The following is a 63,166-nucleotide window of genomic DNA, read 5'->3' on the forward strand; positions in this document are numbered from 1 at the left end:
GAACGGAGAGGAGGTGGAGGTGAGGGCTGTGAGGGGTGCTGCCAGACGACTGTAATTGCGAATGAACCTCCGATAGAAATTTGCAAATCCACGAAAACGCTGCAGCTGTTTCAGGTTAGCGGGCGCCGGCCACTCTGCAACAGCCTTAACCTTGGAGGGGTCCATAAGCAGCTGTCCCTGGGAAACAATATAACCCAGGAAAGAAACAGTGGAGGCATGAAACTCACATTTCTCTGCTTTGACAAAGAGTTTGTTCTCCCACAGCCGCTGGAGGACTTGACGAACATGTTGCTGGTGGGCCTCTAGGTCCTTGGAAAAAATCAGAATGTCGTCTAAATAGACAAAAACAAAGCGTCCAATTAGATCTCGCAGATCATCATTAACAAGATTTTGGAAAACAGCAGGGGCATTGGTAAGTCCAAATGGCATAACTAAATACTCAAAGTGGCCCAGTGGTGTGTTGAAGGCTGTTTTCCACTCGTCCCCCTCTCTGATGCGAACGAGATGGTAGGCATTCCTAAGGTCAAGCTTGGTGAATACCATGGCACCGTGGAGAGAGGTAAAAGCAGAATCAATGAGTGGCAATGGGTATTTATTCTTAACAGTAATTGCATTCAACCCCCGATAGTCTATGCATGGCCGTGGTGAACCATCCTTTTTCTCCACAAAAAAGAAACCAGCACCCACCGGAGAGGAAGATGGCCTGATCATCCCAGCAGCCAGAGAGTCCTGGATATACTTCTCCATAGAAGCGTACTCAGGGCGAGAAAGGTTGTATAGCTTGCCGCTGGGTAGTGGGGCTCCTTCCAAGAGGTTGATGGCGCAGTCATAAGGCCTGTGCGGCGGCAGCGACAAAGCATGGTGCTTGCTGAACACAGGGGCTAGGTCATGATAAACAGGAGGGACTGCTGACAGATCTGGGGGTTCTGGTGCAGAATGAGGAACAGACAAAGCGGGAGCAAGGGCAGATTGTAAACAGTTAGCATGACAAAATGTGCTCCATGACGTTACCTTTCCAGAGGACCAGTCAATCTGGGGGTTGTGCAGCCTCAACCAAGGATGGCCCAGAACCAGGGGGGAGCCAGGGCAGTCCATAATATGGAAGCTGATCCTCTCCTGATGGTTGCCAGAGACTCGCAGGTTGACCGGCACTGTTCTCTCAGAAACCCTGGCAAGTAGTTGACCATTGAGAGCGTTGGCCTCTAGAGGTGAGTCAATTGGCACAGTGTCCAAGCCCAGCTGGGTAACGACACCACGGTCCAGGAAGCTCTCATCTGCACCAGAATCAATGAGAGCCGACAGGGGGAACGACTGACCCTGCCACACGAGGGTGCCGTCGAGCTGTGGTCTGGGGACAGGAGGACAGGTGACTTGGCTCAGCAGTATATCCCCGACTACAGCTGAGCCCCCTCTTTTGCTGGACACAGGGGACAGGTGGAGATGAAGTGGCCAGCCTGGCCACAATATAAGCAGCTTCTGGTGTTCAGTCGCTGCTGTCTCTCCTCAGCAGTAAGCCGAGCCCGGCCGAGCTGCATGGGTTCAGGTTCTGGATGTGGTGGAGCAGAAGAGGACAAAGGCTGGGCAACAGGCAAAGACACCGGCAAAACTGAATATGTGTCTTTACCTGTTCTTTCCCGGCAGCGCTCACGACGACGGTTGTCTATGCGAATCGCCAGGGAGATGAGCTCCTCGAGGGTCTGAGGCTCGTCTCTGGACACCAACTCGTCCTTGATGGTCTCGGAGAGAGCCTGCTGGAACGCCCCATGTAGGGCCTCGTCGTTCCACCCACTCTCAGCAGCAAGGGTGCGAAACTCAATAGCCATCTCTGCCACACTTCGTGCGCCTTGATGGAGGGAAAGGAGGCGTTTAGCAGCATCTTTACCTTGGACTGGGTGGTCAAAGTTCCTCCTCATCTCTGCTGTGAAGTCAGCATACGAGGAGCAGATGGTGGACTGACTCTCCCACACAGCTGTGGCCCAGGTAAGTGCTGCTCCACGGAGACAACCAATCAGGTAGCAAATCTTGGCTCGATCAGATGCATAAGTGTGGGGCTGCTGCTCAAACACCAATGAACACTGGAGTAGGAAGGATCTGCACTCCCCCAGGTTACCATCAAAACGGTCCGGGGCTGGAACTGATGGTTCTCGAACTGCGGGAGAGAGAGCAGAGGCTGCAGTAGAGGCAGAGGCTGCAGCAGGTGTAGCAGGGCTGGGGGGGGGCCTGCTGAACAGCTCCTTGGCTCTGTAGATCCTGTAGAGTCTGGGAGATATTCTTGACCTGATCTATGATGGCTTTTAGAGCATCGTCATGTTGATCCAGGAGCGTGTTCTGGGCATTGAGAGTTGCCTGAAGATTAGCTAAGTCTGCTGGGTTCATAGTTTGGTCAGATCCTACTGATAGGTTTAACAGTCAAATGTGAACCCAAATGCAGACTTCAACAAGCAGTATTGCTTCAAAAAACAAGTTTAATCACCAGCCAGGCAAAAACAGAAAAGCAAAAACTATAAACAAAGGAACAGGCCAAAACAGGGGGCCGCAGAATAAGCTGGCTGGGCTGGCAAGGCTGGGCAAGGTCCACGCATGGAAACTGCAGACAAAAAGCACAGGTTACAACAAGGATCTGACAAAGACTGAGGATCAAAGCTGAGCTTATAAAGAGACTAGGCTAATGGCAAAACAGGTCCAGCTGGTGTGGCTGGAGACAAACTGGCCCTCACACACCAGTTTCTGATCAGCCAATTAGGGAGAAGTGGAGGGCATGGGGGCAGATGTAACAGCTTCCTAGGATTCGTAAAAAGAGGCCAGGAAAAACAGAGAATCATTCGGTGATTACTATCTGTCTGAGATGCTGAAATGTGGCCACTTTATATATTCTTATGAGCACTGACTGAATGAATAAAGTAAAAAAAACAAACAACAAAAAAAAAAAAAACATAATTCAGTGCCATGTCTGAGGTAAAGTAATCCCTCAGGGTGCATTTATCATCAAGCAGCACACAGTGACCCTGAGGATTCTCCCCCACTTCTCTGACTCCTGGGAGTCCTTCTAATTAGCAACTTTTGTGATGTCATCACCAGGGGAAGCTTGTTAATGACCTTGCCTGTAAACAAGCAAACCTTTTACTGTTAAAATTTTAGCCTGATTAATCCCTTCCCCAATTAATTAGAACTGGAGTGGTAGGTGCCAAAGTGAGAAGGCAAAATGGTATTACAGAGAAATTCAAATATCCACAAGTCCTGCTTATTGTCAAATATACTGTACCTTCCGTTGAACAGAGGTCTACAGAGGTCTTTAGTCTCAGCCCCTACTATCCACTAATTGCCCTCCACCATCCCATTTTCACACTTATGGGTGGCCTCTGCACTAATATGTTCCATTTCACTAATCAGAAATATCCATACTATATCGTGTATAAAGCAGCTGGGGGTTGGGTCTGAGGGTTTTAAATGGTTCTCATCTCAGTTAAAAGTGACCTTTAGAGTGAAAGCTGATAATTTACCCCTCATAATCTAGGCTAAGCCATTTCAGCTTTATCTTAAGAGCAGACAAATCTCACATAAAAAGCACATAGGGTAAAAAAAAAAAAAAAAAAAAAAAAAAAAATCTCAATTTTCTGCAAAGTATGACAAAGAAATGTACACTCAGTGTTTTCAAAACATGTTAACATGAGGTGTCCCTCAATGATAAGGTTCATATAGGCTACTCTGACAAATAGGCTGTTCTGGTCTTTTCAGGAATTTTCTGACTTGCTGTCATTGATTATGTCAGGGTCTGACACAGTGCTTCTACTTGTAAACTTCAACACTCTGTCTCTTTGCACCACTTGGTTTCTGAAATTCAGTCCTGCTTCCAGGATAGCTTGGCTGTGCAAAACCGAAAGTTAAGCCACAAAAATTTGATTTTGTGATGGAAATGAGGGATACATTTCACACTCACACAGATCTTATTGGATTATTTGTATTATTTTGTCTCTGACCTTGGATTCGAAAACATGGTCACTCTGCAGACTTTCAGCGACAAGGTAAATAATTATTTTGAATGAACTTTTTCTGTGCTGAGTGCAGAAACAGAGACACTCATGTGACAGATTGGAAATGTGACACATTTATCTGTAGAAAGTGCGGTTTCAGGGGTGCTTTGAATGAAGTTGAAGAGGCAAAGTGATGTGAAGAGGGAGGAGAAGAGCCCTGGTTTTATGTAGAGCTGCATTCAGAGCCACAGATTTGATAACAAATTGAGAGACGAGAGGTGAAAAACAGCAAAATGGCTGGGCCCTGCAACTTGGTATTGCTTTTATTTGACTAGGGGTACAAACATCTCCATAAAGCACGGTTTAATTTCAGTATTGTTAATAGGTTCTAAAATTGCTTAGTGCGGATTTGCTTGTCTCAGCACGGCAACATTTTAGATTTGCTTTTCACTTTTGTTCCTGATTCAAACACTCTGTAGTTGTGTATGATGTTATTTGATCATGAATATTTTGCTTTGGATATCTCTTTCAAAGCAAACAGCTAATTAAATAGCTAATTAAATCCTTAATAAAATTGCTATCGAATACTCCTCAACCTTTCAAGTTGCAGATAAATGCAGGTCTGGCACACACAAAACACCTTGTGAACTATAACATCCTCAAAAAGACGATAGCTCACTGACCTTCAGCCGTATCCCACAGTATTTCAGGAAATCCAGAATATCTACCCACAAATGACCCTCCAACAAAACAACAGGCCGATTTCTGAGCTGTCCATTTCCAAAGTTATGAGTGATCTCCTAACAGCTCTTGGTTACGGTGCCTCAAAAAAAATTTTGTAAGATTCAGTCAAGGTTCTGCCAGCATCACTCCATCAAAACCCTTCCTCTTGCAAACTGACAGTATGTGCAGCTTGACCTAATCACTGCACTTGATACCATCAACTCATCTTGTTTGACAGGTTTAACAAATGTCTTAGCATAGCTATAACAGTCCTTGAGGCTCTCTTTCTAACTGTCCACCAAAATACATGGTATCATTACAAGATTTTAACTATCTTTCTGTCATGTAGAGTGCCACAGCGTTCAATCCGTGGTGCAGTTTTATTTTCTTTGTAGGCTACATGCATTCCCCTATGAGTTTTTTTTTTTTTTTTTTTTTTACCATTGTTAATCAGATGACTCCCAGCCATACGCATCCTTAAACCCTCCTGATTTGATAGGATTATCTACTCTACAAGATTGTATTAAACAATACCAGGCTGTTGAGAAATCTGGGGTCAATGGTTGTGTATGTTTGTATCGTCTTTTAATGTTTTCTATCCTGTACCTTTATTCTACATACCACAGGAGTTGCACTGAATTTCATTGTAGCAGTTGCTGTTCAAAGACAATAAAGGCATTCTATTCTATTCTATTCTATTCTGTTCTATTCTATTCTATTCTATTCTATTCTATTCTATTCTATCCCACTGTCTAACTGGATGGCACAGAATTTTCTCTAATTATATTCAGACAGAACTGATACTCTCCTTGTAAGCCATGACCACTTATGAAAAGATGCACATGCACATGTTGGCCCTTTATATGCCAGCACATAATCCTCCTCCAAAGCCTATTCCACTACAAAATGAAATCCTCCTCCAAAAACCTTGGCATGATCTTTGATTCAAGCCCTCAAATTTGACCAAAAAACCCCCCAGAAAATCAACTCAGCAGTGAAAGCCAGATTTGTTCAGCTAGGACTGTCTCCAAAATTAACTCAAGCCCAAGACTTGGAGAAAGTCATCCATTTCTTGATCTCCTCAAGCCTGGACTGCTTTCATGTAATTTGCACAGCTCTTAGCCACTCGTCCCTGTCCCACCCACAGCTAGTACAGAACACTGTTCCTGTCATGGACCGCATCATTCTGGTACTCGCTTCCCTTAACTGGCTCGCAGTCCACTTCAGCGGCGACTTTAGGATTGTGCTGCTTGTGTTTACAGCCATGAGTGAGCTGGCTCCCATCTTCATCTCTAAACTGTTATACTTCTACTCAGAAACGGAAATCTGGAATTTGAGGCTGTAGCCCCCATTGTGCACCAGCTTACCGAACTGCTACAAATCAACCTCTGCCTCAAAACCTTTTTTCTCTTTTTATGTCGCATTATATTAGCATTAAATAAACTTCTGTCACAGTAGTTCCTTGCATTTAGTTCACTTCATATTACATATTTTAGTATTACTGAGCATTTTAGAGAATCCCTCAGTCATAATTTGACAAAAAAGACTGTCAAGACTGTCTTGTCACCTTTTAATTAAGTGTAGGTCAATTAGCACATATTGCATTTCAAAAGAGGATAGGCCTTCCCTTGTTTACTTTGAATCTTCACTAGATTTTTTTTTTCTTTTCCTAGAAAAATAGATCTTTTTTATTTATTTATTTATTTATTTTTTCATTTTGTATACTGCATTACAATTCCAATAACACTGGGCACAGTCTGTGTGCCTGTCATGTCCTCAGGGATCCTCCTGGGTTTTTGGCTTGACCTTCACACTACCTCATCAATATCATGTCCACTGGCAGGCTCTGCTCAGTAACTAGGAAAAAAAAATACTGTAACAAATGAGATTTTTACGGAACATGACATGGAACATTAATGACTTTCCCTGTTACGTTACACATAGCGGAACATATTATAACCACTTCACCCTGAAAATTGTAATCAGTTATACCAAGGCCACTAACTGCTTTAACGGCTCGGTGCTAAAAATGTGGGATGCATAATATATCATATGCCTCGATTTTGGCACACTCCACTCTATCATTTCATGTCTCGTCACGACCGCTGTCACCATCATCATCATAATTAGCCTCTGATGTTGCTGGCTATGAACTTCTTTCACATGAGACAGGTCTGTTTGGTACATTGTAAAGCAAACTTGACCAGTGCTGAAGTGGAAGTGCTGTGATACAGTCAGTCAATTTGATCAGTTTTAAGTGCTTCTCAGTGGCTAACCCCTGGGGACTGGCTAGTTCTGTATAGCGGGAACACAGTGACAGCCAATGAAACTGCAGCATGATGCCCTCACTGTCCTTGATTATCTATATGAGAGGCAACTTGGAATCCTCACACAAACAGATTCAAAGGTATAGCGGTAACACTTTACAATATGAGTACAACAATTAACGTTAGTTAACGTTAGTTAATGCCATAATGGTTAATTAACTGTTAGTTAATGATTATTATGGCATTTACTAATGTTAATAATATCTACAGTAACCCTTAAATAACATATAAATTAATACCTTAGCATGAACAGCATTAGTACATGATTCTTAGACACATTAGTTAATAGTTAGTTAACTGTTACTTAATGTTTATTAACTGTCACTTAATGTTTATTACGCCATTAACTAACGTTAATTGTTGTAGTCTTATTGTAAAGTGTTACCGGTATAGCAGACTCACATTTAATAACAAATAGTTTGAGCCAAAATCGATTTTCAGTTTTCAGTCAATGGAAAAAAAAACAAAAAAAAACACCAACATTAACTTACAGTAGTGCAGCAGCTCCTTGGTGGGTGTTATACTGAGCACAGCTTTCTCCAGCTCTTCATCATCTTCTATCACTGTGACACAGAGAAAAAGAATTAGAGCGCCTGAAAAATTATATTTCTGCACTGCACTTGGATTGTTTTGATTAAACGCCTCTTTAAATCAAAGCCACTGGAGGGATTACCAAACTGTAGAATGTCTTCCCACAACACCTCTTGTCCCGCAGAGAGGGGTTGTCTGCAATCAGCTTGGCCACATCAGCTGGATGCTGACCAAGATCCCAGAATCTTTTTCTCCCTAGATTAAAGTAGACTTCTTCATGCATGTTGACCTGTGACACATGGAAAAATATGTTATTAACTGTATATATCAAACATATCTTTTTATAGACAACAGATTATACATTAGCAATACAGCAATGCAATCTGATGCAGTTCAGGCTCACATATTAAGCTTTTTCCTGTAGGTACTGTGACCAGCTGTGCCCTTCACTGCCAGTTTTCATCTGTCTGTCAGATGCCTGGTGAAGTGCAAGGTGTGATTACTGCCAACTGAGAGCACCTTGGCCCCATGCTGCCAGGCTGAAGAGCAGGCCGCTGCAGTTCTCCCCCCACTTTGTCATAGTCAGGCTTAAAAAGCCACAACAAAGGAAGAGAAGCACACCTCCATCATGAAAGACGTCAGCCAAATGTATTAATAACCATGAGTAACAATATTAAAATGACAAAAATCGTTGCGGACTGTGGCCGAATCAGTTCAGTCAGAGGTGCAGCCTGGCAGTACTGAGCCCATGTTGTGTTTCTCACTTACATTAACAGTACTTAGACGAATAAAAATGATGCCTGGAGCCACAATATATAGAGAACCGTTCTTCACTGTCTAAGTACAAACTCCAAGCAAATATCAGGATTATGACATGATTGGATTTGGATTTAGAGTTTGACAAGACTTTCCGAGGGAATGCTGTTATACTGAATATCATCACGGCTGTGATTGGATCATATGTGCAAGGCTGCAGGCCTCATTATTTAAGAAATGGTGCCTTCTGTGTGATAAGGCAGTGATGGAGGACACTTAGTGGGTTTTATGAGCAGAGACTGACAGCTTCTCTCCCACGGCCCTGAATATGTTTCAGAGAACAGCTACCATACGACAATTAGCAGATTTATTTTGAATTAAATGGCTACTTTTCAAAAACAATGCTAATGGGTCATTAATACCAATCTACACTCCCACCCATTTCCCTCCAGATTTAATTACGAGGGTTCAGGGTTTCTTAATAGAGGCAGATGAGATTAATTAGGCTAAAGTTTGAACAGTAAAGGGTTTGTTTGTTTACAGGCAAGGTCATTAGCCAGAATTCCCTGGTGATGACATCACAAAAGCTGTTCATTAGAAGGTCTCCAATGAAGGGGGGGGACCCTTTTCTCTGGTGTCCCCATATATTGTTGGATGATGAATGCAACCCTCATGGATTACTATGCATTAGACATGTCATCATATTGTTTTGTTCATTCACTTTCTGTGTCACAGAGTCATGTCATTTCAGATGTGCAGTATGTTTTTTTTTTTTTCTTAACTAATGCTCTTATTTTTACAACAATGGGTTGCCTGTGCCACACATCTGTGTCTGTATATCTGTTATTTGTCTATTTGTTGAAGGGCAATGACTTCAGAGTCAAAGACAAATTTCCTTATGAGGACAATAAGGGAAAACATATCATATCCTATCATACTATAATTCTACATCCCAATAAAGTCAAATAAAGTCCATAGAATTCTATAGGGTGTCAAGAAATTCTCATGCAAAACTAAATTTATATACAGAGGCCACTTTATTAGGTACACCTGTACAATCAAATACAATCTAATACAAATATTTTGTTTACTTTTCTGATGCCTGTAATGCTCAGGTTTTCTTTTTGTCACAGTAATAGAGGTGTTCATTCAAATCTATGTTTGGCATTGAGCTCAGTTAGTGGTGCTGTAGTACTGGACTGTATTTTATTGAGAGGTGTTTCCACTATTCTGTCCCCCCCTCATGTTTAGAAATAGGGAGGACAAAAAATTAGAAACACTTCTCAATATAATGTAGACCAGTACAAAACCTCTGCAAACTACAACCTCATTAATAAACATAGAATTAAATTTACACAACAAAAACTGACCATAACTTTCTTAAAAGGTAGAATTCATAAAGTGGCCACTGAGTGTACATCGAAGTCAAGGAAATTAAGAAAACATTAAATCATGACTTTGTGCCAATCTCTGTGACTTATGGATTTCCCACTATATAGCACTTCTGCAGTGCGCATGTAAATCAGTGATTGCATTTGGATGGTCCTGATTTCTTTAGCATGTGAGGAATCCTGAGAAGCAATTTACTGTAAATGTGACACTATCAACACATGTCTGCTTTTGTTTTGACCTCTCTCATTCTCTGGGAGTCAAACATTAAGTAACAGCAAAGGGTGGCAATTTTGTGTTTGGAGTAATAGTAACAGCAAATATCCTTCCAACCTCAGGATGACTGAGGTAGATCAGCAAGTTTAGGCACAGCCATAAATCGCATGCCTGGTTGAAGATAGTCTTACAAAAATAAATTATCTCTTACTGTAATAGACCTTTTTTCACAGCAGGCATTTGACATTACATAGCAGGGTAAACACAAGTGTTACTAATGACATTAATTAAGGTTCAGCTCCATTTTCCAGTGAGCCAGCATGCACAATTAAGACCCTGGCTTTGTTATACCTAAATGTAACTGCATGTTAATTAATTCCATTAATAACACTTATGTTTACCCTGCTCTTTGTGTCAAAATGCCTGCTGTGAAAAAAGTTTTTGTAAAACTCTAAAAGTTTGAGCTAGAGACTTTGCCAAATTCCATGTTGACTATGAGGGCTTTTCCCTAAGTTTACTCTCCAGGGATCAACTAAATTTCAGTAATGGGTTACTACAGGAATACTACATGCCTTCTTATTCTTAATTAGAAGCCAGCTTGCTATCTCGGGAGATCAGTGGAAAATGTAGCCTATATATTTTCCTCTGAATGCAGGTCGGGTCAGACAGGCATTTCGTGGGCACTTTTGGTGTCACAGCATCACATGGGTCTAAAGGAGAAAAGTAGACCTCAGCATAACCTCAGCAGGTAGGCTTGACGTTCTCGAAAGGATCAAGAATAAATACTTGGTTTGAATAATGTTGTTATTATTATTAATGTTGAATTATGTTTTTCCCCCCTCTCTTTAGACAGGAGAGCTTTTACTTGCTGTGGGCCAGAGCAAGCAGGCCAATGTCTGCTGAGAACACCTCGCTGGTCATCCACCCCCCTGGCTTCTACATCATCGGATTCCAGACGCTTCCCTTCATCAACATCTACTTCTTCTTCCTAGCGTTTGTGTATGTGGTCACAGTGCTCTTTAACTGTTTTCTCATCTACGTGATCGCCTTTACCCGGAGTTTGCACACTCCAAAATTTCTGGCCGTTGCCAACCTCGCTGTGATTGATTTGTTCCTGAACACGTGCACCATCCCCGGCATGATAAAGACATTTATCGTCAAGGATAACTTCGTGCCATTCAATTTATGTTTGGTGCAGATGTTTGTCTACTACACGTTTGCAATGCTGGAATCATTTGCGCTTGCTATACTCGCCTATGACAGGCTGATTGTGATCTGTTTCCCTCTGCGTCAGCACGCAATCAACACGCTGCGGGCCATGTCCTGCATCATCGCGCTGTCCTGGTCCTACTCTGTGGGCACGTCAGTATTCTGCACGTCAATAATGACCCGGCTGTCCTTTTGCAACTCTGTCAAAGTTTTTAGCTATTTCTGTGATTATGCGCCGGTTTTTAGACTTGCCTGTAATGATTACACCTTGCACTGGTCCGTGTCCTCTGTCTTAAGTGTCCTGCTCCTGCTTGGCCCCTTTCTTTTCATCATTGTGTCCTACATCTGCATCCTGGTCACTGTGTTCAAGATGAAGTCTGTGCATACTCGGATGAAAGCTCTGGCCACCTGCGTTGAGCACATCATCCTCGTCATTATATTTTACGTTCCTCTTCTCAGTATTTTCACGATCGGGTTTTATTTGCGGCTCATTGACCCGGACCAGCGTGTGCTGAGCCTATCCTTCTCCTCCTGCATCCCGCCGTGCATCAATCCCATCATGTACTCCCTGAAAACCAAGGAGATCAAAACCAGGGCCGTGGCGCTCATCAGGAGAACGAACACGGTCGCCTTCTAAAGAACGCAATATTCGCTTTATTTCTAAATATGGACAAAACGGCCAAAATATTTTGCTTAGTCACGTTTGAACATGGAAAACCAGGGATTATTTCAACACTTTTATTATATGCGTCCTTTCTGTGGGCCAACCTGATTTACAACATATTTTTTCAGTGATGACAGACTATGTGAATATTAGAGAATCACCAACTCTTACACCTCTCGACGTCAACAGTAGCTGCGAATCCCGCTGTGCAATTAAAATTACCGGTACGCATAATATGCATAATAATAATAATATCCTATCTGCCGTTATCTGGACTGGTTGTTGCTGATACAGCTGTGAAAAAAACGACAAAGCAAATGAGTGTCATAAAAATCCTAATAATAGCACGGTGTAGACTATCCCATATTATTCCGTTTTGATTATGGGATACAACACTATGCCTGTGCTGTGGACTACTGGGCAGTAGACAGACATGACTAGACAACTGAAAGATTAAATAGCTGTGTGTTTAAGACCAGGTAAGGACTCCAAATACAGCTCCTAATTTAAAACTGCATCTCAAACGCCACAAACGTGCAGGATTAATAGACTTTTAATGATGTTAAACAAATGTTGATTGGTCAAGTTAAGCTCTGCAAACGAACATCTTTGTTATTCCTTGATTTTGACACTGTCATTGTCGCACTATGATTTAAGACAGGTTGTATGACCCGGGGCCAGCAAAATGAGTTGAACACATGTACATCGCTTTTGCAAACTTTCTTTTTTTCTTTCTTTTTCTTTTTTTTTTTTTTTTTTTTTACAGGCATGCTTATTTTTATGATAAGCATTTTGAGAAAGATATGTATGTTGTCAAACAATGTTTTATTGTTTTATTTGTTTTTGTTTGATTTATGTTGCTTACTTTATGTTTGTTTTGTCATTTTAATGTTTGCTTGTTTGTTCACTTTTGTGGATTACATGACTTTTTTTTTTTTTTTAAATAATGTTTATTGAGGTGAGAGTTATTCTGTAAGCCTCTAAGTTTTTTTTTTTTTTTTTATCTCATCTGTACATGTTCCTTCTTTTCTGATGTTGTGTAGAAGCTGCTTTGTTTTATTTGTGCAAATAAAAAAAAAAAAATCATTTGACGTGTTGCACTGCTCACTGCCTCATTAAAGGTAACGTTATTCTTGTGTTCATCCGTGAACTTAAAGGTCCTCTGTGCAAGATCACCTCACTTTCAGGGTTTTCACAACACTACTGTGTCGCCATCATGTGTCACCAACCAGACCAGAACCAGGGACTTTCAGGATAAATGTTTTGTTGGTTTTAAAGTTATTTGTAATAGTTTACACAATAACTAGATTTTTTTTGCGAGTTTTGACAGCCTTCATAACCATAACTCAGTGTACTAACTCTTTACAGCTCTCAGTGTGCGGTACATGCAAGACATTAGATTTTCTTAATATGCCCTTCAGCAAATGAAGAACAGCATAGGTGCCTCATCATTTCTTAATGTTATTAATGGTGGAGTGACAGATGCGCAGCAGATGTGACTCCTTGAGATGTTGTAAAAGTTTTTGTGTTAAATGCACTGCGACTATGAATTTACTGTGTTCCACAGGCTTCATCATTGCATGGATTTCAACACTGGTGTAAAGCTGGACCTGAAAAAGCTGTCCTAAGTGATGGGATATAGTTGTAGAGTTACAAGTGATGACTGCCATCTGGTGGGTAAATTGATACAGTGCATGCGCAACAGTTTGTAGTGCCTAGGTACAGCACTTGATTAAAATGGTCTTGGAGCACCTCGCAAGTTAGAAATAGCAGCTTCTGGAGTGCATGGCGTTCAAATTGTTTACAACCTCCTTTGCCTTTGTTGATATGAATAATTAAGTCATTGAGCGGTTGAAACTATTTTTTTTTAGCTTCTTTGACAATGAAATAAACGGCTTGGTTACTTTACTATTCTACAGTAAACAGGATACACTTTTTCCCAGCACACCAAATGTTTCAATTTGATGTAGGGCGACAGGTGTGCATGGACTACAACCGACAATAAAACCGATGTCACTCTGTTGGTAATACTCAGATTTCCTTGTTGTACAGGTGACTTTTACTTGCACAAATAGTCGACTCACCTTACGAACAGGGTCACACAGCGGAACTAAAGTGCACCGACGACCCTGTTTTAAGACTACGCTTTAGTCCGTCGATCAAATGTGTCCCCCATGTAACTCATCATGAATGATTACGAAAAGCGTGTAGTTGTGCAACGTTAGGTTCATGAAACCCGGCTTTTGTGGCTTTACAGTCAGCTTCTTCCAGAGAGACAAAGGTACGATCGAAGGAGAGCGGTCTGTGAATCTTTTTGCTGTCATTGTCAGCTAATGGTGACCTGACGACTGGAGTTGGCTAACGTTAGCTCTGCTAAGATAAAGCATGTAATGTTCCAGTTACAGCTGATAAGGTGACTTAACTTGTAACTCAGTTGTAGCGAACACGTTTAGTAAGTGTTGTTGTAAATAACTATGGTAACTTGATACTGACTGGCTTTTTTGGTTGCTCGCACCGCAAGATGTGAAGGCAGGATAACTAAGGACACCTTTACTTGTTATTCACACCTTGATATGTTCGTGTCAGGTTGTAGATTGAGGTAGTTTTCTGTAGAAATTTGACTAGCGTTTTTGTCGTGTGAGTCTCGGCTGCCTTAGGTTACATTTAGTGAAGTGTGCACCTGTGTGACTTGACTGACCCGCCGCCGTGCCCTGACACAGGATGGCCACAGTCTCACCTCACAGCCGCAGCCGAGCTGAGGATGAGGACGACCCCGTGGAGCGGATGATATCGCGCACCGGCTGTGCGGAGCTGCACTACGCCGTGCAGGAGTGCATGGCCGAGCACCAGGACTGGCGCCGGTGCCAGCGGCAGGTCGAGACGTTCAAACAGTGCATGGTGTCCTTCCAGGCCCAGCGGAGAGAGCAGCTGGCCAAGCAGCAGCCGGCCGCCACGGACTCTGCTCCCAGCTGAACACCGGACACCACACATAAAGCCATGCTTGGCGTGTGTGAGGAGGGAACAAATCAGACTTTCTCTTTTACAAGTGATCAGGATCTGCTTTGATTATTATTTGTACTATTAAACAATTATCAGTATGTACATGAAACCCTGGCGTTGATGTTGAACATTGTGTGCTTGAAGGGGGAATGGCATTTGTTTTGCAGCAGAGTGCCACAAAGGTGCTCCTTTTCATTATGCATAATGATTAGTAAAATGTTTACTCGTTGGCTTGACCCACTTATTTCTATTCAGGGTCAGTGGGAGTGAGATGCTATAAATCATAAATGCATAAATGGTGTTCAGCTCAGGGAAACAGACCCTGGACGGGTCTTCGTTCCATCACAGGCCTAACAGTCATTGATAATTCCCATTCACATTTCAATTTAGAGTCTCACATTTGCTTGACATGCGTGTCCTTAGAATGTGAGTGGGAACTGAAGGCAAGCAACATGATCAGAGGAAGATTATGCAAACTCAACACAGAAAGGGCCGGGCTGGGATCAAAGCCAGAGTCACTTAGTATGATTTAGTAATACTGAATATTGCAATTGTTGCTCCTCTTATGACTTAATTTGTTGTGAGATAACACACTCCCAGCTATTGTTTGTGTTTTATGAGACTTCCACGGTCCTGCTTTGCCATTTTAACATGCTCTGGTCAGTGGAACACATTATGCATGTGCAATCCAAGAGGTAACACTGCAGAAATTTATATTGGTGGTAATTTTTTAAGAATTTATTTTGTTTTATTTTTTAACTCAAGGTTGAGCCAGAGATTGCATGCACTGAAATAGCAAATTGAAAATGTTCTTCCTTTTATATGTGAAAATACAAGCCTCAAATACAAGCCAGCGAAGCATTCTTGGACTGGTTTAATAATAATTACAGCTAATAAAAATGACTGGAGCTCTAAGGGTGAAAGGCTGACTTATTAACTTACTGTTGCCTTTACTTAGAGGTGAGGGGTTTCACTCCACAGAGCAACATGCCAGTGTTGGAAAAATCATATACCTGAAATACAACAGTGTATTTAATGATGATAATAATAAATAATAAATGCAGCTCAAAGTGCTGTACACTTACAGTAATAAAAGAATTAAAAACATGCATGTGCATTAAAATTATTGACCGAGGTTGCTTGTTTAATCTGTGGTGGGAGTTTGTTCCAAATCCTCGGTGCATAGTTGCAAAAAGCTGACTCACCATACTTTTTGCTATTGATTTGTGGCACATTCAGCAGGCCGGCATTTAGTGATCTTAGTGAGCGATTTGGAACATACTCTGACAAACAGTCTGAAAGGTAGGAGGGTGCTAAGCCATTTAGTGCTTTATAAACAAGTAAAACAACTGTTCACACAGAACACAGATGGATATACTCTTACAAACAGATTTTTGAAATAAAAATTATGGCACAAAATTTGAATTTTAATCTAAAGTGTACCTGCATGCCAATGATCATTTTGGAAAAATAAATATAAGTAGGTATTTTTTCCCCAGAAGTTTGGCTCTTTCAATTGTAAATTCTTCAGCTCAACTAGAAAACAATTAAGCATGGTCATCGTACAGAAACATTTCAGAAAATATAGAAATCACTGACTTCATTTTTCAAAGAAGATCATTATAAAGCTGGTCAAATAACATTGTTTTTCAGCTCATCCTGTTATACCATAATATATGAGGCATGACAATATACAGCAGACATTTTTCTATAATAATATTTTAATTATTTGAAATTGCATCCAATGCATTATTCAAAAACATGTCTCACATAAACACATCTTAGTGTGTCATCGCTCAGCAGTGATACAGAGTTGTTTTGTTTTTTGTTTTAATTGTTGCTGCCGTTTTAATAAGTGAATGTGTTTACATCAACACTTTGTTCACTGCTGCATCACTGAGCCTTTTTCTTTTGTAAAGCTTCTTAATGGAGATCAGTACTTCTTCTGTCTTCAAAGAGTATATAATAGGATTGAGCATAGCAGGTATGATGTGTGTCAAGGAGGAGTTTACAATCCTGGCATTAGGATGAATATAAGTGGCCACTGCAGCTATATTTGTGCTCAATATTGGTAAAAAGAAAATAGCCACTAGGATCAGATGAGAGGTACAGGTTTTCAGAGCTTTGATACGTTCCTCTCCAGATGCAATCTTAATCAATGCTATAGCAATGCAGATATATGAGATTACTATTAGAATAGCAGGAATACATAGGACAATGACGAAAACAACATATGCCATTATATTATTTAAAGAAGTATCATTACATGCAAGTTTATATGTTGGTGCATGGTCACAGAAGAAACTGTTAATCACCAAAGATCTACAAAAGGAAAGACGGTCTATAAAGCTAATCCCAAATGCCAGTAAACTAACCAGGAAACACCATATAAACATGAGTATAGCAGCAACAGCTGGTTTTGTCACAATTGCATGGTATCTCAGAGGAAAGCAAATTGCTACAAACCTATCATATGCCATAGTGAGGAGAGTCCATGACTGCATAGATGTAAAGAACAAAACAAAGAACATATAACTTAGGCAGGCCTCATAGATAATGTATCTGTTATCAAGCAAAAATGTGTCCAACAGCTTTGGGATGAGAGCAGTGCTCTCACACAAGTCTGTCAAAGCCAAGTTGAAGACAATCGTGTATTTAGCAGTATGAAGAGTCTTGGCCAGATAGATAACTGACATGAGGAAGGCATTCCCAAGGACAGTCACAACATAAACAAAACACAGAAACACATAATAATATTTGACATGTGGGATGTTGGAAAACCCACTGAGATAAAATTTCTCAGGACGAACAAATGTGGCATTAAGCATTACCGCAGTTTGGTGCTCGTGACCCATCACAACCTTCTTTTTCCTGTTTTAACAATGGGAAACATAGGGAAAATATAAAAAATTACATTACTCACTGGAAAACATTTGCAGTAACCAAACTCACCCAAAACATCAAGTGCTCACTGCAGCAGAGACAGCAAATGTTTGTGGAGTGACAAGTCAGTCACTTATATTTTCTCACTGCTCTTGACTGTGTCACATGCTTAGCTATGGGATAACAAAATCCTCCACGGTGTGACTCTCTTCATTTTACCTCTTGGTCAAAGGTCAACAGTATGCCACATGGAGGTGGTACTGATCATTTGAAAGCTGGGAACCTGGGGTTAATTTTGAGATGCAGCTCAGCATTATGTGTCAAATTTTTCTAATCATAATCTGTCATAAGAACTGTTTTTTAGGTGCCTATTTATTAATTTAGTTATTTAGGATATGATGACCATTCCCATGGCCATTCTCATGTCTCACTTTGAGATTTAAAAAAATCCTTCCAAAATACCACAATAAGACACACAGCCCTTGAGGAGAAAAATACATGCTTTTATTAGGTATCAAAAACATTTGACATTTGGAGATTTCTGCAAGAATTCCATTTTTCTGTGATGGGATGGCAAACACTTTTGTCTGAAAATTGTTTAGAAACATGAGGCTTTTATTATCCTACTGCAGGTCATTTTATATCAAGTCTAAAAAAGTTGTCTCACTACAATGAAATACCATCATCATACATGAATAAAATTGGGCTCTGTCAAACCCAATTTATGCATTTTCAAGACTGTTTAGGCCCGACTACGCACAAATGTATCATTTTAGAATAGGCCAGAATAACACATTTGTGCTGCCTGCAGATAACATAGTTTTGGCCCAAACAACAAAGGATTAGCATAAAGTGGGCATTTCTGTAAAGGGAAGACCCATGGGTATCTACCATTTTCTTTCAGATATCTTGAGGTGACAGGTCAAGGGACCCCTTTGAAAATGGCCATGCCATTTTCCCTTTGCCAAAATCTAGCCTAACTTGGAGCATTATTTAGAGCCCTTGCTGGCAGCTTAGCATGACATACTAAGTGCCAGTGAATTTCTTAGATCAAAACTGAACCCACTATAGCCTTTGAAAGACAGTAGGTTAGCTGTGGATGGCAGTATCTATGGTGAAGTGTTTTTGATGGCACATTGATTTATTAGGTTTTGTTTTGTTTTCTGTTGAGGTCACACAGGAGATAGTCCCAAAGTGAGACACAAAACAAATGCTATGAAAGAGAAATCCCTCTATGGCCAACCTCTACATGGAAGAACATCACCAAGTCATCGGTTTAGATATGTGGATAACACATGGATGAAAATCAAAAGCCAGGAAACGCAAGCCTTCACAGAACACATCAACTCAGTGGATAGTAACATCAGGTTGAAGCAAGAGGAGGTCAAGAACAGCTTAGCCTTTTTGGACTGTGTCGTACACATGGGCACGGGCGGACTGGCCATCTGGATGTTCTGGAGAATACCAGAACGGCCGGTGCTGCCAGTTGACTGGCCGGTCTTTTTTTTTTTTCCTCCCCTTTTTGCTTGTAATCTACTCTTGTTCCATGTCCAGACCGATAGGTGGCAACTATGTTCCGGTAGGCCCTTAGATGCGCAGGCTTACTCGCCACTCAGCCGTGTCAAAGATACTCGTGGTAGTCCCGCCCCTTCCGGTGGGCCCCCATGGGACCTTTCGGAGCGAAAAAAAATGAATGGTGTTCAATGGACAGAAAATAATTTCCTGGTCCCCCCGTCGTTATGCCATTGTGGCGAAGTGTAGGAGGGTAGATTGAAGTTATTGGAGGTTAATATTGCTATGAGGAAAATGGAAAGCCAGACAATGCCACCTGGGGAGTTTCACCCCAGGAAATACCAAAAGGACACACAGGTTTGTTCCCAATTAGGAGGCAGAGGCAAGTATGGACAATTAAGATAAATTTTATTGAAAATAAGCAAAAATAATCAAAACCAAAAGGCAGGGGCTGGAGCTGCGGAAAAGGAAAAAATAGTAAAAACAGCACAAATTATGGACAATTTATAAATTACTTTATTACATTTAATTCTAAAAAAGGCCTGAATACTAATTCTAAAAAGGGGCAACTACAAAAGCTAAAACACAGCCCAACTTAAGTGAAACTAAATAGAAAAAGGAGGAGGCCACTTGTGAGAGGCAGACTACACGGAGGGGTGCTACCGCTATTCACCAGTGAACACAGCAAACACAGCAAACCTCACACAAAACAATGGTGCAGTCTATGGTGTCCCAGTGCAACTACTCACACGCAAAAAGTGCAGGGACCTCACCACAAGTGCCTAGCCCCTCAGCAATATGGCACTCCACTCCTGAAATAAAGGAAAACTCACAGAAAACAACTCACAACATAAATAAGTATGCCAGCTGTTCAACAAATGGGCAACTGAACACAACTGGGCATAACAAAGGGCAAATTGATAAACAAATAAGGCAATAAGCAAAAAGGAAATAAGTCTAAAAAAAAGCAAGTAGGCAAAGCAGCAGTAGTCCATGGGGCAAGAGGACCTAAAAGAGGAGGAAACCACAATTAATTTGGCTCTTTACCACTCACTGAACTGATTAGGAGGAACCCTACTCACCACCTTGAGGCCTAAGTATATGGGATGGCAGGAGAGCAGGAGGGAAATCCTTGACCCTGAACAGCCAACACATACACACATTACACTAGGCTGGAGGTGACAATACAGGTAAGGAACCACCAAAAACAGTTGGACACATACCTAGTGCAACAATGTGCAGCCACAGCAGGGACAGGGCATGAGGCAGGCAGAGAAAGAGCAGAGGCTCACAGGTGCCTTTTATTTCCTGACTCTGATTGAAGGGGCTGAGACAAGGGAGGAGTCAGGCTCAGGGTGCACTACCCTCCTGCACCACTGGGTTAGGGTCACCACACCATGGATTACACAAATGTTGTTTATAGGCTTAAATAACAAATTTTCATGTCAAGAGTTTGACCGTTTATTGCGCCATTGTTCAGTTAAATGCTGTTGAGAAAACACAATTAGAAAGACTACATACTGTGTCGCGTATGTGACGTCACGTCATCGCCGTTTCCCTCCTGCTCACCCTCCTCGGGCAGGAGGGTGAGCAGACCCCGCCGTCGGGCGGAAAAACTCAGAACCTCAAAAACTCAGCGCGGAGCAGAGAAATCGCCATGTCTGTTGTAGGCTTCCAGTGCGGGTGGTGACGTATATCATTTGCACCAAGAGCAGCGAAGAGTTGTAGTTCACAAAGCGGGTCTTCTTTGCGTGAAAAATTATCTTTAAATATCACAAACAACATATGTGAAATCCATGGCACAATTCAAACGGGACCAGAAAATAATTTTTATCTACCCATTGGATTGCATTCATAATTTTTTGCTTTTGAAGACCCATGTACCGGAAGTGGGTGGGCGGGACTTCACTCTATACGCAGACAACGCACAGCGCAAAAATTAAGGTTGATAATAAAAAAAAAAAGCCATGATAATTATCACATTATTACATAACAAAATGAACAGACCCACCGTTGTCTTTTTAAATTGTGTACCCCACTCAATTTGAGCAAAATAAATGTTTTACCTAAGACCAGGTGGTTCCCAAGCTAAGAGATTCCACTGCCCAGTTGGTAAGGAACGCAAACGCCAAGGTTCCTACTGGCCAAAAGTGGAATGCTCAAACTGAGGTCGTCAAAGCTGTCAGTAAGCTGCAACACCAAGAGATCGTCGGCAGAGTCCAGGCAGGAAGAGCAGGGCTAGGATGGGGAGAAGTGCCACGGTTCTGGACCAAGGCCAACAGCAAGGAGAGAAAGGAGATGGTGGTTGCAGAGGTGATGAGGCTGGAGGAAGAGCGCTACAAGTTCAAGGCAGTGTCACAGGGCCAACAAGGAAGCTGGACAACCTGGGAGGGAGTTATCAACCGGAACATCAGCTGGTCAGACCTGTGGAAGATTCCACAGGCAAGGCTCAGCTTCCTCATTTGCTCAACCTACGACACGCTTCCCTGTCCTCGTAGCCTTCACCAGTGGTTTGGGAACGAAAAATGCTGCTCACTCTGCAATGCTCCAAACGTAAACCTCCAGCACATCCTTTCAGCCTGTAAGACCACGCTCTCTCAGGGGTGCTACAGATGGCGCCATGACCAGGTCCTGAGAAAAGCTAGCTGAAAGTTCAACTAACCCCGACAACTGCTGCAGGGGGGAACACTTATCAGCAGCAGGGGGTGACAGGGAGACGTCCCTGTCACTGCCCCGCCACCAGGAGACGTTCCAGGATTAAAGGGCAAAAAGTTGGTGGTTCCTGGCTGATGACCCTGCAGCTGACCCATGGGCATTTAGAGGAGGTGCGACAGGCAGCAATGCCCAGCAGGAAATTCCACCTAATTGTACATTTACTTAAAGGTTTAAATCATTATTACATAAGATTATATAAAATGTTAATATGTGTGACAATGAACTGTTGATAAGTAGTTTACTATATTATATTATTAACATGATCATTTCCTTGATTGTTAACTGGAAAACAGCTATTAACTAAAGTAAAAAATTAATTAAAGCTGCAAGCAGCGTTGACGGGCCCTCGCACCCATGCCACCTCGTGCCCACTTGTGCCCAGTGGCTGTGGCAATAGGCACACACACACACACACACACCCACACACTCATTCACTCACTCACTCACTCACTCACACACACACACACACTCACTCAGACACACACTCACTCTCACACACACACACACACACACACACACACACACACACACACATTCATTCACTCACTCTCTCACTCACTTACACTCACACACACACACACACACAGTTCTGGCCCAGTCGCTAGCGGCGCTCCTCCAGCAGATGTCGCCCTCAGCTTGCGTTTGAGTTTGAGAGTTGTTTCTGCTTCTGGGGGGGGAAGGGCAGAGCAGGCAGAGCAGAGGAAAAAAACCCAGAGTCCAAACCTGTTAAACTAGTCTTCACCGCGGCCACAAATTTTTCCAATCCACAGCAAGTCCTCCTATTTTTGTAGGAGAATTAGTCTTCTTTCCATCTGCATAGGTTTGGAAGCTGTCAGACTTTTACTTTGGACTGCTGGGGCCTAATTAGTGCCTATGCTCACGGCAAGTGCATGTTAATTCACAGCAGGCACACCAGGGTCCATGGGAAAAAGTGGAGGCACTGGTTGTGGACACTCTGACTTTGATGGCTTCTGAAATCTAAACGGTTCAAAGGAACGTAAATTCCTTCTGAACTTTTGTTAAGCACTATGTCCTCTGTCATGTATTAAAATTTTTAAGTCGATGAAATTAACGCCCTGGGAGGAGATACATTTTCTACAAAGCGCAAATTTGGGCGAAAACGTGACTTTCAAATGCAAATTGCGGACTTCCTGTTGGTTTTAGGTGGGGAGCACGAGCACGAAAAATGTCGGGCTTGATGACATCTACGTTTCGGCGCTGGTTTGGTCTTTCTATGACATTCCTGTGGGCGTCCGCCTCGTGCCCGTCGGGGACGGTCCATTCACGGTGCCACCCACTCACTCACGCACACACACACACACACACGCACACACGCACGCACACACACACACACACACACACACACACACTCAATCACGCACACACACAAACACACAAAGCGGTGCTCCTCCAGCAGATGTTGCCCTAAGCTTGCGTTTGAGAGTTGTTTCTGCTTCTGTGGGGGAAGGGCAGAGCAGGCAGAGCAGAGAAAAAATAAACAGAGTCCAAACCTGTTAAACAACTCTTCACCGCGGCCATAAACTTTTTCCAATCCACAGCAAGACCTCCTATTTTTGTAGGAGAATTAGTCCTCTTTCCATCGGCATAGATTTGGAAGCTGTCAGACTTTTACTTTGGACTCCTGGGGCCTAATTAGTGTCCACTGTCAGGGCAAGTGCCTGTTTATTCACAGCAGGCACACCAGGGTCCATGGGAAAAAGTGGAGGTGGTGGTTGTGAACACTCAGACTTTGCGTCCTTCTGAAATCCAAACGGTTCGAAGGAATGTAAATTCCTTCTGAACTTTTGTTAAGCACTATGTTCTCTGTCATCTATTAAATTTGCAAGCCGATAAAATTAACGCCCTGGGAGGAGATAGATTTCATGCAAAGTGGAAATTTCGGAAAAACCGAAGCAAATACAATAGGGCTTCGCACTGGGACAGTGCTCGGGCCCTAATAATGAAGAAAAAAAAACGAAGCAAATACAATAGGGTCCTCTCCCAGAGAGGCGAGGACCCTAACAATGTATCAATCAATTGTATCAATGTGTAGTTTTTTTATTTAATTATTTTTATTTATTGCTTTATTTTGCTTATTATTATCAATTTATTAACAGTGTGATTATAAATTATTTTATATAATATTAGTATTTATTGATATATTTGGTTTATTATTAATAATTTATCAATGACAGTGATTATTATCTGTGAGGGAAGATAGCAAGATGGCCGCGCGTGTTCTTTGTCTCTGAGCTGTCTCCACAAACTTTCAAATAACTTGTGAATTACTGCTCAAGTCGACTCAGGTTTCAGCCAACGTGTTCTGCAAAGTCTGGGTGATTATTTCAAGGCTTGAAGTGCCCTGATCGGAACAAAGTTATGGCCGATAAAACCAGAAGTAAGGCAAAAGACGCCGAGAGCGGCGACAGCGCTGATTTAATGAATGAACTGAAGCTGCTTAATGCAAAAGTAGACAACATACATAAAGTAATGGAAAGACAAGTTAACAGTAAATTTGACAGTCTGCATGGATCGTTGAAGAAGTTGATCTCAGAAAGCCAAGATAATCTGAAAAAAGAGCTTGAGAAAACAGCCATAGAGCTGCAGTATAAGTTAGATATGGAGGTGGGGATTTTGTGCTCGAGGATGGAAGGGATTGAACAGAAAATTGCCGAAAAAGCTACTCAGAGGAAATCATTTGGTGAGGATGTCTCGCTTGTGATAATGGGGCTACCACAAGAAGATAATGAGGATCTGATGGCCAAAGTGAAAGATCTTTTTTGCAACGGCCTTGTCTGTGACCCGGTGCCCGTCCCCGTTGCGGTGGAGCGGACCCGGCTGAGAAGAAGCAAGCCGGGGCTGGTTAAAGTGGAACTGCAGTCGATCCAGGTGAAAGTGGATGTGCTCAGGAGAAAAGCCAAGCTCAGAGACAGCGATCGCTTCCAGAGAGTGTACGTGTCGTCGGCGAAATCGCATGCTGAGCGGCTGTTGGACTACAACTTCAGGACTCTCCTCAGAGAAATCCCAGCCGGGAAGGATTTCTACCTGGCCGGGAATGGTCGGCTAATGAAGCGCGTACCTACGGGAGGCGCACCAGGTGACAGACAGGTATGAGGAGATCTTGCCCAGCCTGTAAGTACTGAACTTTTCCTGTTGGCTCATTGGAACGTCAACGGATGGACATCGACAAACTGTAAACTCAGAAAACTTTTATTACTTTCTCTTGAGCCAGACTTTATTTCTCTGAATGAAACGCATTTATCCAGTGACGTAATCGAACTGGATGGATATACGTGGTACGGACATAAGCGCTCAGCTCATAGGAGAGCAGTCAAAGCTTCTGGTGGTGTTGGCATTTTTGTTAAGACCTATGTTTTGGATCAGTTTTGTGTTAAAACTGTAGATAAAGTCTATGACGGAATTCTTAGTATACGTTTTGAACACCGCTTGTCACATTATTCTTTCATTATTATTTCTTGCTACTTATCTCCAGAAACATCTACCTGGGGTCGAAATGCGGATTTATTTTTTAGCCATGTATTGGCACTGATGTACTGTAATGATGCAGACTCTATCTATATTTGTGGTGACATGAATAGTCGTATTGCAGACCTGAAAGATTACGTTATTGATGTTGATGACATTTCTCCCAGAGTTGTTCTGGACACGGGTATAAATAAACATGGAGAAGCCTTTATTGAATTTTTAAAAGACTCCAAATGCTGTGTGCTTAATGGAAGATTGAACCCTGAATCTGATAACTTTACTTCTATTTCTACAAGGGGTAAAGCTGTGGTTGATTATATTGTAACATCACATATGGATTTAAAGACGTGTTCTGAATTTAAAGTTTACACCCCCACCGAGCTTGTAGAAGGGCTTGGGTCTGAAGTTATGAATCTGATTGATGATGGTAGTAGACTTCCTGATCATTCAGTATTGTGTTTACGATTTCAAACAGGAGAACTCTGCACTAGTTGTGATATTGTAAGGTCTGGCGCGCTGCAGCAAAGGAAGAGGCTGAATAGAAATGTACCCGTTAATTTTCTTTCTTCTGCAATACGCCAAAATGCGCTTCTTGAGATCAAAAATGAGTTGGAAAAAGGCCGATAATTGTTATAATCAATTTTGTGATCTTATGCGCAAGGAAATGGAAATACATTGTGTTGTTAAAAAGGGAAGGATAAAGAAGCACCATAGAACAAAACAACAATATTGGAATGATGAATTAAATAAATTATGGACTGACATGCACTTAGCAGAAAAACAATTTCTTAAATGTAAGCACCAGAGTAAAAGAAGGATTCTAAAAAACGAATTTAAATATTATCAGCTAAAATTCGACAGAAGGTTGAGGTTCGTCAAAAGACGATTTAAAAGAGGACAAGCCCTTCAGTTACAACACTTACAACTTAATAACCCACAGCAATTCTGGAGGGAAATAAACAAACTGGGACCACAAAAGAGTAAATCAATTCCAATGGAGATTTTAAAGGAAAATGGTGAATCTTGTTTTGAGACTGATCAGATATTGAAGAAATGGGAAACTGATTATAGTAATTTGTATGCTTGTAATAGTTCTTCACTATTTAATGATCAGTTTTTGGATGAGATGTGCAAAGTAAAATGTGAGCTTGAGAACAGGAGCGGTGGTCCTGTACTTTACCTAGACCATATGTTGAATAAGGAGATCACATTGGAGGAGGTGCGAAAAGTGATAGATAAGGCTAAAGCCAACAAAGCTGTGGGTATAGAAGAGATACCGAATGAGGTCCTCAAAACGCCAAATTTGATGAATTTTTTGCATTCTTTGTTTCAAACATGCTTTCAAAATGGTATTTCCCCATCTGTGTGGAATAAATCTATAATCAAACCAATACCCAAATCTACAAAAGCAGATTCCAGAATCCCATTAAATTATAGAGGTATCAGTTTGATTAGTACAGTATATAAATTATATTCAGGTATCCTCAATAACAGACTGATTAATTATTTAGAGATTCACAGATTACTTGTGGACAAGCAGAATGGCTTCAGGAAGAGCAGGGCATGTATAGATCATATTTATGTTTTATCTTCAGTGGTGAGAGCAAGACTACAAGATGGGAAAAATACTTTTGCTTGTTTCGTTGACTTTAAGAAAGCCTTTGACTTTATTAACAGAGACCTCTTGGAGTATAAATTGATATGTTCTGGTATTAATGGTAAATTCTATAATGCTATTAAAGCTTTGTATAAATCCCCAATTTCATGTTTACAGATAAATGATTTCAAAACTGGTTGGTTTACAACTCCATTTGGAGTGAAGCAGGGAGACGTACTTTCCCCTACATTATTTGCTCTTTATATAAACAACTTAGCCGAAGAAATTAAGCTGGCTGATTTGGGTATAATGATTGATAATTTGAATTTAAGTGTTTTGTTATATGCAGATGATATGGTTCTGGTAGCAGAATCGGAAATACATTTACAAAAAATGTTAAATATTTTGAGTTTATGGTGTAGCAAATGGAGACTGACTATTAATAGTGACAAAACATTGATTATGCATTTCAGAAAGCAATGTGTACAGCGGAGCAATTATATATTTAAGTTTGGATCAATGCCTCTAAATTATGCTAGTTCCTATACATATCTTGGTTTGGTTTTTAATGAAAAGATGTGCTTTACAGAAGGAACTAAAATACTGTCAGAATCAGCAGGAAGAGCATTGGGGTCTATATTGAACAAATTGAAACTATGCCCTGATCTCAGTTTCTTACCCTTCGCTAAGCTTTATGATTCAATGGTTAACCCGATTTTATTTTATGCTGCAGGAGTGTGGGGTTTTAAGGATGCTCCTGATAGTAATGCCATCCAAAATCGAGCCATGAGGTGTTTTCTTGGGGTGCATAAATTTACTGCTAAGCTAGCTGTTGAGGGGGACATGGGATGGGAGCCATGTTTGATAAAACAGAGATGTGAGATGTTGAGACTATGGAACCGCCTTGTTCAATTGCCAGAGGAGAGACTGACCAAAAAGATCTTTAACTGGGACCAAGCACACAGCTATCCCTGGTCGAGAGAGGTTGCTGAAATATTTTCTCTCTCTGATTTGAATTATATTTATAGGAATAATTTACAGTGTAATATAAATACAGTAAAACAAAAACTATTTGAGATTTATAAGGAGCAATGGAAGAACGAAATTTGTATGAAACCAAAACTTAGGAACTATATTCAAATTAAAGATGACTATCACACAGAATTATATGTAAAAGTAAATTTACAAAGAAGGCAAAGATCCCTGTGTGCTCAGTTGAGAACCGGGACTTTACCACTGGCAACTGAGGTAGGCAGATATAAAGGTGTGCCCGAGGAGCAACGTTTGTGTGTTTTATGTGATCTCAGTGTTGTTGAGGATGAATTTCATTTTGTATTTCATTGCCCTTTATACTGTGATCTGAGAAATGTTTTGTTCGAAAGGACCCAGATGAAAAATCCTGATTTGTTTTGGCTGTCCGAAGCTGATATGATGAGTTGGTTTTTTAATGTGGAGATTTTTGCTTTGGCGAATTTTGTGGAAGATGCTTGGCATCGAAGACAGAGAACATTGTATCCACAATAGTATGTGTTATATGGTCATCTTTGTCTTTGTTTCTGTGTTATCTAGTGTCTTGTAAGCCCATATGGGCTGGGCACCAGAAGGTGCATGACACTCAAATAAATAAATAAATCAAAAAAAAAAAAAAAAAAAAATTAGCTGTTATCATCTCCCATTCACTTGACTTGCGTGTCCTTGGAATGTGAGGAGAAACTGAAGCCAAGCAACTTGATAAGAGGAAGATCCGAGGATGATGATGCAAACTCAACACAAAAAGGGCCAGGCTGTTTAGTATAATTTGGTATTACTGAATATTGTAATTGTTGCTGGTCTCATAACTTCATTTACTGTTACGTAACATACTCCCAACTATTCTTTGTGTTTTATGAGACTTTCACTGTCCTGCTTTGCCGTTTTAACATGTTCTGGCCAATGAAGCACATTATGCAGGTGCACTGCTATGCAATCCAAAAAGTGACACTACACACACACACACACACACACACACACACACACACATATACATATATATATATATATATATATATATATATATATGTATATGTGTGTGTGTGTGTGTGTGTGTGTGTGTATATATATATATATATATATATATATATATACTGGAGCTCTCAGGGTGAAAGGCTAACTTATTAACTTACTGTTGCCTTTACTTAGAAGTGAGGGGTTTCACTCCACAGAGCAACATGCCAGTGTTGGAAAAATCATATACCTGAAATGCAACAGTGTATGTCACACACAGCACAGATGGTTATATTCTCACCAACAGATTTTTGAAACAAAAGTTATTGCACATAATTTGTATTTTAACCTAAAATGTACCTGCATGCCAACAATCATTTTGAAAAAATAAGTATAGGAGGGCATTTCTCCCCAGAAGTATGGCTTTCTCAATTGTAAATTCTTCAGCTCAACTAGAAAACAATTAAGCATGGCCATCATACAGAAGCATTTTAGAAAATATGGAAGTCACTGACTTCATTTTTCAAAGAGGATCATTATAAAGCTGGTCAAATACCTTTTTTTTTTTTTTTTAATTAATCCTGTTATACCATAACATATGAGGTATGACAATATACAGCAGACATTTTTCTATAATAATATTTTAATTATTTGAAATCACGTCCAATGCATTATTCAAAAACATGTCTCACATAAACACATCTCAGTGTGTCATCCCTCAGCTGTGATACACAGTTGACATTTATTTGTTTCAATAGTTGGGGCAATTTTAATATGTGAATGTGTTTACATCAACACTTTGTTCACTGCTGCATCAGTGAGCCTTTTTCTTTTGTAAAGCTTCTTAATGGAGATCAGCACTTCTTCTGTCTTCAAAGAGTATATAATAGGATTGAGCATAGCAGGTACGATGTGTGTCAAGGAGGAGTTTACAATCCTGGCATTAGGATGAATGTAAGTGGCCACTGCAGCTATATTTGTGCTCAATATTGGTAAAAAGAAAATAGCCACTAGGATCAGGTGAGAGGTACAGGTTTTCAGAGCTTTGATACGTTCCTCTCCAGATGCAATCTTAATCAATGCTATAGCAATGCAGATATATGAGATTACTATTAGAATAGAAGGAATACATAGGACAATGACAAAAAAAACATATGCCATTATATTATTTAAAGAAGTATCATTACATGCAAGTTTAAATATTGGTGCATGGTCACAGAAGAAACTGTTAACAACCAAAGATCTACAAAAGGAAAGACGGTCTATAAAGCTAATCCCAAATGCTAGTAAACTCACCAGGAAACACCATATAAACATGAGTATAGCAGCAACAGCTGGTTTTGTCACAATTGCATGGTATCTCAGAGGAAAGCAAATCGCTACAAACCTATCATATGCCATAGTGAGGAGAGTCCATGACTGCATAGATGTAAAGAAAAAAACAAAGAACATATAACTTAGGCAGGCCTCATAGATAATGTATCTGTTATCAAGCAAAAATGTGTCCAACAGCTTTGGGATGAGAGCAGTGCTCTCACACAAGTCTGTCAAAGCCAAGTTGAAGACAATCATGTATTTAGCAGTATGAAGAGTTTTGGCCAGATAGATAACTGACATGAGGAAGGCATTCCCAAGGACAGTCACAACATAAACAAAACACAGAAACACATAATAATATTTGACATGTGGGATGTTGGAAAACCCACTGAGATAAAATTTCTCAGGACGAACAAATGTGGCGTTAAGCATTATCGCAGTTTGGTGCTCGTGACCCATCACAACCTTCTTTTTCCTGTTTTAACAATGGGAAACATAGGGAAAATATAAAAAATTACATTACTCACTGGAAAACATTTGCAGTAACCAGACTCACCCAAAACATCAAGTGCTCACTGCAGCAGAGACAGCAAATGTTTGTGGAGTGACAAGTCAGTCACTTATATTTTCTCACTGCTCTTGACTGTGTCACATGCTTAGCTATGGGATAACAAAATCCTCCACGGTGTGACTCTCTTCATTTTACCTCTTGGTCAAAGGTCAACAGTATGCCATTGCCACATGGAGGTGGTACTGATCATTTGAAAGCTGGGAACCTGGGGTTAATTTTGAGATGCAGCTCAGCATTGTGTATCAAGTTTTTCTAATCATAATCTGTCATAAGAAGTGCTTTTTAGGTGCCTATTTATTAATTTAGATATTTAGGATATGATGACCATTCCCATGGCCATTCTCATGTCTCACTTTGAGATTTAAAAAATTCCTTCCAAAATACCACAATAAGACACACAGCCCTTGAGGAGAAAAATACATGCTTTTATTAGGTATCAAAAACATTTGACATTTGGAGATTTCTGTAAGAATTCCATTTTTCTGTGATGGGATGGCAAACACTTGTCTGTAAATTGTTTAGAAATATGAGGCTTTTATTATCCTATAGGTCACTGCAGGTCATTTTCTACAGTGCTATCAAATCTAAAAAAGCTGTCTCACTACAATGAAATGGCAACTATAGGGTCTACCATCATCATACATGAATAAAATTGGGCTCATTGAGTCCACAAGAGTCTAATCTTTCCTGTCAAACCCAATTTATGCATTTTCAAGACTGTTTAGGCCCGAGTACGCACAAATATACCATTTTAGAATAGGCCAGAATAACACATTTGTGCTGCCTGCAGACAACATAGTTTTTGGCCGAAACAACAAAGGATTAGCATAAAGTGGGCATTTCTGTAAAGGGAAGACCCATGGGTATCTACCATTTTCATTCAGATATGACAGGTGACAGGTCAAGGGACCCCTTTGAAAATGGCCATGCCATTTTCCCTTTACCAAAATTTAGCCTAATTTGTAGCATTATTTAGATCCTTTGCTGACAGGCTAACATGACATACTAAGTACCAATAATAATAACAATAATAATAATAATAATAATAATAATAACAATAATAATAACAATAGTGACCTCTGAGCTTCGCTCCGAGGCACTAATACTTCATTTTATGTAGTGGTGCCTTTCATGACACTCAAGGTCACCTTACAAAGCAAAAACACATTAAAGCAAGTGCATACATTAATACATTCAAGTACATACAAACAATAAGAATAAACATATATGATTAAAGAGAGTAGGCGAGATGGAACAGATGGGTTTTGAGCGTGGATTTAAAAAGTGCCAGAGTATCTGTGTAACAGAGGTCCTAAAGGCAATTTAGGATATTATGAAGTCCATTGTTGTAGTATGAAACCAGTTCATCAGGGGTAGATAAGTTATGATGATCCAGGAGGGATCATCATCCTGAGGGAAAGAGCATCACAGTTAATGTCCTTAATGTTACGGAATGAGATGGAACGTGGGTGCTTTGTAGCAGAGAGAGTGAGATTCACAGTAAATGAAATGAGTAGGTGTGAAATGAGTAGGTGTGAAGTCTCGTGTCCCACAGCTCTGCACACAGACAGACAGCCACAGTGATGCTTTCCTTCATTGTTGGTGTGCCTATTAGACGCGCCGAGGTGACGTCACAGGGCGCTGCATCCAAGTTAAAAATTTTCAACTTGGGCGCAGTGCCCTGTGCCACGGCAGCGCCCTGTGCAGCGGTGGGGCCATATGCAGTGGCGGCGGCCTGTGCAGTGGTGGTGCCAGTCTCGTGCTGCACTCAGCTTGGCGCAGACCGGTGCACCCCGCAATCACATACACAATGAATGGCTGCAGCAGCTGAGGTCTCCGCCATTCACGCGCTATGTGAAAGCCCTTTTAGGGAGTCCCGCTGTATTCAAGTTGAACCACTCACAGGCCAAGCCCAAAGAGTTAGCTTCTCTGGGTGGGGGTGGAATATTTCCCCCTGTGCCTGAGACAGCAGGTGCCTGCATAGTGGTAATGGCCAGGGCTGGCCAGAAAGGATCTGAAAAATCTCCGCTAGCCTGTGTTTCCTGGCCAGCATGGGGCTACCAGAATCATAGATAAAACTTCTCCCCTCCTTAGCAGTCATGTCCTCTTCTCATTCAGCTTGATAAGCCATAAGAATAGAAGATGGGGTTGAGGGCTGTCACTGACAGAGCCGTTGTCTTGTAGCACTTATCAGTGAGGCAAGATTGGAAATGGTTTGTCTTGCAGGGGAAGGATGTAGTCAAAGAAGACATAGAGGTCTTCAGGTGAAGGTAGGTCGCAACCACCGCTTCTTTAGTAGCATGTGGCAGACTGTGGGCCTCAAACCCTGCACAATGTAACAGGGAAGCCCCCGTAATGGGGTGTTTCTTACTGTATGGTCTACCTTTCCACGTTACCGCTATCTCCTCAAGTAGCTCCCAAAATAGGCAGCACTTGCTTCCCTGTCTTTTTCACCTTGGACAATTTCTTACTGCTAAATTGAGATTTCACAACCTCTGCTTGGGTGACAGGCCATAGGATGCTCAGCCTGGCTGCTACTTGCATGCACATGTCTTGCATGTCAAGATCCATGGGAGACGCTGACCAAGGCTGGCCACCTCCAATACTAGGTTGCCCAGCAGTGGGGGGCTTCGCAGCCCCGTGAATGGTGGCAAGAGAGATGTATTCCTCCTCTTTGTTGTCCAACAACAGTTGCTCTGAGTTGACTGACTCTTCGCCCTCTTCATCTGCATCTCCTTCCAGCAAGGCATGAGCAGTGAAACCCTCGTGACCCTTGTCTGTTTCCTGCTAGAGGAAAATGGGAGGTCTCCCTCCACCCAGCTTGGTCCAGGTGTAGTGGCCTTGGAAACATTTGCATCTCTCTGTGGCGCAGTTGCTTCTCACATGAGCAGATCACCCCCTGACAAGTTAGTCTAGCAGGCCAACCGGCAGCTTAGTAGCTTACGGGGGAAAACAGCACAGTGGATACACTTGTAAGTGGAGATTGGGGGATATTGCTATCTAGCGTAGGGTATGAAAAGTAGTGCTACTTTGCTGGAGGTATTGCTAGCTATACTAAAATATTGCTAGTTTATTCGTAAAAGTATTGCTGCTTTTGTTTCATTTTGTATTGCTACTTCACATCAAAAGTAGTCATGGAGAAGTATCACTGTTGTTCATGAGCCAGTGTGCAACTTGTTGACATTTGTGTCTTATGTGCTCTCTTGTATGGACTTATTTTGAAATTGATTACTGAACAATGCGGACTAGTCTTTATTTAAATAAACAGGATCAGATTGAGTTGTATGAGAACACGTGTGAACATCTTATTCTTCCCAGCTTTTAATTCCTCTGTCAGTATTTATTTTATGTTTAATGACAACTACTGGTACACACGCAGAACGCTGTGCATTGAACTCTGTCAACAGGTTTTTGGCAGAGACAGCCACAATGATGCTTTCCTCCGTCGTTGTTTTGCCATCCTGCCAAAATCCTCACAGGGCGCTGCGCCCAAGTTAAAAACTTTCAACTCGGGCACAGTGCGCACGGGTGGTGGTGCCAGCTTCATGCTGTGCTCAGCTCGGTGCAGACCGGTGCGCCCTCACATCCTGCAATCACATACACAATGAATGGCTGCGCCGGCCTAGGTCTGCGCTGTATGCGCGCTATGTGAAAGCCACTTAATTCAGTGTGACACAGTGTACACTTGACAGTGTTTCCACTTACGTTTCTTTGAAACAACTGCCAAACAGTGCTAACTATTTCTGGTGGATGCCATTTCTCATGAGTGAACTTAAAATCACGTGATGAAAAAAATGTGTACACGGTTAGTGTTTTTTTTTTTCCCCTGACTTGTGCACATGTACATGTGTACAAGTTCTTGTACCCCTAGTAAAGATGGCACAAAGTTTAACATCTATGTGTACAATAGACTTTACTACTTGAACTCAGTAACCAACAACTGTGATGATGATGACCAGTGTAATGGGTGTTATGACATTAAAACATGGCATGAGATCTTAGGCCACTGCAATTATGATGACCTTCAAAAGTTACTGAATGTGGTTGATGGAATGAAAATCAAGGGCAACACTGATAAATCTGTCTTACAATGTGATGTGTGCATTGAAGGGAAATTTGTTCAAACTAGGAACAGGGAACCAGATGTTAGAGCCAAAGCACCTTTGGAACTGATTCACACAGATTTAGCAGGGCCAGTAGATCCAGTCTCCATAGATGGTCACAAATATGCAGTGTCATTCACAGATGATTATTCTAGTGCAGTTTTTGTGTACTTTATTAAAAACAAGAGTGACACAACACATCAGGTCTGACAATGGTTTGGAGTTCATGGGTCAAAATGACCAGTCATTACTCAGCAGAAATGATATCAAACATGAGACATCAGCTCCATACTCACCACATCAGAATGGTACAGCAAGCGCACTTTATTTGACATGGCAAGGTGGATGCTAATAGAGAGCCAGTTACCAAAACGACTACGGACCTATGCAGTCCAAACAACATTCATGGTGAGAAATAGGTGCTTTAACAACCATGCAAAACAGACACTTTATTTCATGCTGACAGGAAGACGACCAAACCAAAAGTTTGGATCTGTCTGTTATGCCTACAGACAGAACAAACGAAAGTTAGACTCAAGGGGCTCTAGTTTCGCAGACCAGGCGAGGCGGGGGCGTAGCGCAGATGCGCTTCGCCAACTGGGTGTGGCCAGGCGGATTTTCCAAGTTTGGCACGCCGTTCTCGGTGGCGCAAGTACTCCGCCGTTCCTCCTACCGGCGGAGGGGAGGAGAGAAGGCATGGAGTGGGTTTGACACAGCCGATTCACATTTAACCAATCAAATGAGCCCCTGTCCTCGCCTTTAAAATGCGCTGCGTGAAGGCGTAATGAAAGTTTACACAGCTGACAAGGAGGTCTACTGCCGCAGGCGGAGCGGAGCTCAGGAGACAGGCGCGGAGCGAAGACCGGCGAGCAGTGCGGACACGTCACCAAAACCTCACAGGCAGGCTTCCGGGATGTCAGGCACATGAACGATGCAATAAATACAGAAAAAAACACTATTCAATGCTACGATCACAATCAGCACATACATATATCTCCATATCAACTGTCCCGTCACAGCTGATGTCAGATCAAAGGAGATTGGCACCGTTTGTGCTGATTGTGAGGTTTTGGTGATGTGCGCCAGCCAGCCAAACTTCCACTGCGCCAGCTCCGCTCCGCCTTGCGCGGAAAGTAGACGTGGTTTCAGATGGCGAGCTTTTGGCGCACCTCGGCGAAGCCTTTTGGCACAAAACTGTCACTGCACCAAGCCGAATCTGTCGGCACCTCCCCCCGCTGCGCCACCACTCCCATCTCCGCGCAAGTCCGTCTGCGAAACTTGGACACTGTCCGCCTCTGCCGTTTCGCCGGTCGAAACTAGCTCTGCGCGGGGTTCGCCTCACTGCGCCACCCCGCGCTGCGCCGGGAAACTAGAGCCGAAGGTGTGACAAGGGAATTTTTGTTGGTTATGACAAAAATAGCCCAGCCTATTTGATTTACTATCCCAACAGTGGTAACGTGCAGAAGCACAGACTAGTGAAGTGTGTGAACCCATCCATTACAGAGCGAGAGACACAGACTCCAGACATGCCTGTCGGTGAAGTTACAACTGACAGAGGTGAAGTGTTGGTCTGTAAGTTGGAAAAGTCTCTGTACAGAGAACAACCTGTACCAGACCAGACCTAAGTTATGTTGTAGGCAAGCTCTCACAATACTTCTCTGAGCCAACAGAAGAGTAGTGGACCACTGTGAAACATTTACTTCGCTATCTTAAGAGCACAAGTGGTAAGCAGCTATGTTACATGAAAAGCGACAATGGTCAATTTGGATTACAAGCATTTAGTGATGCAAATTGGGCTGAAGAACTGACAGACGCAGCACCAAAAGGTTATTGTATCAGCTTAAACCAGAATGGTCCTCTAATTTATTGGAAAACAAAGAAACAACCCACTGTCGCTCTTTCCACTTGTGAAGCCAAGTACATGCCCTTAACTTTGACGTAAAACAAAAACAACTACTTTGAACTGAGCCATGTTGGTTTAACAAGCTGACTTCTTCAGATGAAACGTATCACCTGGTATGTATGTATTTGGTCCAACTGCTTAATGGTACAGATGAGTTTCAGTACATGGATCCCATTCTTTATGAGTATAATCAGGGCATAATAGCTTTAGCAAAAAATTAACAATGGTGACTTTATTTTGGAATACTGTTCAACCAAACAGATGGTGGCAGAAAAAAAACCCAACCAAGTCAATGTTAAAGAATTTTGTAGCCTTTATGTTTGGAGCATAACATGCAAGAGATTTATGTTTGAAGTGTAAATGAGATCTTTAAATTGGTTTTTGTATTTTGTTTTTCAAGGTCACAATGTGAGAGCAAGTGGGGGTGTTGACATTTGTGTTTTATGTGCTCTCAATTGTATGAACTATTATTATGGACTTGTAAAAGAGTTTGTTCTGGATGAGGGCTAGGTGTACAGAGATAACAAGAATTTCAATTGCAAAAAAAATATATTTTCATCTTGCAATATATATATATACAGTACAGGCCAAAAGTTTGGACACACCTTCTCATTCGATGCGTTTTCTTTATTTTCATGACTATTTACATTGTACATTCTCACTGAAGGAATCAAAACTATGAATGAACACATGTGGAGTTATGTACTTAACAAAAAAAGGTGAAATAACTGAAAACATGTTTTATATTCTAGTTTCTTCAAAATAGCCACCCTTTGCTCTGATTACTGCTTTGCACACTCTTGGCATTCTCTCGATGAGCTTCAAGAGGTAGTGACCTGAAATGGTTTTCCAACAGTCTTGAAGGAGTTCCCAGAGGTGTTTAGCACTTGTTGGCCCCTTTGCCTTCACTCTGCGGTCCAGCTCACCCCAAACCATCTGGATTGGGTTCAGGTCCAGTGACTGTGGAGGCCAGGTCATCTGCCGCAGCACTCCATCACTCTCCTTCTTGGTCAAATAGCCCTTACACAGCCTGGAGGTGTGTTTGGGGTCATTGTCCTGTTGAAAAATAAATGATGGTCCAACTAAACGCAAACCGGATGGGATGGCATGTCGCTGCAGGATGCTGTGGTAGCCATGCTGGTTCAGTGTGCCTTCAATTTTGAATAAATCCCCAACAGTGTCACCAGCAAAACACCCCCACACCATCACACCTCCTCCTCCATGCTTCACAGTGGGAACCAGGCATGTGGAATCCATCCGTTCACCTTTTCTGCGTCTCACAAAGACACGGCGGTTGGAACCAGAGATCTCAAATTTGGACTCATCAGACCAAAGCACAGATTTCCACTGGTCTAATGTCCATTCCTTGTGTTTCTTGGCCCAAACAAATCTCTTCTGCTTGTTGCCTCTCCTTAGCAGTGGTTTCCTAGCAGCTATTTGACCATGAAGGCCTGATTGGCGCAGTCTCCTCTTAACAGTTGTTCTAGAGATGGGTCTGCTGCTAGAACTCTGTGTGGCATTTATCTGGTCTCTGATCTGAGCTGCTGTTAACTTGCGATTTCTGAGGCTGGTGACTCGGATGAACTTGTCCTCAGAAGCAGAGGTGATTCTTGGTCTTCCTTTCCTGGGTCGATCCTCATGTGTGCCAGTTTCGTTGTAGCGCTTGATGGTTTTTGCGACTCCACTTGGGGACACATTTAAAGTTTTTGCAATTTTACGGACTGACTGACCTTCATTTCTTAAAGTAATGATGGCCACTCGTTTTTCTTTAGTTAGCTGATTGGTTCTTGCCATAATATGAATTTTAACAGTTGTCCAATAGGGCTGTCGGCTGTGTAGTAACCTGACTTCTGCACAACACAACTGATGGTCCCAACCCCATTGATAAAGCAAGAAATTCCACTAATTAACCCTGATAAGGCACACCTGTGAAGTGAAAACCATTTCAGGTGACTACCTCTTGAAGCTCATGGAGAGAATGCCAAGAGTTTGCAAAGCAGTAATCAGAGCAAAGGGTGGCTATTTTGAAGAAACTAGAATATAATACATGTTTTCAGTTATTTCACCTTTTTTTGTTAAGTACATAACTCCACATGTGTTCATTCATAGTTTTGATTCCTTCAGTGAGAATGTACAATGTAAATAGTCATGAAAATAAAGAAAACGCATTGAATGAGAAGGTGTGTCCAACCTTTTGGCCTGTACTGTATATATATATATATATATATATATATATATATATATATATATATATATATATATAATGCCTCAAAAAGGTGAGCTCAAAAATAGGAAAAGGCAAATCAACAAACTTACATTAAATGCTTCATCTGAAGCAAACAGAACTGCTGTCTTTCTGACTACAATTTAGGACAGAGCTTGCAAGACCATAGTGCCCCACACCATCTTCACTCTCCTCTCACTCAAGGCGCTGGCTGTGTCCCAATTCAAAGGCTGTACGCTACCTAGGTCGTATTTGTAGGCTGCTTACGTCACGGCGGCGCGACAAGTGCTGTCCCAACTCAATTTTATCGCGCAGGGTCCTGCAAATGCAGCCCACAGATGCAGCCTATTTCTGACTAATTTGCAGGATACACCTCCACGATGCTTCGTGGCCAACATTACAGCCTACTTCCCAGGGTACCTTTCGGTCCGGTTGAATTTCTGGATCAGCCACCATTGCTAGAATTATTAAGCCTGTTTTAGACCGTCTTAATGTTTATATCATGACGTTTTGATAAGTTTTCATGCCTATAATTACCACCATAGATTTGGTTTAGCTGTTAACTGTATCCCAACAACGCCTGGAAATGCAAGTTTAGTTAGATGAGTTAGATAGGCATTTTGCATGATGTTTCCATAGCAACCATCAGCGCATCAGGTACGTTATAATGTAGCCATGTGCACAATTACTTTAATTGGGATTGTCTGTTGCAATTTGTGAGGTGTAACAATTATCTTAATTTTCTGCGTCTTCACGAAGACAAAATAAAATAAAATACATAAAACTACAGAATCAATGTTGTCCACCTTGAGAGCGTTGAAGCTGCTTATCATTTTGTTTCATGCACAGGTGTTCACCGACACACCTCCGAAACCTACTTCGGCATTTTACGCTGCATCACTCGAATGCGCTTCGGGAAGCCTCGATAATAATGACGTAGGACTCCTCCGCAGGCTACACCGTCCCAATTCACTAAACTTTTATTTCCGGGATACCTGATATCGGCACCTACGTCGGACGCCTCCTACGTGGGCACCGTAGGCTGCGACCTAGAAGTCATCTAGCCCTTCGATTGAGACAGACCCAGACTGATCTTATATTACCTGAACCTGTCCTTCCCTTATTGGACCAAACCATCTGTCTGAAGCACAGGGTAAATGTACAAACTTCACCTACAATTCAAGTGAAATAAAACAAGGAAAACAACAAAAGAAACAAGGGTGAATATGGATGAAATGTATGAGGATAATGTTAACCAGAAATAAATGAATACAATGTGTAACTGAAGTAAATGAATATAATGTAGGCAGATGCAAAAGGTTAAGTGGGGAAGGCAGGCCCTGTCTTCACCACAGGACTCTTATTTAGAAATTGATTGAAACCAGAAATGCTTGTCACTGCACAATGCTGACTTGTCTTTATAATGGTCGTTTCAATAATATAATATAATTTAACAAAGGCCAGGAAACTCAAGCCTTCACAGAACACATCAACTCAGTGGATAGTAACATCAGGTTGACGCAAGAGGAGGTCAAGAACAACAACTTAGCCTTTTTGGACTGTGCCGTACACATGGGTGCAAGCCGGGACAAGGAAGTCACAGTCTACACAGTCTAGAGGTCTAATCGCCAATCGGGTTGCCATAACACCATGCAACTGACAGGCTTTCAGGGATTTTGAAGCATTCACATTCTCACAGGGCCCTAAAATGAAGAAAACATTACACAGAATAAAGCGTGTACTGAAACCTTGCTGAAGGTGACTGACTTTTTACTAGTGAGCCTACAAGCAGCAATGTTGGTCAGCAGGTGCAACAAGCAGATGACCAAGTCTCCAAGAGGTGAAAAGAGGGCTATCAAATCTTCTGCTGCTCACCACTTTTTGGGACAGTGGGCCTACAGATACCATTTTGTGTTGAAGATGATGTATTTTTACACCCCAAAAGTAATGTCAACTAAGTGGGGTGGTGCTCATTTTCAACAATTAGTAAAATGTTATGTGTAATGTGTGATGTAACGTGTGCTGTAATGAATAAAAACACCTCATAGCAACCATCATTAATAAATCATTAATTTCTGTTTCATTATGTTAATAGTTATTTACAATTAAGAAACATGAAATTATGGCCTACTTTCTTAACTATCTGTTAAAAATTATTTGGGTGGCTATGATAAACCTGCAACCAGTGCTTATAATTAGCTTATGATTACAGCCGCAAGTAGCGATTCTGAGCTTCATGTCGACACAGATTGTTAGAAGTTGAAAGCTTCAACATCTTAATTAAAATATTCAACTTTATGAAGGCTATGATGCACTACACAGTATTTATTAACTATTTACCAAGTATTATTAATGTCTGTAGGAACTAAGTTTTATGAAATATCTGATCCTTCTGTCTAATGCTGTAGATGTTTTACTAAGGATTTCTTAAAGGTTTAAATTATTATTACATAACATTATATAAAATGTTAAAATGTTTGCAACAATGAAGTGTTGATAAGTAGTTTACTATATTATCTTATTAACATGATAATTTCCTTGATTAACTGGAAAACATCTATTAACTAAACTAAAAAATTAACTATCAGTGCATTGTTTTTTATTTAATTATTTTGATTTATTGTTTATATTGTTTATTATTATTGATTTATCAATGATGTGATTATTAATTATTTTATATAAGTATTTGTATTTATTGATTTATTTGGTTTATTATTATTAATTTGTTAATGACAGTGATTATTAGCTGTTGTCATCTCCCTTTCACTTGACTTGTGTGGAATGTGAGGAGGAACTAAAGCCAAGCAACTTGATAAGAGGAAGATCCGAGGATGATGATGCAAACTCAACACAAAAAGGGCCAGGCTGTTTAGTATAATTTAGTATTGCTGAATATTGTAATTGTTGCTGTTCTCATAACTTCATTTACTGTTACGTAACACACTCCCAACTATTCTTCGTGTTTTATGAGACTTCCATTGTCCTACTTTGCCATTTTAAAATGATCTGGCCAGTGAAGCACATTATGCATGTGCAATCCAAGAGGTGACACTACAGATATACTGTATATATTGGTGGTATTTTTTCCCCCATTTTATTTATTTATTTATTTATTAACTCAAGGTTGAGCCAGAGATTGCATGCACTGAAATAGCAAATTGAAAATGTTCCTCCTTTCATACGTGAAAATACAAGCCTCTAACAGCAAAGCATTTTTGGACTGGTTTAATAATAATTACAGCTAATAAAAATGACTGGAGCTCTCAGGGTGAAAGGCTGACTTATTAACTTACTGTTGCCTTTACTTAGAAGTGAGGGGTTTCACTCCACAGAGCAACATGCCAGTGTTGGAAAAATCATATACCTGAAATGCAACAGTGTATGTCACACACAGCACAGATGGTTATATTCTCACCAACAGATTTTTGAAACAAAAATTATTGCATATAATTTGTATTTTAACCTAAAATGTACCCGCATGCCAACAATCATTTTGAAAAAATAAGTATAGGAGGGCATTTTTCCCCAGAAGTATGGCTCTCTCAATTGTAAATTCTTCAGCTCAACTAGAAAACAATTAAGCATGGCCATCATACAGAAGCATTTTAGAAAATATGGAAATCACTGACCTCATTTTTCAAAGAGGATCATTATAAAGCTGGTCAAATACCTTTTTTTTTCAACTAATCATTTTATACCATAACATATGGGGTATGACAATATACAGCAGACATGTTTCTATAATAATATTTTAATTATTTGAAATTACGTCCAATGCATTATTCAAAAACACATCTCACATAAACGCATCTTAATGTGTCATCGCTCAGCTGTGATGCACAGTTGTTGTTGTTGTTGTTTTGTTTGTTTGTTTGTTTGTTTGTTTGTGTTGTTTGTTTGTTTGTTTTTTTGTTGTTGTTTGTTTCAATAGTTGGAGCCATTTTAATATGTGAATGTGTTTATATCAACACTTTGTTCACTGCTGCATCAGTGAGTCTTTTTCTTTTGTAAAGCTTCTTAATGGAGATCAGTACTTCTTCTGTCTTCAAAGAGTATATAATAGGATTGAGCATAGCAGGTATGATGTGTGTCAAGGAGGAGTTTACAATCCTGGCATTAGGATGAATGTAAGTGGCCAATGAAGCTATATTTGTGCTCAATATTGGTAAAAAGAAAATAGCCACTAGGATCAGATGAGAGGTACAGGTTTTCAGAGCTTTGATTTGTTCCTCTTCAGATGCAATCTTAATCAATGCTATAGCAATGCAAATATATGAGATTACTATCAATATAAAAGGGATAATCATAATCATGATAAAAGCAACAAATGCCATTATAAAATTTAAAGAAGTGTCGCTACATGCAAGTCTATATGTTGGTCCATGGTCACAGAAGAAACTGTTAATCACCAAAGATCTACAAAAGGAAAGACGATCTACAAGGCTAACAGCAGATGCTACTAAACTCACCAGGAAACACCATATAAACATGAGTATAGCAGCAACAGCTGGTTTTGTCACAATTGCATGGTATCTCAGAGGAAAGCAAATCGCTACAAACCTATCATATGCCATTGTGAGGAGAGTCCATGACTGCATAGATGTAAAGAACAAAACAAAGAACATATAACTTAGGCAGGCCTCATAGATTATGTATCTGTTATCAAACAAAAATGTGTCCAACAGCTTTGGGATGAGAGCAGTGCTCTCACACAAGTCTGTCAAAGCCAAGTTGAAGACAATCATGTATTTAGCAGTATGAAGAGTCTTGGCCAGATAGATAACTGACATGAGGAAGGCATTCCCAAGAACAGTCACAACATAAACAAAACACAGAAACACATAATAATATTTGACATGTGGGATGTTGGAAAACCCACTGAGATAAAATTTCTCAGGACGAACAAATGTGGCATTAAGCATTACCGCAGTTTGGTGCTCGTGACCCATCGTGACCTTCTTTTTCCTGTTTTAACAACAGGAAACATAGGAAAAATGTAAAAATCACGTTCCTGGAACACATTTGCAGTAACAAAACTCACCTAAAACATCAAGTGCTCACTGCAGCAGAGACAGCAAATGTTTGTGGAGTGACAAGTCAGTCACTTATATATTGACGGTACTTGTGGGGCAGCATGTTTCACATGCTCACCTATGGGACCAAAACCCTTCCTAGGTTTTGTTATGAGAGATGAACCAGCCGAGTTCTACATCACAGAACAACCCATCCTCTCCATCTAAAATTTCAAAGAAATGGCAGGTCAGGAGCAGAATCTTGCAACGAAAAATGAAAACAGCGAGGCACAGCAAATCATTTGTGCCTACAGCATTTAGGCTGTTAAACAAGAAATAATGCTAACTGTCTAGATCAGTGGTTCTCAAACTTTTTTCAGTGATGTACCCCCCTATGAAATATTTTAGGATGATGAAATTGAATACTGAATATAAAATTCTGTTTATGAACTTCCATTTATATTTTATGAATGAATATTTATTAGGCTAATAATGATTTTTAAGGAACCTTACATGGATGCTATTTTTTAAAATATATTTAAGCATTATTACACGAGAGGGTGTTTAGTGACAATAATGACGATCAAGCACACCCTTGAGTGTAATAATGCAATTATACAACTATTACCAACAAAGTAAAATGTATAATCAAAATGTATTCATACTGTGGGCATTTTGCTCTCAAAATACATGAGATCTGATGTTAACTGGTCCTTGTCAGCCAGCCAACTTGGGCTTATCATGTTTTCTAGACATCTTGATTTCCCAGAACTGAATAAATACCACACACAGCAACACAAAACTGCTTTGCTAGCTCAATCATGTTGTAACTAGAATATCCACTGGGAAAAAAAAAAAAAAAAAATCATTTTTTCATGGACTGATAGTTAAACTTCTGCCAACAGATGCCGTGACAACGACTCAGCGGCACAACTGATCTACAACAAACTTATATTAACAGTTATATTTAAGTATAGGCTACTGCTTTCCAGTGTCAGCGCCAGAACAAACATATATCTTTTCATAAACTCACCGGCAATGTTTTATTTCAGCTGGGGGGGTGTCACTCCAATTTAACGTCAGCTCCGATTAATGTGGCAAAGCAGCAAAAGTAACAAAAGTAAGCAGTTATATTAAGGCTGAACAGAGTTTTATAATTTCAACCCCACCTTTCGGGGGCTTTTGCTAATCACCTTTTCGGGCTATCATCAATTTACCTCTGAAATAAAGACAGTTTTCACAGATGTATTGATTTATTAAATGTTCATTTCAATTTACAGATGCAAACAAATTGACAAATTAATTAAATCAATGGCCTAGGCGAAACTCATAAAGACTAAACAAATCAATAATAATGAATAGGCTAATTAATAACTGATAACATTAACACATTAATAACAAGAACAAAGTTATAGCCTGCACATCGCCGTGGAAAATCTTACAGGTACTGTCCGTGGTGCTGAATGTGACTCAGCAGGTACTGTCCATGGTTCTGACTCTGCCCCAACGGGTACTGCCCATGGTGCTGAATCTGCTGCGACAGTTACTGTCCGTGGTGCTGACTCTGCCTGAGCGGGTACTGTCCGTGGTACTGACCCTGCCTCAGCATTACTGTCTGTGGTGCTGACTTTGTTGAGGCATTTCATTAGGGGCCGGGCAGCCTAAGCTGCCAGGACCCTCTTGTATTCCAGCGTTTTCTTCTTCTTCTTCTTCTTCTTCTTCTTCTTTCTTTCTTTCTTTCTTTATCCCGAGGAAGTCCTACTTCCCATGCATGAAAAATCACCAAATTTTGCACAAAGGTCCAGTCCCATGCCAGATTACTTCAGATGCAAACACAAGCCAATAGTCCTGATGGTGGCGCTATAGCAAGCCTCTAAATTTCAAAACTTTGAAAATTCATAACAAATCAACTATATGTGCTACAGCTTTGCAACTTTCACCAAAATGTAGCCCCAATACTGCAGAAACTTTTGTACACTTAAACCTATTTCAAATTATGAAGTCCATCGCTCTATTTTTTTCAAAAACTGTAAAACTTGTTAAACCTATCTCCTCCCACAATTTTAGCTCAAATGTCACCAAACTTGCTACAGAGCATCTTCAGACTGTCCTACAGAAGTGATCCACACAGATTTTTGATTTATCAAAAATTGAGCCTACAGTGCATCAAAATGTTTGACTGTAAACGGTACTATAAACATATACTTGCAAATTCTTGGTAAATAAATCTTCAATGTTCATGAAAAAAATTGAAAAAATTTTCAAGTCATGGTAGATGATGTGTGGCAAATTTCAGAACTGTATCTCAAAAACTGAATTTTTGACAGCATTTTGAATTTTGCTCTCATGTGAACAATTGGAGTCAATGCAAGAATGGCATTTTTAAACATCAGTTTTTCAATTATGGAGCAAATCAATAATTGTTAAAAAAAAAAAAAAAAAAAAAAAAAAAGATCAACATCTCCATGCTGTCTCGATGCAATATGTGTATTTTCAGATTTTTGTCTTAAAAACTAACTTTGACAGCTGTTTAAAATCTGCCTTTCCATGCATGGATGGCTGCTGTCCTGCACATCAGTGATTGGCCCAGTCAGTTTGTGAAGCTACATGTGAAGTTTTAGCTCAGTGAGATAGAGGCCAGTCCTCAGTGTTGAAGATTGTGAGTTTAAGCCTCAGCTTGTGCAACATTCCCATGTGCCAAAACTAACCAAACTTTGCACAAAGGTCCAGTCCCATGCCAGATCATCATTGTCAAATTTTTGTCTTGACTAATTTTTTTTTTTTCTTTACAGTGGTTTGAAATCTCTCTTTCCATGCATAGACAGCTGCTGTCATGTGACTGGCTTAGTCAATTTGTGAGGCCTAACATGAATTGACACTTGCCAATTAGCTCAGTGAGATAAAGCGTTGTCATGCATGCCAGAAACTGTGAGTTCAAGCCTCAACTGATGCGAAATGCACTTTGAAATGCCACCTTTCCTTTCATCTTCCTATTCTCCACTTGTTGCTCAGAATTGCCTAAAATTGCCCAGCCCCGACCATTGCTGCGCAGCAGCTACAATTCTCTTTATTATAGAAATTAAAGCTCTGTAAAATCATGGAGGATCTTGTTTAGCTCTTCTTTACTTACAGTTGAAAAAATCAGCTGTTTTCCTGGTTTTCACATAGTCTTGTAGACATTTGACAGCCCAAGACGTTGGCCGGACCATACTGGCTTCATTTCTTGACCTCTCCAGCTGATCCAGCTCCTCACTCGTCACTCTCACCTATCTCGGCTTTAGCTGTTCTGTCTTGTCTTCCTCGTTCAGCCATTTATCCAAACTTGGTCGCCAAATAAATCAAAATTGACAACAAAACAGTCAATTATGCAGACTAGCAAAGTTGACCGCGGCTTTTGATGCAGGTTTCAGTGAAACGTTTCGTGTTGCCATGGAAACCACACAGACTCGGGCAATAAGATGCAGGCGGAGTAATATTTTCTGTGATGATGTTTATGTATTATATGTTGGAGGCAAGACGTGTATGGTGCAACCACATGTATTTCCTCTTTGAGGATAATAAAGTTTACCTTGACCTTGACCTTGAATTGTTCACAGCAGATTCCTCACATGTGCTGCTAAACCTTGTCATGCACACCTGCTTTAATCTAACTGATGAAATCCACTGATGGGTAATTAACACGTCACCAGGCTATTGGTATGTGAATTTTGTTGGTACAATCAGTAAATTAAGATATAAATAATATCCTGTTGTCATTGGGAAAGCTAAATAAAAAAAAATAAAATAAAAGTTGGCCATGTGGCTGGGTGGTGAATGGAACACTTTTAGGAGCTCCTAAACATCATTGCCCCCATTATCATTTAAGTCTGGAATTAGCATTATAGCATTATTATGGCTACTTTTATCGTGATGGCCCACTGGCAGCTACAGTCATAAAATACAAAGCTGTTCAACACTTTCAGTGGGCAAAGTAAGAAAACTATTTCAACTTAAGTTATGCATAAAAAGGTTTGGATGTTGCTCTAACTGAGACAGGCCCAGGGCAATTTTGACCCACAATATTTCAGAAGTTGCAAAACAAATAAAATGTAATGTCTCTGTGTAAGTCCATTGTACAACTCAGTATCAATACTGACAACAACACCATCAGGAATTTTCATATCGAGCTGATACCAATATTTCATTTTAAAGCCTTTATAAGCCGATACCAATGATGTGCACACATCTTGCACATCTTGAAACAAAAACAGGGAAGCTGACAGAGTAAAAGAGATGAGACCTGGACAGAAATAAGAGGTGGGTAAGAAGAATTCAGGGGTACAGGAGCAAGAAAAGAGGCAGCAAGAGATAAGACAGCAGACAAGAATTTTTCACTCCAAGCCTATAAAACCTTTATTTACATGGGTATTATGGGTGTCACTTGCCTGACCACTGTAAAGAAAATTGTCATGGTCAGCCTAATGAAAAAAGCATTTATTTATTTATTTATTTACTAAAAATTGGAATTGGCATTTTAGATGACAAATCATATAAAATTATTTTGTATTTTGAAAAAATAAACCTGGAATTCATATCAAAATTCCAAAACAGCTTTTTTGACCCATGATCTCCTTTCTTTACTGTTGAGGGGAATGCTGGTCATCCCTCCCCTGTTTGCCCGATGTGTTGCTGCCCTTATTGCACCAACTGTTTCTTCAGTGTTGCAGCGATAAACCTCTTTCTTTTGTAAAGCTTCTTAATGGAATTTAACACTTCTTCTGTCTTCAAAGAGTATATAATAGGATTGAGCAAAGATGGTATGGTGTGTGTCAAGGTTGAATTTATCATCCTGGCATTAGGATGAATGCGATTGGACACTGAAGCTATATTGGTGCTCAACATTGGCAAAAAGAAAATGATCACTAGGATCAGATGAGAGCTACAGGTTTTCAGAGCTTTGATTCGTTCCGCTCCAGATGCAATCTTAATCAATGCTAGAGCAATCCGAGCATATGACATTAAAATCAAAATAAAAGGAAGCATGAGGACAGTGATAAAATATGCATATGCCATTCTACTATTTAAAGATACGTCAGAACAGCTAAGTTTCAATGTTGGTGCATGGTCACAGAAGAAACTGTTAATCACCGAAGATCTACAAAAGGAAAGACGATCTATAAGGCTAATCCCAAATGCTACTAAACTCACCAGGAAACACCATATAAACATGAGTATAGCAGCAACAGCTGGTTTTGTCACAATTGCATGGTATCTCAGAGGAAAGCAAATTGCTACAAACCTATCATATGCCATTGTGAGGAGAGTCCATGACTGTATTGCTGTAAAGAACAAAACATAGAACATATAACTTAGGCAGGCCTCATAGATAATGTATCTGTTATCAAACAAAAATGTGTCCAACAGCTTTGGGATGAGAGCAGTGCTCTCACACAAGTCTGTCAAAGCCAGGTTGAAGACAATCATGTATTTAGCGGTATGAAGAGTCTTGGCCAGGAAGATAACTGATATCAGGGAGGTATTACCAAGGACAGTCACAACATAAACAAAACACAGAAACACGTAGAAATACTTGGCATGAGACATGTTGGAAAATCCACTAAGATAGAATTTCTCAGGACGAACAAATGTGGCATTAAGCATGATCACAGTTTGGTGATCCATCAGAGCCTTCTTTTTCCTGCTTGAACACTAGAAGACAAGGAAAAATATTAGAAGTGCATGGATTAATTGCTGGTTAACATTTGCTGTAACCCAACTCACCTTCAGCAACACCAAGTGTTCACCGTGGGAAAGACAGTAAATGTTTGTACATGAGAAACCAGTCATTTATATTTCTCCACTCTGTATGTGGGACAGTAGAGATACATGTCACATGCTTATCAATGGGATACCTAAACTCCCCTTGGTTTACTTGTCTCTTAGTTTAATGGCATCATCCAACTGATGCAATCAACTGATGGTGATTAACGAGTCGCCAGGATATGGATTTGCTGGTTCTGCAGTGAGCATCAGAAAAATACATGACATGAAGACAAGACATGAAAAACAGTATGCAACTGTCATTAAAAGAACTAAATAAAGACTTCAACTACTTTAAGTTTTCTTAAGAGCGTCTTAAGAGAGCTATTCATGAGTTAAAAAGGAAATTTAAAGTCTTTTCATTCTGAATGAGAAAATATAGTCTTTTTATTCAAGATGTAGCTGTTATATGTGAGTGACCTATAGGCCTATAGTGCCTGCAGGGCAAATTACAGTTATAACAAAGATGTCCACAAGCCATGTGTCTCCCATCTTCCTCATTTGCTGAAACTACAAATCACAGGTATGTTGTAACTTATAAATGTAAACAAAAGCCAAGTCATGAAAAGTGAAACTGCCCAGCTGCTATTTGCAATTGATGTTATAATTGATGTTATAGGTTATAATTTGTTTGACAGTGTTATGCACATATTGTCTCACCTAGCGATTAGCCTGAGAGGTATTTCACAAAGTGTGTTCGCTGACTAACCTGTGTTTGTTAACCCAGAGTGAACAGAAACCTGGGGCTTTTAGTTTCAAAAGGCAAGATTAGTTTAGCTTTAGGCCAGTTACTATGGTAACTTATGGTATGAAGCTAACCTACTCTGTAGCAGATTTACTCAAACTTGCCTTGAGGTATTCATCAGGAAACCTGTCAAATCTGCAGTGTTTTGACATAATTTCAGCGTTTTACACAACTATCAAACATGATGTGCCCTTCTTTGGCATTCCCACAGTTACAGAATGATGAACTTATAGCCTAGTTAAAATCTATCTCACCAGTTTGAATTTGTTCTTATATTTCAAATTGCTTCTTTTAATACCAGTTGGATTTCAGCTGCAATCTACATGATAGGCCTAATATATCAACAGTTGAAAAAGTCTTGTATTTGTTTTTTGTTTTTTTTTAAACAGACTTTTATTAGTTTTCAGCAGGAACACAAGTTTGCCATCATAGCAATAACACTGACAGATAAAATAAGGTGCATAAAAAAAATAATAAATTAAAAATAAATAAATAAAAAAAAGCCATCCATCTATTCTTAACAGAGATCTCAGAGGGCAGCTGCAGTGCTTTCTTTTTTTGGTGAGGTCTCTTTCCATGCCATATGAATCTAGAGAATGCCCTCTCTATATCAAGAGCGACCTTTTTAGAGATCCATAAAGGTAATATTTATAATGGATATAATATCCGGGGGAAAACATTAATTTTAATTAAGCTAATGCGCCCCATAAGGGACAGGGGGAGATTGTGCCATCTGTCTAGGTCCTTCTTTATTTTGGTTATTATGGGAGAGAAATTAAGCTTCCATAAATGGTAAATGGATTGCATTTCTATAGCGCTTTTCTAGTCTACTGACCACTCAAAGCGCTTTACAGTGTTTTTGCCTTACATTCACCCATTCACATACACATTCACACACAGACAGCAGAGCCCGCCATGCAAGGTACCTAGCTGTCCATCAGGAGCGGTGATGGGTTCAGTATCTTGCTCAAGGACACTTCAACACACTCTGGAGGAGCCGGAGATCGAACCGGGAACCCTCCGGTTACCGGACGACCACTCTAACTCCTGAGCCACGCCGCCCCAGGTAAGTGAAGCCTGTGGGGGACATTTTGAAAGGACAACTGGTAGGTAAGGTTTGATCAGTCAGACCACCCAATGGCATGATCTCAGACTTACCATAGTTAATTCTGTAGCCTGAGAAGGAGCTGAACTCCTGAATAATAGAGAGAATAGTTGGTATTGACATTTCAGGTTTTGTCAGAAACACCAAGATGTCATCTGCATAAAGTGCAATTTTGTGAACTGTGCCTTCGATCGTTATACCATGCACGTCTTTGTGTTGTCTGATAGCCTCAGCTAGGGGCTCAAGGGCTAGTGCAAAGAGTGGTGGAGACAGGGTTGCCCCCTGTCTCCACCACTCTTTGCACTAGCCCTATGCAGTGGAAAAGGCGATGATTGTATACCAATAGTTACAACACAAGCCTGCGGAGAGTGGTAAAGTGTCTTAACCCATTTAGTAAATCCCCCCCACTCCCTTACGCCCCCCCTCGAACCCAAACCTTTCCAGTACATCAAATAAGTATTCACACTCTACCCCTTACACCCCCCCCCCCCCCCCCCCCCCCCCCCCCCAACCCAAACCTTTCCAGTACATTAAATAAGTATTCACACTCTACCGTATCAAATGCTTTTTCAGCATCTAGGGATATAGCAAGTGTTCTACAAGTTGTTTGATTTGAGTACTGTATCATGTTTAGTAATCTCCTCATATTTGTGAAAGTGAGACGGTTTTGTATGAACCCAGTTTGGTCTGGATGTATTAGAGATGGCAAAAGCTTCTCCAGTCTTGTTGTAAGTAGTTTGGCAAGCAATTTACTATCCACGCCAATAAGGCTAATGGGTCTAAAGGAGCTGCAGATATCAGGTGGTTTATCTTTCTTCAAGATAAGTGTGATGTTCACTAAATTTAGTGTTGGGGGAAGGTGACCATTCCTAAAGGAATCTAAAGTGAGTGGCCCAACTACAAGGTGGCTCAATTTTTTGTAAAATTCTGGGCAAAACCCATCAGGTTCTGGTGCCTTTCCACTCTTAAGTGAGGTTATTGCTGCGCGGACCTCCTCTTCAGTCACTGGTGCAGATAATTTTTCCTTCTGTGCCTCTGACAGGGATGGGAGACACACCCTTTCAAGAAACTCCTTTCTCCTCCCCTCAGATAAATCACATCCAAATGAGTACAGATTTTGATAAAATTGTCTCATTATCTTATTGATGTCCTTAGTTTTGTAGTGTCTGACCTGATTGTTGTCTAACAATTTCAATTGTCGTCAAAGTATTTGCCTCCACTCTACCTCTAGCCAGTCTTGCTAGGAGTCGGCCAGGTTTGTTTCCTGATTCATATAACCTATGCTTAGCAAAGAAGATGGCCAATTCCGCCTTTTTAGTTAACAGCTGATTTAAGGCAGAGCGAGCTGTCTCCAATTTTTTTAAACAGAGCTTTAGAAGGCGTACTTTTAAATTGTGTCTCTAGCTGTTGTATTGTATTCTCTAGGCTGAGTTGCTCTTTGATAGCAGCCTTTTTCTGAGCTGTGTTATATGAAATAATACTCCCCCTAAGATAGGCTTTAGCTGTTTCCCCTAACAGGGACGGGCTTACATCTGGAGTCTTATTAGTGGCCATAAATACATTCCACTGTGCAGTAATGTAATCAATAAATGGTGGGCTACTCAGTAGAGAGGGGTTCATCCTCCAGTGATGAGAGTAGGGGTCAGTGTGAGGAGGGTGGATGCTCAAATTTACATGAGAGTGGTCAGAGAGTGTGCATATGCCAATTGAAAACTCACTTACCCTATCTAAAAACCATTCTTGTACACAAAAAGAAATCAATTCTTGAAAATGTCTGATGGGGTTGGGAGAAAAATGTGTAGTCTCTCCCTCGAGGATTAATTACTCTGCAAATGTCAAACAGCTCTAAGTCCTGGCAGAACTCTTTCAGCCTGAGACTTTTCCGGGGGGTTGGGCTAGATTTAGGTGGGGACTGGTCGATGTTTGGATCAGGCACAGTTAAAATCTCCCCCCAACACAACATATGGGGTAGATACTGATTAGACCGCAGAAAGAATCTTAGGGAAAAACACAGCATCATATGAATTAGGGCCATATACGCAACCTATGAGGATCTGTTCCCCATAAAGGTAGCCTGAAATGAGAACATAACAGCCAGCATCATCTTTGATGGTTGTCTCCAAGGTAAATCGGAGACTACGATGAATAAGTATAGCCACACCTCTGCTATTTGTGTTATAGGATGAATAAAACACCTGGCCCACCTAGGACCTCCTCAATTTCAAATGCTCCAGGTCATTCAAGTGAGTTTCTGACAATAAAGCAATTTGGGTTTCTCCTTTTTCAGAAAAGCAAGGATCTTTTGCCTTTTGATTACATTATTAAATTCCTTAACATTAAGGGAAACTATTTTCAGATCACTCATAACATGTGTAGCCGGGATAAATTGAACACACAACTCCAAATACTATTTTGTGGGGACTTTATTTCTCCCTCTGCCAATGTATAAGTTTCTCTAAATTATGGTAGATAATTTGCAGGGAATATTTACTTCCACCAATGTTTTCAAAGTTACAAACAAAAACAAGAAATAAACAGCAAATCAAAATAGCAAACTCGGTAGGCTACTATCTGAGTACAAATAACACCTCACCAAAGTTTGAGTAAACCAGCACAAATACAGTACAAATACACCATAAATACGGCAGTGGCACTTCTATAAACAAAAAAAAAAACAAATATAGTCACTCCACTAGCATGTAAACTGTTGGTATATAAAACTTAGACTGAATTTCAGTTCAGAGAATTACATGAATTCTTTGCTTCATACATTTGACAAACAAAATTATAAAATAGCACAACAAAAATAAGCATCAATCTGTTTCATACCAACTTCACCAGTAGCAACTCTGCCTGGCAGGGATGTAAGGGTTTTTTCAGTCCACAATCATCAACAATCCTACCAAAACAATCACACAAAATGCGGTCATATATAAGTGCATGAAAAATACACAACCACCAGCCGACATTATTGTGCAAAACAAACTCTTACAAAACATAAGATGTTCAACAAATGTGCTCACCATCCGAACCGGAGGCTAACCACAGCGGAAAAGAGCGCATTTTCTTACTTCCTGTATTATCCCAAAATTCAATGCTGTCGGCAGGCAGGCAGCGCTGTGTAACGGTAAATATATGCTCTCTGCTGACCAAATTATAATTACAGTCATATAACAACAACTAAGAATCTAAACCATATGGATATACCATCCTGTTGATATTTTTACTTTACCACCTGGTTACACATGTCAAAAAGATTTTGTGACCCAGCAGAGGAAGCTCTGTGGTATAGTAGAGGGGGCTCAATGCGTGTACCACAAACAGATTGATAAATGGACAATAATGTATTATACAGGATGGAAGGCTTCAGGTGTATGATGGCATCAACAAATAAAAATAACAAAACATCACAAACAACACAGTGTTCATGCCCAAATGATGAAGTCACTTCTAACTCCGTATCCTGGATTGGGCCAGTGGTGTGGCCCATTGAGAAACTGGCAGGGCACGTGGAACCGGGCAAAAACATCACCAAAGGAGAGGGGGAAAAAAGGATCCTCTCCACACTCCCACTCACCACGAGCTAAAGTCATTACAACCATTTGAGATAAATGTGGTTATATTCTAACAACAACTAATTCTATGACAAACAATCAGACAGCCTTATTAACGGCGCGTTGAATCGGTATAAAGGAGGAAAAGATCAAACATAGGGTTCACCAAACATACCCTTTTCACAAGTTGACAGTGTCTGTGGTCAGCAAGATATATGTCATATCACCTCCAGTTCAGTTCAGTCCATCCAGGAAAGCAAGTTCATCCCCAGGTGAGTGAAATGCGTGACTTTTCTCTCCATGGTTGAAGCTCAGAGTAGCAGGGAAGCACATGGAAAACCGCATGTCCACGTGGATGAACCGCTGACACACACACCGTTAAACGCACGTCGCATTTCTTTGACTCTGGCAGCCAGATCCTGTCTGATGGATATTGCCTGTCCCTCATGCATCAGCGGTCCTTTCTCCTTGGTGCGGTGAGGCTCATCAGCTTGTCTCTTGGGTTATGCAGCTTGATGATAACCGCACAGGGCCGGTTAGGTTTTGGCGGACCGAGGGTCCTACGGGCACAGTCAATTTTAATGATGCCTCGCTTGGTTTTCAGGTTCAGTAGTGTGGGTAGCCAGCTCTCAAAAAACTTTACAGGTTGTCGGCCCTCCGCATTTTCTTTGAGATTGTAAATTAAAATATTGTCTCTGCAGCTGCGTCCCTCTGTGTCAATACTCCTCTCCGTCAGTGCGCGCACTGGTCTCCTGGCCATGTGGCCTGGTCTCCATAGCTGACATGTTATCCTCCGCTGCCGACACACGGCTCTCAGCTTCAGATATACATTTTGTGTTTGACTCCAGCCTTGTTGTAATATTGTCCAGTGTGGTTGAGAGTTCTTCAACTTACTCTCCATCATAGCAGAGATTTTCTCAATGACATGCTGGGATATTTCCATAGCGAGAGCCTCAGTCTCCACATCAGGTGGCGAATCATCTTTGCTAGTCAGCACGGACTTTTTCACTTCTTGCTCTCCAGGAAGCTTACTTGTCGCAGGTTTGGTAACTTTAGAGTTAGGCATGTTGTCTCTATGTTGTTTAACAGACTTTTAAAAGGTTCTAACTTTTTTTTCAGTTGGGTAAATGGTCAAATATAGCTCAGTGGCAGCAGGAGCTCAGCAACAGTTGACTGCTCAGGGTGATGGCATCATGTGACCCCCTTGTATTTAATTGTTGAAACATATGTATTCAGTCTGTCATCATTTTTCTCCCACACCAACTTTTGCAGCTGTGGTACCTTCTTTTATTCACAGGATATGTTCTTATTCAACAGAGGATTGCATTAAAACCCCCAATTCAAGAGGCATGGAATATGAGGCTCTCTTTTTTGTTGTTGTAGTCAGTTGCCATGGTGAATACTTTTATCTGTAATCCATTGATGGTGGCTTTTTAAGTTCACTGTGAACATTCCCCAGTCAGCTTCAACCAACTCAGAGGTGACTGAAGTCACTGTAATGAGCTGTTCTGAAACAGAAAACTTGGGGTATTCCATGTTGGGTTTGTTCAACTCAGAGCTCAGGGTTACTGTCAGGGGTTTGTTAAACCACCTTCCTGAAATCCTCCCCTGGTGTCCTATACTGGTTCTCAACTGTATCACACTGTTTACTGTTGTACCAACTACAGAGAGAGGGACAGGCTGGCCAGGTGTGACAAGACTGCTGAGCCACTTATTGATTGTATGACTGTTTGACTGACTGGTTAGTTGTTTGGGGGCTTGGTTGCTTTGCTGGCTGGCTGTTGTTTGGTTCTCTTGTTTGGCTCAAGTTAAGCAATGGTTACATGTCACAGATTCTTGAAACTTTGGCAAAATCATGTCCCACCAAGAAAAATGTTATTTCTTAACAACATTTTAATGAATAAAAAGAATCAAAGGTATAATCAGGTGGTCCTTTGCACGTTTGTAAGGTTCTTTCATAGGTTTATTTTGAATTTTTATTAATTCAATGATTATATGTTGGCCCATGGCCTACAAAACCAGTTGTCCTCGGATAGGAGATAATCATTTCAACTTGATTAAAAAAACAAAATTAATAATTTCATTGAATAATATATTTACCACATGAAGGAATACATCATAATATGTATTAAAAACTACAAACAATGAGTATTCTCATGAAACGGTTCGTATGATATCATATGAAAAGTTATGCACAAATTTTCGTGCATATTCCTACGAATTTCCAGCAACACCAGCGATCAGAGCGCATGCGCCAGCCCCCAAGCGAGAGCCTTAAGAAAAATGGCAGACATTCCTTTTATTCTCACTAGAGAATGCAATATTTTAAGATAGCTTATGCATTCAAATGTGTTTTGATAACATTTCTAGCAGGAAATGTGCATTTTATTTCCAAAACATTCGTTCAGTTAATGTATATGATGTTTACTTTGTTAGTTATTACAAAGATTCTTTCAGGTTTCTATCGTTGCTATGGCTGTTGGTATGGACGCTGCTAACACTATCGCTGATGTAGCTTCCGCTCTGAAGTATTTTCCTCTAACCCCATGCCTCCCTCCGCAGATTTCCACGGTGACAGTGAGGAAAATACTTAAAAACTTAAAACTTAAAATATTGGCCCTGCGATGGACTGGCGACCTGTCCAGAGTGTTTCACTGCCTTCACCCTATGAGCGCTGGGATAGGCTCCAGCACTGCTTTTTGGACACTGCTACTGTCACAACCATAACATGTCAATATCGTCTCTTTTGTATAAAAAATATTAGATTAGATTATAGCATAAATGTATACTTTTCAAGAAGAGGTCTGATGTAGGTAGCAACAGGGGGGAAACAAGATGGCTAATGTGAACAACTCATGCTTATTATGTGAAAGAGTAGGTTTTTGTCACCACCGTCAGGTGTCACCACCGTCAGGTTTTCCTGACATACAGTCTGAAAAATGCTTTTAACAGTGCCCAGGATTGTTATTTTTTTGTACCAAATACTTAAATAAAGTTGTTAAGCAAGAAGCCATTGACTTGAGTGGTATAAATTTTGGAAATTTTGGAATCATGGAACACCGTGAAAACTAGAAACAATAAAAAAGTTTCAGGAACCACATAATCATGTTATGTACACATTTATAAATGGAGATAACCAAAACGCATTTTACCGTGTACGCCTAGTAAAACCAGCAGTAGATAAAGTTGACAAGCATAAAAGTTCTCTGTGTTGCTCTCATATAGTGTCTCTCATTTCTGTGGTCTCCCTCTCAGCACTTGCGGTTCATGTGGCTCCCGCGCAACTTCAACCACTCAAAACATTTCAATATAAGCCCCCCAACAACTCTGGCAGTAGTGTTACAAAAATGCAGTGCAATAATTTCAATATATACAGTACAGGCCAAAAGTTTGGACACACCTTCTCATTCAATGCGTTTTCTTTATTTTCATGACTATTTACATTGTACATTCTCACTGAAGGAATCAAAACTATGAATGAACACATGTGGAGTTATGTACTTAACAAAAAAAGGTGAAATAACTGAAAACATGTTTTATATTCTAGTTTCTTCAAAATAGCCACCCTTTGCTCTGATTACTGCTTTGCACACTCTTGGCATTCTCTCCATGAGCTTCAAGAGGTAGTCACCTGAAATGGTTTTCCAACAGTCTTGAAGGAGTTCCCAGAGGTGTTTAGCACTTGTTGGCCCCTTTGCCTTCACTCTGCGGTCCAGCTCACCCCAAACCATCTGGATTGGGTTCAGGTCCGGTGACTGTGGAGGCCAGGTCATCTGCCACAGCACTCCATCACTCTCCTTCTTGGTCAAATAGCCCTTACACAGCCTGGAGGTGTGTTTGGGGTCATTGTCCTGTTGAAAAATAAATGATGGTCCAACTAAACGCAAACCGGATGGGATGGCATGTCGCTGCAGGATGCTGTGGTAGCCATGCTGGTTCAGTGTGCCCAACAGTGTCACCAGCAAAACACCCCCACACCATCACACCTCCTCCTCCATGCTTCACAGTGGGAACCAGGCATGTGGAATCCATCCGTTCACCTTTTCTGCGTCTCACAAAGACACGGCGGTTGGAACCAAAGATCTCAAATTTGGACTCATCAGACCAAAGCACAGATTTCCACTGGTCTAATGTCCATTCCTTGTGTTTCTTGGCCCAAACAAATCTCTTCTGCTTGTTGCCTCTCCTTAGCAGTGGTTTCCTAGCAGCTATTTGACCATGAAGGCCTGATTGGCGCAGTCTCCTCTTAACAGTTGTTCTAGAGATGGGTCTGCTGCTAGAACTCTGTGTGGCATTTATCTGGTCTCTGATCTGAGCTGCTGTTAACTTGCGATTTCTGAGGCTGGTGACTCGGATGAACTTGTCCTCAGAAGCAGAGGTGACTCTTGGTCTTCCTTTCCTGGGTCGATCCTCATGTGTGCCAGTTTCGTTGTAGCGCTTGATGGTTTTTGCGACTCCACTTGGGGACACATTTAAAGTTTTTGCAATTTTCCGGACTGACTGACTGTCATTTCTTAAAGTAATGATGGCCACTCATTTTTCTTTAGTTAGCTGATTGGTTCTTGCCATAATATGAATTTTAACAGTTGTCCAATAGGGCTGTCGGCTGTGTAGTAACCTGACTTCTGCACAACACAACTGATGGTCCCAACCCCATTGATAAAGCAAGAAATTCCACTAATTAACCCTGATAAGGCACACCTGTGAAGTGAAAACCATTTCAGGTGACTACCTCTTGAAGCTCATCGAGAGAATGCCAAGAGTGTGCAAAGCAGTAATCAGAGCAAAGGGTGGCTATTTTGAAGAAACTAGAATATAAAACATGTTTTCAGTTATTTCACCTTTTTTTGTTAAGTACATAACTCCACGTGTTCATTCATAGTTTTGATTCCTTCAGTGAGAATGTACAATGTAAATAGTCATGAAAATAAAGAAAACGCATTGAATGAGAAGGTGTGTCCAAACTTTTGGCCTGTACTGTATATGTACATATATATATATATATATATATATATATATATATATACACAAAAAAAAAGAAAGACACAATAACGATAACTAAAGCAGTCTTCCTTGTTGCCATGGTAACATATGAACATTACTAGCGTCAGCTACAGTGCTGTTGAATTATTAAAGTATTAGTCTCTTTTAATACAAAAATATGTTTTTCAAATTAAAAAAAACATACGGTGACGGTGTTGACAACAAAGTAATAACTGGAAAAGAAAATTAGGAAAAAAATGCAAAATGAGGAGGTTGCACCGGTACATTGCTGAATAGCCAAGACCTTGGCCTATAATGATATACCTTCGGATTTCACACCTTCAGAAGCACAACAGTAGCAATTCACTGTTAAAATGTGAACCAAGAAACAACGAAAACTATCTGAGTTGCAGGGTTTTACTTCTTTTTTTTAAAATTCTTGATTGCTGTATATATTAAAAGGTGATTGAAAAATTCATAATGATTTTTTTCTTTCTCTTTTGTCCATTTTATTCATTTTGTTTCATTTTGAGAAATTGTTTAATGCATCAAGACCTACAGCAATGGGAGGTACATTGTCTTTAGGTCTGTCAGGTAGCCAAATATCATGGCAATCTTCCCAAAAGATTGTGAAATATCAAATTCTACATTTTGGCAACATTTTGGTGTCATGATGGTGACACCAAAGTTGAGAGTTCATTCACTGGGAGGCTTGAGTACACTACATGTTTGGCCTGATGGTGGCACTAGAGGAAAAGCCGTAAGGTCACCACAGTCAAGAGGAAACCTCCTTTGGGGAGTATGAATGCCCATCATGGCAATCCACTAATTACATTTTGTGACCTCCTCAAAGTTGACATTTTGCAGACTTTTGCATCAGGGCATCCTGTAAGAAAACTTGCATACAGGGGCAGTCGCTCCTGTATGCAAGTTTATGTAATTAAACATACTGGAAAGTAACAGGATAATATATATAACTGCATTCCTGCAGATTTCAGGCCATAGGGAGTTGTTTTTTGTTGCAGTAAAAACAACATCCACTTGGGCTGGTCACTGTCAAAGACCAAGATCCTTCACTGTCTGCTGTGGTGGTTCTCAGGTCTGGAAAGCCCAGTCGACCCAGCTAACAAAACTGCCTTGTGACTTTTGGATACACACACACTTATGTTAGGGAGTGAGCGGCCCCTAGAAAATTTTATATTAATTATATTATATTAATATTAATTCAACTCAATCAAAATAGCACATTTTGAACAAATATCCACACCTACTTGCCATATGAAATGGATACCTGGTCTAATCATACTTTTAATGACATGGTTGTCACACAGAGAAAATAAGTCCATGTACACAGAGGAAACATAACTTTTTATGTTTATGTGGTGCAAAGAATTCCACATAACTTAAAAGTGTTTGCTCTCTATAGTCCTAGTGAGTGAGAAGTTAATGGCTTAACTATTCTCAGCTCCCTAGTTGAGAGTTGAAACAACTGTGCTTAATGAGGCTGCTAATGAGTTGTTTGTTGACACTGCTCCTGCAGGATGATGACACGTTCAGGATTTCAGGCCAGTGAGGATATCTTGGCCATGATGCTCATTAGCCCGCTGATGTAAACAGGACATTCAGGAGAGAGAGGGAGTTGGAGGGTAGAGATGAAGGGAGGCAAAGATATGTCCCTCATGAAATTGTAAACTTTTCTACAAAGTTAGATTCTTTCAAAGAGGAAGGAGCATGGAGTGATGTTTTAGCAATTGCCATGTACCAAACCAGTACCAAGGAGGTGAATACTCTGGCAGGGCACCACATGATCACTCCTGTCTAATCATTTATCAGCAGAACAACTCACAAATTGCTGGACAACTTTGTACAACAGTTGATTGAGAGAGTTTGTTGTTGGCCTAGCGATTCACTTTTCATAACAATCATCCTCAAGGGGGCATGGCAATGAGTGAGGCTTCGTACAAACATGGTTATAGTTTCCAAGCACAAAATCACAAAAAAAGCTGTTGTCGGTAGGCAGCTCCTCAACAGCACAACAATGGAGTAGGCCCTTATGAAGTGCAGAAATTTCCAAAAATACATTACACTTACTCTACTTTCAGAGCCACACTGTTAAAACAACTCACTGATTAAATTCTCAGTTTGACATTAAAGCACTGAACATCATTAACCCAAGCAAACTAAATAAAACTATATTCAAATTTACAGTAATGGCCTGTGGGAGAGCAATTAGTGATTCGTGTTCACACAAACCTGAGCACTACCAAGGACTATCAAAGTGTTGTGTTGTTGGCTATGAGGAAATTCCACTGGAGTATTTTGGGGTTCAGTTCCTTGCTCGAGGACATTTTCATAGTAGTTGTTCAAAAAAAGAAATATTTTACTTATTGAAATCCCCCAATGAGTTTCCCAGCTGGTCAGTAATCTTGAACTTCCACGCTTCCCGTCACAAACCCTCTTCTCTAACATCCAATTAACCAAAGACTGTCCCTGGGTAATGACACACCTACTAAATTATGTAAAAGTAAGAATAAAAATTTCAATATCCATAAAAAAAGTTTATATGGGCACAAAGGTGTACTAGGGTAAGGAAACTAAAGTAGAATTTTTTTTTATTTTTTTATTTTTTTGCTGTACCATGAGGCCTTGTTTACTTGTTAAACTATTCAACATTGCGTCAGTATTTTGAAACTGTAATGTTACCTCATTCAAAGATGATAAACAGCAGCAGGTCATTAGAGACCTAATTAAATGGCAGAGCACCTCAGGTGAATGTTCACAGGTAGCTCTTTGGCTCTGGGGGTTTGGTTTGAGAGAATTCACTGCCTTACAAGATTTGACTGATAAGAACATAATGGTCTTAGCTGACTGTTCTTTTTCTGATTGCC

The 63,166-nt window shown here is 40.6% G+C and overlaps 6 protein-coding genes and 1 long non-coding RNA gene across 9 annotated transcripts; 2 read left to right on the forward strand and 5 right to left on the reverse strand.

Moving 5' to 3' along the window:
• The first annotated feature begins 10,805 nt into the window (after positions 1–10,805).
• or41a3 (odorant receptor, family 41, subfamily A, member 3) lies at positions 10,806–11,759 on the forward strand. Its single transcript, XM_030069101.1, has one exon. The coding sequence runs from the start codon at positions 10,806–10,808 to the stop codon at positions 11,757–11,759; it is 954 nt and encodes a 317-aa protein (XP_029924961.1).
• Positions 11,760–13,888: 2,129 nt separating this feature from the next.
• Positions 13,889–15,022, forward strand: coa4 (cytochrome c oxidase assembly factor 4 homolog). 3 transcript variants are annotated; one of them, XM_030069490.1, is made up of 2 exons: positions 13,889–14,169; positions 14,507–15,022. In XM_030069490.1, the coding sequence occupies exon 2, from the start codon at positions 14,508–14,510 to the stop codon at positions 14,757–14,759; it is 252 nt and encodes an 83-aa protein (XP_029925350.1). In that variant the 5' UTR covers positions 13,889–14,169; position 14,507; the 3' UTR covers positions 14,760–15,022. The 3 variants fall into 3 exon arrangements, with proteins under 3 accessions (XP_029925350.1, XP_029925349.1, XP_029925348.1); XM_030069489.1 differs by having other exon boundaries at positions 13,897–14,067; XM_030069488.1 differs by having other exon boundaries at positions 14,058–14,199.
• A 1,629-nt stretch (positions 15,023–16,651) lies between these two features.
• On the reverse strand, positions 16,652–17,641 carry LOC115371639 (putative gustatory receptor clone PTE03). The gene has a single exon (XM_030069102.1). The coding sequence runs from the start codon at positions 17,639–17,641 to the stop codon at positions 16,652–16,654; it is 990 nt and encodes a 329-aa protein (XP_029924962.1).
• A 1,993-nt stretch (positions 17,642–19,634) lies between these two features.
• LOC115371891 (uncharacterized) lies at positions 19,635–20,513 on the reverse strand. The gene is made up of 3 exons (XR_003929403.1): positions 20,405–20,513; positions 20,264–20,319; positions 19,635–20,189 (listed from the first exon to the last, which is right to left on the reverse strand). It is a non-coding gene; the product is annotated as an uncharacterized LOC115371891 (long non-coding RNA).
• A 9,235-nt stretch (positions 20,514–29,748) lies between these two features.
• LOC115371641 (olfactory receptor 146-like) lies at positions 29,749–30,738 on the reverse strand. The gene has a single exon (XM_030069104.1). It carries the CDS (start codon positions 30,736–30,738, stop codon positions 29,749–29,751), a length of 990 nt encoding a protein of 329 aa, XP_029924964.1.
• A 12,301-nt stretch (positions 30,739–43,039) lies between these two features.
• On the reverse strand, positions 43,040–44,029 carry LOC115371643 (olfactory receptor 1496-like). Its single transcript, XM_030069106.1, has one exon. The coding sequence runs from the start codon at positions 44,027–44,029 to the stop codon at positions 43,040–43,042; it is 990 nt and encodes a 329-aa protein (XP_029924966.1).
• Positions 44,030–48,766: 4,737 nt separating this feature from the next.
• LOC115371644 (olfactory receptor 1-like) lies at positions 48,767–49,753 on the reverse strand. Its single transcript, XM_030069107.1, has one exon. It carries the CDS (start codon positions 49,751–49,753, stop codon positions 48,767–48,769), a length of 987 nt encoding a protein of 328 aa, XP_029924967.1.
• Positions 49,754–63,166: the final 13,413 nt, after the last annotated feature.

Source organism: Myripristis murdjan, chromosome 14 (genome assembly GCF_902150065.1).
Source record: "Myripristis murdjan chromosome 14, fMyrMur1.1, whole genome shotgun sequence".
In the NCBI taxonomy this organism is placed as follows: domain Eukaryota; kingdom Metazoa; phylum Chordata; class Actinopteri; order Holocentriformes; family Holocentridae; genus Myripristis; species Myripristis murdjan.

What these genes read in the sequence shown, in the direction of transcription:
- LOC115371644 (XM_030069107.1), bottom strand. Translation starts at nt 49,753, where the DNA reads ATGGATCACCAAACTGTGATCATGCTTAATGCCACATTTGTTCGTCCT.
- LOC115371639 (XM_030069102.1), bottom strand. Translation starts at nt 17,641, where the DNA reads ATGGGTCACGAGCACCAAACTGCGGTAATGCTTAATGCCACATTTGTT.
- coa4 (XM_030069488.1), top strand. Translation starts at nt 14,177, where the DNA reads ATGTTCCAGTTACAGCTGATAAG. An exon ending in TTCCAGTTACAGCTGATAAG is followed by an intron (nt 14,200 to 14,506) that starts GTGACTTAACTT and finishes GCCCTGACACAG; the next exon opens with GATGGCCACAGTCTCACCTC.
- LOC115371641 (XM_030069104.1), bottom strand. Translation starts at nt 30,738, where the DNA reads ATGGGTCACGAGCACCAAACTGCGATAATGCTTAACGCCACATTTGTT.
- or41a3 (XM_030069101.1), top strand. Translation starts at nt 10,806, where the DNA reads ATGTCTGCTGAGAACACCTCGCTGGTCATCCACCCCCCTGGCTTCTAC.
- LOC115371643 (XM_030069106.1), bottom strand. Translation starts at nt 44,029, where the DNA reads ATGGGTCACGAGCACCAAACTGCGGTAATGCTTAATGCCACATTTGTT.